The sequence below is a fragment of the Nelumbo lutea genome, chromosome 4, assembly GCF_056320005.1.
Source record: "Nelumbo lutea isolate HS-2025 chromosome 4, American lotus-T2T, whole genome shotgun sequence".
Lineage (NCBI taxonomy): Eukaryota > Viridiplantae > Streptophyta > Magnoliopsida > Proteales > Nelumbonaceae > Nelumbo > Nelumbo lutea.
Window position 1 is genome coordinate 24,669,134 of NC_142687.1, and position 72,089 is coordinate 24,741,222.

Sequence of the window (72,089 nt, forward strand, 5' to 3'; positions counted from 1 at the left end):
GGGCCTTAATAGCAGTTCGTGGCTTGTATTGGAGGTCGTACTCGCTGAGCTCAACGGCCCACTTCGACAGTCGACCAGAGACCTCAGGCTTGAGTAGGACTTGCCTCAGAGGTTTGTTGGTGAGGATGATAACAGTATGAGCTTGAAAGTACGGACGAAGCTTTCAGGCTGCAATAACCAGTGCATAGGCCAATTTTTCTATCTCTGGATACCTCGTCTCTACTCCCTCCAACACTTTACTAACATAGTAGATAGGTCGTTGGACCCAATCTACTTTTTTTATTAGTATCGAGCTGACCACTTCGTCACTTGTCGAGAGGTACAGCTCTAAAACATCGCCCTCTTCGGGTCGGGTTAAGACCAGTATGCTGGTGAGGTACTTTTTGAGCTCGCCAAATGTGAGCTGATAATCTTGGGTCCCTTCAAACCCTTTGCTTTTAATGGCTTTAAAAAAAGGTAGGCAGCGATCTGCCGACTTGGACATGAAGCGGCTCATAGCAGCTATTCGACCATTTAGCCTCTGAACCTCCTTCACTTTTTAGGGTGGTCTCATATCTAGGATGGCCTTTATTTTGTCCGGGTTGGCTTCAATGCCGCGCCGGTTAACAATGTATCCTAGGAATTTACCCGAGGTGACGCCAAAGACACACTTATTCGGGTTTAGCTTCATATTAAATATATGCAGAATTTTAAAAACTAAATTCAAGTCTTATATTAAGTCACATGAGAATTGGGTTTTGACGACCATGTAGTCTACATAATATTCTACTTTTTGGCCAACCAATGGCTCAAACAGTTTATTTACAAGTCTTTGAAAGGTCACCCCGACATTTTTTAGCCCAAAGGGCATGACCTTGTAGCAGTACAAGCCAAGCTCGGTTATGAAGGCAGTCTTTTCTTCATCTGTCGGGTCCATCCTGATCTAGTTGTAGCCCGAATAGGCGTCTAGAAGCTCAGCATCTCGTGCCCCGAGGTCGCATCCACTAGACGGTCGATCCTGGGGAGTGGGAAGCAGTCCTTTGGGAAAGTTTGATTCAGGTCGGTATAGTCAACGCACATGTGCCATTTACCATTAGCCTTTTTCACCAGAATGGGGTTGGCCACCTAGCTCGGGTAATGGACTTCCCTGATAAAATTGGTTGCAAGGAGCTTCCTAACCTCCTCGTCGATTACCCTCCATCGCTCTGGGGCTAGGTTGCGTTTCTTCTGTCTAACGGGCCTAACTATAGGATCAGTATTAAGCTTATGAGTTATGATGCTAGGATCTATGCCAGGCATTTCTGCTGCAAACCATGCAAAAACATCTAAATTTTTAAGCAAAAAGCATACTAGCTTAGGTCGCAGAGGCTCCTCAATGGAAGCACCGATCTGAAGAGTTCGCGTTGGGTCCTCCGTCGAGGCTGGGATGGAGACGGTCTCTTCCATGGGCGCAGCTCGCTCCTTGCTCTGCTTCGTAGGTCGCTCCGGCTCGAGGTCATCGGCCACCTTGGCTTTCCCTTTAAGGGCGGCGACATAGCACTTGCGAGACTCAAGCAGGTCACCTCGCGCTATCCCGATTCCGAAGTCCGTGGGGAACTTCATGGCCAAGTAGTAAGTGAACACCATAGCCCGTAAGGCATGGGTAATTGGCCGACCTTCTATGGCATTATACGGGGAGGGGGTTGTGACCACTAAGAAATCGTAGTTGAGCCTCACTATGCTAGGCCAAGTGTCAACTTCCACGGGTACTATAATCCTTCCCAGGGGTCTGACTTCATCTCCGCTGAAGCCTTCCAGGGGAGTGTTCGCGGGCTTTAAGTCGCTTTCCTAGAGCTGCAGTTGGTCGAAGGCTTCTTTGAAGAGGATGTCCGCTGAGCTACCTGAATCGATGAGGATGCGCTTGGCTTCGAAGTCGTTAATCTTCACCTTTATGACGAGCGCGTCATCATGGGGGTAGTGGATCTCGTGAAGAAGATGGGATCTTCCAACCTTGGCCGCTTTGGGGGGTTCTGTTCTTCCCTGGCGTCTTCACGAGCTGATGTGTGAGTTGCAGCTGAGGTACAGCCCACCATAATCGAGCCTCCAACTATGACGTGGATGGTCCCCCGAACTGGTCTCTCTTCGGAGGGCTACTTCTGCAGCTGTTCCACTTGCCTACTGGGCTCGGGAGCATCTCTACTCTACTCCCCTTGCCAACATGCTTTATTATTATTATTATTATTATTATTATTATTATTATTATTATTACTGTTGTTGTTGTTGTTATTATTATTATTATTATTATTTTGTACAAAATTTCTCAGATATTCACGACGTATGAGTTCTTCTATCTCATCGCGTAGATTTTTACAACTTTCGGTGCTATGACCATGATCTTTGTGAAAGCTACAATACATATTTTTATTTCTAACATTAGGGTCCGCCTTCAGCCGAGGTGGCCACTTCACGTACGGAGCGTCCTTGATTGCCATGAGGATCTTAGCTCGCTTCGCGTAGAGGGGTGTATAGTTCCTTTCTTCTGCTGGAGGTTGGAAATGCTGATTTGGCTTTGCCCCCCGAGCTTGGTCCTTCTTCTTACTGTCGCCCTGAGCTGGGGGCTCTGGTTCTCTCTTCTTTTTCTCAAGGGTCTGCTCGCCCTTCTGGTTGATTTCCTCCTCTGTGCCTATGAACCGATCCGGGAGCTTGAGGAACTCGGTCATGGTCTTGGGTTGATTGACAACTACGTGCCACTTGAACTCTTTATGTGTGATACCTCGCTTGGCTGCGGTGAGGCGAATTGCGGGATCCAAGTCGGGACTCCGAATGGACTCCCTTTCCTTTTGAACTATGTCGAGGAGGCTTTCTTGAGTTCTCGGGCACCTTTTGTTGGTGACGAAGTGGGAGGTGAAAACTTGCACAAACTGCGCCTAGCTTTAACCAGGCGCGAGGTTACGGTACCATGTGCGGGCTACCCCTTTAAAGGTGGTGGAAAAGGCCACACACATGCAGGATTCACTGGCTCATGCTAGGTGCATATGGGACTGGAAGTCGTTCATGTGATCATTTGGATCGAAGGATTCATCATACTTGTCTAGTGGAGGGAGCTTGAAGTCCCTTGGCATGGGGACAACAAGGAGTCCTAGAGATAATGGGGAAGAAACTGAGAGGAGAGGGGTAGCTTTCACTTCACCTGAGCATACCTCCTCTTTTCCTTTGAGCTCGGGAGAGACTCGGGTAGCAGTACGGCAAGCTCGCCGACATCTTTGCTACTACTTTGCTGGCTCGACGTTGGTGCTTGATGCTTCAGTGTTGCCAAGCTCGACAGGCCCAGACTGTTGGTGGTGGCTCTGAAATGAAGGGCCCTGCCTATAGTTTGCGACCAAGACCTCGAATGGATTCTCTGTAAGCGGGAGCTCAAACTGCGAAGGCCGGGGTGATACAGGCTTGTTGGCTGGGAGGCCCCTAACCTGCCCACAGGCTGCGAGGCGGGGGTGGCTGGCCTTTCCTTCTGGTTATGGGAAGAGGCTTGGCTCTTGGCGGGATCCTGGGCCTGGAAGGCCTTTCCTCGACGAGGTCGCTCACTTCGGCGGGAGGGCTTGGTTTGCTTCATGGCTGGATGCCGAGGGGGAAGCGACGATCAGGCCTAAGGCAAAGAGGGAAATTGCTGCTGATACTGGTATTGGAAAACCTGGTGCAGCACGTGTTGTTGATAGAATTGGAATTGTTGAAATTGTTGCATTTGAGCTTGCATGGCTCGCATGCACTACATTAAATCCTCCAATTGGTTCGGTTTGGCTGCTGGGGGCACAACCGAGGGTTCAACAAAGGTTGCTCCAACTGTGGAAAGGAGTGGAGCGACTGCGGGTGCCACTGTGAGAGTCACGTTCAAACTAGGAACTCCATCCATGGAGAGGGGGATGGTGAACTGCCCAATACAAACAGTAGGAAGTTGGGGCTGCTCCCCAAAAGCGTTCTGGCTGGCACCACGTCTGACGTTGCTGGAGGAAGCCATGAATGCTGAGTTTTCAGAAAAGGAAACTGTAAAAGCTTAGAGGAAGGCTTCTTGAAGTGTTTCCCACAAACAACGCCAAATGATGCGGCACGATTCGGGCACTCCTATCTGGTGGCTGACTGACTCTTAGTTGGCAACGGACGACACTTGAGAAGAAGAAGGTGAAGGATTCTTGGGGGATTTGTCCGGTCGGAATACTCCGAATCTTAAGTTAGAACGCTGGGGGAGAAAGTAAAGAGTGTAAAGAGGCTAAGAGTGTAGGTCGCGCTAGATCACTGAATTCTCAATATTAGCTCGAGAGCAAGTAAGATGACTCAAAATCAGATTTGACCAGAGATCCCTCTCCCCTTCGACTAAGGAGCTCTTATAGGGGCGTTCTTTGTCAAATCGGGCGCAACCGCCACTGAGCTTCTACTGTAGCCATTACATGCCAGGGCTGCGCAGGTAACCGTTGCAGGGTACTACCCAATTGGATGGGTGACACATCCCGGGAGGATAGGCACGCCACCATCTGTCGAGAGACGTGGGTACAGTCTGTCGAATGGGCAGGGACTGCGCCGTCAGTCAAGAGACGTGGCGCAGTCTAAAGGGTACGGTCTTGTCAGATAGAAGCTTCTTGAGAGCATCGCGTCGCTTAGTCGCGAGCTACTCTATCGTGCAACGAGCTATCTTGTCGCGAGCTACTTCGTAGCGAGCTTCCAGGGGTACTTCGAGGTGATCATCATCGAAATTGTCTTTGGGGCAGTCTTTTCTGCCTAAGTGTTGAAACGAGTTGGTTACCCTAACTCGTGAGTTGGGATAGTCTTGAAGTATTCCCTTTCAGTAGCTTGGGAGACCTCGAGCTTGCGTTGTAAAGAGTTCCCCCTATAGCGAGCTATGGCGTACTGAGCTATCCTGTAGGCTCGTTACTTAGTCACAGTGAGACTGTGGCATTGAGTTGTTACTCATGCTGAATCAGGTCGACGTCACATTGTCTCAAGGGATCGGGTCAAATGATCCTCTATCAGATGTGTCGTCCAAATGTACATTCCGTTGGAAGTTGGAACAAAGGAGCATAGCATAAGCATGCCTATGGGCTCCGTCTCTTGGCGGGGAGAGGGGGCGAAGAGGCCGTAAGAGTTGGGCAAACAGCGAGTTAACGGAGGGACACAGCCACCGTTAGTATCTTGACGTGGCATGGGCGGGAGTGGGGTGTGCCGGTGTGACTGCGTGAGCAGCCAAGATTTTCCCGGTAGAGTCGTAGCGTGCAGCCCAAGAAACCCCCAGTAAACGTAGGCACTAGGAAGGCGTAGGAGGGCTTTAAAGGAAATGTTCATTTTTCAGTAGAGGGAAAGAAGGCAGGGGCTGCCGGGCTGGGATTCACAAACTCAGGGGTGGAGGAAGGTGAAGCGGCAGTCGGTTCCATCCATCTATGGCAGGCAGTAGTGCACCAGCGCCCAGAGTAGCGGTGGTAGTGTTCGTGATGAATGGGAAAACCGTGCTCTTGGGTAGGCGGCGCTCCTCCATTGGCGACTCCACTTTCGCGCTCCCTGGTGGCCATCTCGAGTTCGGTCAGTTTTCTTCTTATTCTTCTTCTTTCTTCCATTGCTTGGTTCCCCTTCATATACGACCTTGCGCCTCGCCGGAGTGTTAGCATGCCCGTTTGGGTTTGGGAGGGCTGAAGCGTAGCTGCTTCTGACTTTCTGAAATGGACCCCTACACGGTCAGCCTATAAGTTGTCCGCTTCTCAGGTTCAGCTTCTTTGAATAGCTTATCTGGAGCACTTCAAAGCAGCTGAACCAGCCAGCTTAGTTGAATGCCTCAAGCTTCAACTCCGCCCTCCCAAACGTCCGACTTCCGATAGTCTGCGGGTATCCTATTGGCCAACGCTTATGTGAATGCGATCTTGGTGGACCAGTGGTTTTTAGTTTTTACACTCCCTTGTGCCTGGTCTTTTCTTATTCTGAGTAAACTGGCCTGAGTCTTTTCCTAATCCACCATGCCAGAGCAAAAGCACTGGAGAATCTGCAGAGTGAAATGCCTTCATTACTCACAAGTGAGCTCCAGGGCCCAAGAGCTCAGCAGTTTCCAACCATTTTGATTTTTGATTCTTGGGTTCTATCTCAAATTGTATGTTCAGGTGAGAGTTTCGAGGACTGTGCAGCAAGGGAGGTGAAGGAAGAAACTGGTCTAGACATCAAGAAGATGGAGTACCTAACAGTAACCAACAACCTCTTCTTGGAAGAAGCAAAGCCCTCTCATTATGTTACCATATTCATTCGTGCAGTCTTGAAAGATCCCAGCCAAGTTCCTCAAAACCTCGAGCCCAACAAATGTGATGGATGGGACTGGTTCGATTGGAATAACCTCCCCCAACCACTCTTTCGACCTCTCAAGGCTATGGCTGAAAGCGGTTTCAATCCGTTCCCCTCCCGCTAAACAATTTGATCTTCTAGTTAGTTGCAGCCCCCTATTTGAGATGAAATATAGGCTATATAGTCAAGTTTAACATAATAGTACCAAATTCAGAATGTGCGAATGTAACGTAATACTTTATTCTGCCGCTTAATTGTGACTTCAATCAACTGGGTTGTGTATGAATCCATTTTGCAATATCACTTCCCTTTTACAGAATCTAATGGTGGTCATCTAATTGGGTTCTCATCTATAGTGCGTTGACTAGCCTATGGCAAAAGAATAAAAGGTACTGTGAGTCATTTAATTTGTTTGTTTATTTATTTTTTTCTCTCTCAATATAAGACTGGAAGCTTCTTTTTCAATAAAAGGCTGACGCAATATGCAGAAACCATTAACAATTGTGGTGGTCCTTGAATTAAGAGACTATTTAGAAGTTAGAAAAATAAGGCTTCCAAAGCTTTTAGGGTTGAGTCTACTAGCAACAGACATTTTTCCACAAGCTCAAATGAAATACTACAGTGGCAAATGGCTTCTGTATTTTGTGGTGAAAAATTACAACAATTGAGAGCACGCCCTGAATGTCTAATTGTAACTTTGACTGGCCCATTCTCCATGAGAAAGGGAGGGCGTGAGGGAGGACATGGTTGTATCATGGAGATAAAGAGTCTGCGGTCAAGGAAAAGGCAACTACAGAAGCTGACCTTCTACCAGTGTTAGGATTTTGGGAGAAGAGCAAATGGGAGAGTTTGCTGGGCAAGCATCAGGTTTGAAAGAATTTACTGACCTATTTATCTATTGAAGTCACTTTAAGTGAGCCAAATGAAGCATACATATACATGAGTTCACATCTTGCAACTTCCAATGAAACACAGGGATGCCAGCCAATAAACGAAAATCAGATCACTTTGGCGTCTTGAATCTAAATAAGAGGGAATCATATGCCTGTCTTTCATTGGGAGATCACAAGATAATGCAGTGTCACAGCAGGTGTGAACTTCATAGTCCATATACAGGAGGAAGAGAAAATATAGGTAAGGTTGACCTCATAGGTATAGATAATACAGTAGGATTGTGTTGTTCAAGAGGAGGATTCTGTCTTCAACTAACTAGAATATGAGTAGCTGCCATTTTAGAGATTGACCTCAATAGTTCTGGAGACTGGAGTTTGTAAGGTTAAAAAATAAATCTGGGTTTTGTGTATGAATGAGTTGGTTCTTTATTGTTTATTTGCAGTATGAGTATCTGTAGTCAATTTGTTGCTTTTAAGGTTTTACCTATGACTCTATTTTTTCCCACTGTTAATTTTCTTGAATATGTAGTTAAGATTTACTTCTATGGCTGTGGATTCAATCACGAGAACATCCGAAAAAATAGGTTAGTAATTCTGTTTGGATGATATTTACTTGGCAAATCTTGCCTTTCACATGCAAGTGTTTCTCAATGGATAACTAACCAAATCTGAATAGAACGGATTGGTGAAACAGGATTCATGTAGGCGACCCCATATAGTTGCTATAAGGCATGGATGGTGATGATGATCTAAATGCATGGTTCATATAATGAATGATGTGATAAAATTCAGACCATTTTTTGTGCTTTTCATATTCGGTACATTTAGAAATATCAAATTTTGGAACATTCAAAAGTTACTGGTTCTGATACTTTGTAAAGATATCATGTTTGCATATTTAGAGATTTTTGCCCAAACTGCTTTTGAATGTGTTCCATCTTCATTTATGAACTATGGGTTTTTGGGGCAGGTCACTTTGTGTGTTGCATTTCATTCTACACTGCAAAATTATTCTGTAATCTGTAGCAGTTTTTGCCTTATGATCATAATCTTCTTGCCACATTAATATGCACTATTGAAGCGTTTATTACTTAATTGTAATTATAAGCATTGGGGGGTGGAGTCGACCTGGACTGAGGCTTCATCTATCCACTCTGTAGATTGGGCTTCAATAATTATTTTGATGATCTTGACATAGTCTCAACAAGCTTGGTCCTCAATGAAATCTTAAGATTTTAGTGAGATCTTAATCATATTTCACAGCAATGGTTCAAAGAATTATTTTCTCCATTTTGATAACAAAATTAGAAAAAATGTTCTGTTCATTGGAATGAGCTCCGGGGCCTGATTTGCACTATGTTTATGAAAAATAAGGCCAACTTTCATGCAAACTATGCAATATTGTAAGAAAAAGGTAATTCCTTCTACCTTTCAAAACAAATATTGTAATCCCTTTGATGGATATGCTGGAGCCCTATAAAATGCAAACTTTTGTTAATACCAAAAAATTCATACTTTCATGGAAAATATATCAGTAAATCTTGGGGATATTGCAAGTGGACTTGAAACTTTATTGTTCTTTCATTAGCAATGGAAATTGAGGAGAGAAGTCTGAAAGAGGGAAATTCTAGAGAGAAGCTAAAAACTAGGTTTGTCGTTCATCAATCATCATTTTAGAACTTTACTCTTTCCATTTAATTTATAAATCCATTCATTTTAGAACAAAAGAGTTTGATGCCTCACATAATAAATGGAATGGAACACCCAGCAACATAACAAGGTAATTGAATCCAAGTACTAAATGGTTCTATTTTACATTTTCAGTACATTTTATGTTGTATAGCTATCTTGGTAATTCAGTCTGTTTTGGTAGTCTTGGTATATCACTATTATCAGTCTTCATGTTACTTGTGTTATCCATCATGGAAGTTAATTATTTTTATAAATATGCATTCTGGCAATTTATTTTATGCAATGGAGTTTATATTCATAATTTTCACTCCTTTCCTCATGTGCTCTTAATCTTATTCCTATCCTCAGTTCTCTCTCAAGAGATATTTCTTCATAGCTTAAAATCATTTGTGTAATGCTGATTCACTTATATATCCTCAGTTCTCTCTCAAGAGATATTTCTTCATAGCTTAAAATCATTTGTGTAATGCTGATTCACTTATATTCTGTCTTGAGAATTTTATCCAGAAAAGGATGATAAACTTTTAGGGGTTACAGATATGAGAGAAAATCGATGAAACAGAAAATCTGCAGCTGAAACCAGTCCTCAAGAGGATGTTGAATTTCCAGCAAGTAAACCACACCCTGCAAATTGGCCTAAAAACATTGTATGGCTTCATTGGGAACTTTAAGTTTGATTCATAAAAGAAGTCAACAGAAGTCACTGATGAAGGCGTTACTAAGGATTACAGAGAAGCCAAAAGAAGTCCTGGCTCCCCAGGACGGAGCCAGGGCAGGGCGTGATGGAGGGGGCCATCCCCCTCCCCTTTCTCTTGTGCCTTTAAAATCCCCACAATGCCCATTTAAATCTCCACTATATTATGGTCCCCCTACCCATGTTTACTAGCTTTTGGCCCCATCAGGAAAAAAAAAATCCTAGGTTCGCCCTTGCTCACCCCCAACACCTTTAGATAGTGGCTTTTGTTCTGGTTAAAGACTTGAAAGGTTTAGCGGTCAAAGATATTCCAATACCAAGAAGCCCAAGTCTAAGGAGTATCTTGTGTAGTACAAGATGGCAACAAAGCAGGTTTGAGGAGGGTTTTGTAAATTCTAGGCACTACCCCACCTCCCTAAACCTCCCAATACATGCCCTCCCCAAAACATGTAGCAGGTTGGATTTTCAAAACCCAAATTCTCCCATGTGAAAATGCAAAACCCTCCTTTACCCTATTATTTGAAGGTGCTTAGGTCTAGAACCCACATTTAATTTCTTATTATTTCTTGTTATATATAATAAACAATTAAAATAGCATGAACAAATATAAAAATTTCAATTATTTGATTAAGTATGTAAAAAACACAAACTATCAATTATCTTTTACATAAATTTCAAAAAATTATTACATTCAATTTATCAAAAAAAATTATTACATTCAACATCTAGTACATAATTTCATAAGCCTTCCAACAATATGCAGGTTGGGGAGGGTTGGGTTTAGCCTAATACCAATCCTGTCCCAAAATCCATTTTTCAAGGGAAAAAAAAACCTTCCCACGTTTGGGGTGGGTTCGAGCCAAAGCCAAGCTGAATGCCTAGCTATTTGAGCTTGGCTCACCAAAACAATGTTAGGCTTGAGCTTGAGCCCGACCATGAACCAAGCTTCCTAAAAAAAATAAAACCTAAAAATTTAAAATTTATTTTTTATCTTGCATACAAAAAATTAAGAATTATAAAATTATTTATTATCGTACATGTAAAAATAAAAATATTATATATAATATTTATTATTATAAACATAGATTAGGCTTGCAAGCCTCATGAACCAAGCTTTACTAGGCTAAAGCTTTGCTTGAAGCTTGATTTAAACTGAACCGAGTTGAGCTCCAATAGTTGGTGAAAAGTTCGATTCGCTTTAATCCCTCTCAGCCGGGTAGGGTAGAAAATGGAAATTGCCATCCCTACACGAGTAACCCTTTTGCCCATGAAGATTTTATATTTAAACTTATTTGTGAATTACTTGGCCTTAAAATTGAATGGGATTGTCAACAAGGACAAAACCAATGCTTATTGTGAATTATCTAATAATTAATCCCCCCTTGATTCTTGGTGCAGAAATCTCACATAAAGTCTTCTTAATGTGTCAATTATCATCAATTTATCTCGTGCAATTGGGGTGAAGAAATCTTTTTCTGCTTGAAAAGATTATAGCCATAAACTATATGGGAAAACGTGCCTGTTATCATTGTATCTTTGAGAGTTTTTACAGAGAACCAACACACAGCCTTGTACTGTTTACACACAGACCAAATACTGCTTAATCCACTATTTTTGGAAATGTGCGCCATGAGTCATGACTTGCCTTTTACAGCAAAGGGTTACGTTGGATGTTAATGATAGTGATGGCCTTTTTATTTCTTTCTTGTTTCCTATAAGGCTATAACCCTAGCCCTAGTCCTTTTGTTGGTGGATCTAGGCAGAGGAACAAAAGTTCAGAGTCTTGTGAAGTCTCAACGTCATCCAACATGTTGATTCCATATTGAGTGCAACGGTAGTTTTTGATTAATTTTTAGGATAAAAATAAGGAAAGAAGTATTCAAACAGTTTTTGAATAGAAATAAGAGATTGAAAAATCAAAATAAAAATTCTTCTGCTAAATTCTTTTCTTACTCTAATTAATCTGAAAGAAAGTTGTTAAAGATTTAAGCTTTCTACAACTCCTCTGTTTTGAGCAGTCCGTTGAGAATGGTCGGATTGAATCACCGCCTCTGTTCGTTTCCTTCCTCTTTGTGGAAGAACAGAGTTCAATCGACCGACCAACCATGCCCCCTTTTTTCTTCTTGTTCTTCTTCCTCTCATCCTCTCTATCATTCTCATCCTCCCTTCTCTTTTTCCCTCTCTCCCTTTTTCTCTACCACCACTGGAAAGGAAATTTGATCGAGCAAGTCTTAGGCTGCATTTGGCATTCCTTATTTGAAGAACTTATCCTTGCTGTTAAAAACTTAGTGTTTTTAGGGGTTTTTTAACTACAAAAAGAATACAACGTTACCATTCTATAACCCTGTTAAAATTATCTTGAAATGTGAATATTAATGTAAAATACGCTAAACTTCTGAGTATTCACTTCTCTTTCCTATACTGTTAAGTTAGATTTGACTGAATTGATGAGCAAACGGAAAAAAGATGACATTACTTATACACACGATTTTACATGCAAGAAGGGACAGAATTGGGTTTGTAAAAAATTCACCCAAAAATGATGTCCATTTGGAAAAGTAGGAGGTTTCAGAATTTAGGAGTTTGGAAAGTATAAATGCATACAAAATAATACAAAACTTAAGGTTTTGCATTCTACATATTTATATTTATACTCCTTTCAAACTGAGCCTAAGTAAAAATGTCAAAAAAGGTTTTATATTTTATCCTAATTTTTATTTTGGGTAAAATATAAAAACCTCCCTTCAAATTTCTGACAATCATAAAACATCTCCTATAGTTTTATTTTAACAAAATCCTCCCTTAAATTTTTTAAAAACTCAACAAAACCACCTTTCAATCACTGATCCAAATGAAAAATGTTAAACCCATGCATCAAATGTTTTTAAATACCCATTTTTAAATCAGTTTATATATTTCTTGTCTTTTGTCACGACTAGTGTTGACCTCACTCAGTTTTGCTTGCTCCCCCTCACCACCTTCGAATCTGACCACTATGGGGCTCTTGATTTAGTCTAGGGATAGCTTGGTCAAGGAGATTGTGAGGAAGCCATCCTCTAGTTTGACCTTCACCGACTCTATAACATTTTCTATTAGCTAAAACTACCTTTAGAACTTGTGAAGATGTGGAATCGTAAGAGTTTCCTGTCACGGATTGTTGGAACAGCCTCTAGAACTTGCGAAGATGTGTAGTTGTAAGAGTTTTCTGTCACGAACTGTCTGAATTGCCTCTAGAACTTCTACAGGTGGCTTTAAAAAATTGACGGTAATAGCCAATTTTGGTGAAGTTTGATTAAACTTTCCTAGCAAACTACAGGTTCCGCCGAACATTCATTGCTTCCGATGAAAATGAATTCAGTGAACCTTGAAGAGAAAGAGATGAGTCTCTGGCGATGATTAGCCGATGACTATTCTTTATGTTCTCTTTCACTCATGGCCTTTACGTTTTTATCGTTGAAAATTTGAGTGTCCTTGGTAAAAGCATTAACTCTATGTTTGTCCACAGAAACCAGAAATGAAGGCAGAACCCCAAATTTTCCAAAAATATTTCAAACGAATTCTAAGATCAATTTATCTTTTTTCCAACATGAGACACCTAGTTCCTTGTTGTCCAGTCATCCCTTTTTTTTTGACTTATGTTTAGTGTCTTCTTCGTTTACTCTTCTTTTGCATTTTGAACTCCAAGGAGTTATTTGAACAGATGTTCCTCTCTATCAGTAGAAGATTTTGCTTTGAACGTTCTTATCTCCCCTAACAAATGGTTTATCTATGGATTTTACCCAGTGGGCACAAACCATACAACTTCTCAATCTGGTATACCAACTTAATGGACAAGACTGTTGTATTGATGGCCAACCGAGACAGACCCGTCAATGGTCATCGATCCAAAGTTTCGCTGCATAGGGATGGGAAAATGGTGCTTATCGATGCTTACGGCTTAATTGTCTGGTCCAGTAACACATCCAATGTCGATGCTTACTGTTTCCCAGTACCCGTCCAACGTTGATACTAGGAATTTCGTTCAGCAACGGGAACTGTACTCTAATTTCTCCTTCATTATAGGAGGAAGCATGGTGGAGAGGTATGGGAATAAAATAAAAGAAAAAAAAAAGGTAGAGAGGGGAAGAAGGAAAAAAAAAAGAAATGTATAGATAATGGAAGAAAAAGGGAAGAGGGAATCTAGAGATTCAGACCTACTTGACGGATGAAAAACAGAGGATGATCGGTAGAAGCAAAGAGGCGGTCGCTTCAAGTTACAAATGGAAGGAATTGAGGGAAGAAGAGAGAGAGAGAGAGAGAAATGGGGACCATAGTTGCAGTAGTGGTATGAGGTGGTCATAGTAGCTTAGCTACTGCTGTTGTTCGATTAGATGAAATCGGTAAACGAGGGGGTGTTTGCAATGACAGAAGAAAGTCAAACGATGGGAAATGAGGAGGAAGGGGGGGGGGGGGAGAGAGAGAGAGAGAGAGAGAGAGAGAGAGAGAGAAAAAGGATGGCCGGAGGTGGAGATTGAATTCAATCACCGTCGTTGTGTGTTTCAGTCAAGGATAAGGGAATGATGAATAATGCTATTTCGTGTTGGTGGAGAAAGAAAGAAAGAGGAGGGGGGAGTGCACCGCCATTCCGGTGCTTCATGAGGAAGAAGATGAACAGTGTTCGAGCTGATTATGAAATTGCTGCGGTAGGGGTATTTTAGTAAAAACAGAGTATATTATTTCGTAAAAGGGGACAATAGGTATTTTGGAAAAATTAGTCTTAGTCATTGAGGGAAGAAAGGTATTGTCAATTTTTTCAAAAAATAAAGGAGAGGTTTTTGTTACAATAAAACTATAGGAGAGGTTTTTGTTACAATAAAACTATAGGAGAGGTTTTTATGATTGTCTAAACTTCAGAGGAGATTTTTGTATTTTATCCTTTTTATTTTTAATCCAATCCACCCCTCTCAATACCCAAATAGCCTTGACCAACATTGTGAAATAGCTTGTTTAAATGACTGTTTATAAATAAGTCTCAAAAATCAAACACTGGGGCATTTAATAATTGAGATAATGTCTGAATGGTATACTTGATATTGATTGTTTATTTGGAAAACCACAAGTCTTCCAAACCATAACGTAATTAGCAGATGCTGATGGTTTAATTATCTCAGCTTCAGTTAATTTGCAGATCAACAATGATAGTTAGTTGATCTACAAATTTAGGTTTAGGTAGGTGAGAGAAGAAGAAATTGTACAATAGTAATTAATGTAACAATTTAAGCTTTGTTAACTAGCTCCATGTTCCAGTGTAATGAATCGTAAAAATTCAACTAGGTTGACACTCTCAAGAGATCTGATGAGCATCATGACGATGAAACTAGGCATTCAATAGGTTGGGTCCCTCCGACATAGATTCCCCAACAACTAGGTTCAAAGATTATCATTGAAACATTAAGTATTTTGTGTAAGGGATCACCCTCATTGAACCTATTGAATCATGGACGTTGGATGTGGATGGTCCCACAAAATGGGCGACAAACATGAAGGTGACAAACCTATTGAATCATGGACGTTGGTTGGGAATTCCAATAAGGTGACAAACATGAAGCAACAGCATCACAAGAGTTGGAGAATAAGGCAAAGTTTGGTTTGCTGTTCTAGGCTCAATATTTTTTAATTCTTGTTCATTTTGGGTAAGAAGGGGCAAGATTGAATAACATTAGTGTTTGGTTACAAAATTCATGCCATGGGACACATTCTTTTTAAAATGAAAAATCAGACCCATAGCAAAAAAAATTGAGTAGCCTCCAACATGAAAAATAACAATGCCCCATCTTGCTCATTTTCATTCTTTGAGGAAACTTTATTTATAAAACTGCAGTTAGTGGTGTGCAACATTGTGCTCCCTGTTGGAGGACAACTCGGATGACAGATTGACTAGGTTGGCTAGCCAAGCTGCAAAGAAACAGTGGTCAGAGTACCTAGGGTGGGCACTTCGATGCTTAAGTTTGCGATGAGGTTGAAGAGAGATAAAGAGCGAGTAAGTAAGAGAGTTATGAGTGGTAAATCAATTGCACACACTGCCTCTGGTTGAAGGGATGCCTTTATATAGGCACAGATAGTCATGAGCTTCACGTAGCGTGTCTCAGATTTCTGGGAGGATGTGGCTTATCTACTTGCTGCACTCGGAGGTGGTTTCACACTCAAAGACAGTTTTCGTGTAAAGCAATAGGACTTATCCGATTACCTCCGAAGTGGGCAACACGGGAGCCAGCTCCATCGATTAGGTGATGTGATTCTGGAGGATTCAAAGATGATAAGGCACATGCAGAAGAGTTCGATTGCTATGTTAGGAAGGTTGCCATCTAGACCTCGGCTAGGTTGATGGGACCTCGATGGGAGGTCACCCCTTGCATCGAGGTGCCTACAGATCGACCTTACCAATGTGGTGATTGTAAACTCTCAGGGTGTGCGCGATGTGTCCGAGGTGCATCTGAGGTGGTCTATGATCTAGGCAAAGGCAAGTCATTACCTATGTGGTACTGAGGTGTTAAGCAACGGTTCAGGAGTGCTACATGGTGTGATGTCATTGGAGTGCCAAATTCCCTCTCATCAGATGCCATAAATGTTTACACTAGTAGGGGTGTCAATGGACCAATTTTGGATTGCATCCAATCTAATCCAAACTTTATCAAATCAGATTTGAACGGTCCATTATAAATTATAATCCAAAATAAATAGGCCAATATTCTTATGAGTCTGAATCAGACCTAAACCAAATTCTCAATAATCCAATCATGAGGCTAAACCCTTGTCTAATTTGAAACCGATCAAAATTGAAGCGGGCATAAAAACACTTTAATGAAAGTAATTTTACGAAAGCACTTTTATGAAAGTGCTTTTATGAAAGCACTTTTACGAAAGTACTTTTATAAAAGTAATTTTATGAAAAGTACTTTTACAAAAGTAAAGTACTTTTATGAAAACACTTTTATAAAAGTACTTTTATAAAATATTTTTACATAAGCACTTTTATAAAAGTACCTTTTACTAAAGTACTTTTATGAAAGCACTTTTATGAAAGTACTTTTGTATTCATTCACTTTGAATTGTACTTGATTTGTATGGATTTGGACTGGATTTGATCTAGTCCAATTGTAAATGGACCAATATTCGATTGGACCATATTGGACCCAATCCAGTCAAATTGACAACCCTATTTGCTAGCAGACTACCATGGAAAATCACCTCGACAGACATTGACTGTTAGCTATCCACCGGTAAACATTTATGCCAGTAGTTTTTGGAGACCTAGGCCGGTGGTTTATGAATACTAGCAATTTTTTTTTTTAAAGAATGAAAATGAACAACATAGGACATTTACCGGTATGAAAACAATTCATTTTTAGGGAAAAAAATGTTGGTTCATAGCGATATCTTCTCATTTTGTCTATTTTTACCCATTCTTGTCCATTTTAGAATTTCATCTTGGGTAATAAAGAGAAAGAATGAGAATTGAACCAAACATGGCCTAAACTAACCAAAGCTACAAACCTTGTTTATGAATCCAACTTCCAACCTTGAACAAGTATAACTTTGCATGTTTAGGCTGCACTTGGTTGTGGTGCAAATTTGCACTAGTATAAATGCATGGGAGTGTAAATAGGTTAGATATTAGTTACTTTTGCTTTAAATTTGACCTTGTATTGTTTGTTTGTGAAAAGTAAAATTGGAAATAAGATGGCCATCTTATGTGTAAGAGAATGGAGGTAGAAGGAATGTTATTTGTTTGAAAGTAAGGTAGAAAGAAAGATGACGTAATCTCACTTTATATGAGAGAGAATTGTGGTAGGAGGAAGGTGGTGCAAGATTTGCATTAATTTTTGAGACGCAAAATTTACACTACTGTGAGTACTAATGAGACAAAAAGTACAAATTCAGTACTTTTAAGATAGAAAATCATAATATTTGATAAGAGTATGTTTTTGTAATGAATACCAAAGTAAAATTGTTTTTCCCAACACTTGTGCAATCAAAATGAGAGATGGAAGCAAACTCTTATACTCAAAGTTGGTCAATATAAAAAGGGTTTGACTATGATGCCGGAAAGATATGATATCGGAAAAATAGTAATCAATCAGGTGGATTTTCATCAAAATTTGCAGGACTTTGTAATTGGTGAAAACCTTTTTGTTATTATACCTTTTCAGCATCATAGATTTTCCCATATACAGAAATAGATTCTATTCTTGGAATCCCTATTTGTGTACACAACAATCCAATATGTTTGGCAAGAATACAAAGCTAAACTAATTTTATATTTTCATGAATTATGCATATTTGCATTTACAGTCTTTATCAAATGCAGTCTTTAAGTTGTATTTGATTTTTTTTCTTTTTTGTATCAATATAATTAGGGTTGTTGTAGGGGAATTGGACCCATTGAATTGGGTTCTGTCTAATCAAATTTTATTGTTTACAATTTGTTCTAGAACTTTATTGGTAATTTTATTGATTTGATTGTTTTTGTGGTCTGGATCACCTGCCGACAAAACATGTTCCAACCCTTTACTAACATGATCTTACACTGCACATCTCATAAATAGCGGATTCCACATTTATGGTGAGACCCAATCTCATGATGAGATATGCAGTGTTGGATCTAATTGGTAGAAGTTTGGAATGTATTTTGTTGGCAGAAGATCTCAATTCGTTTTTATGCACTATCTAATTGGTTGCACATAATTAATTAGCTTTAGCCTTTCATAATCACAACCTATTTGAGGTAAGAAATCACAATGGAATCTCTTCGAAATTGAAAACCTTGATGAGATTGAGGCTTGTTTAATGATGAAATTCTCATAGCATGCGCCTATATTTCTATACCACCATCCAGTCGTTTTTCTTTTTAAAAACAAAATCCACACAAATTGGTAGGGTTGCTCACGGTTTGAACTGTGGCATTTTTCATAAACTGAATCGGTCTTTTGGTTTTTGAAAATTGAAAACTAAAATCGAACTGAAGCCAATCAATTAATCAGTTCAATTCTTTGATCTTTTTGGAATTTATAATATATATTATCAATATACATATAATTATATAATATAAATATATGTAATATATTATATTATAAATGATATAGAATATATAAAAACATATATATCAATTGGTTCGGTTAATCGCAGATTTTTAGTATTGGTTAGCCAAAACCAAACTAGTACCTTCATTTTTTTTCTAAACATCTAATAGAAATTAAACCAATTAGTTTGGTTAACCACATATTTTGGTTCAATTTTATTGATTCAGTTCAGTTTTTAGGTTTTTGATGAATACCCTACACACATTGGTGAACATTGCCAAGACTGTGTTTGGTTTGATAAAAAAAATAAAAGAGAAATAAAAAATTGAGGATATATAAATTATTAAGGAGTTTTTATTGTTCAGTCCACCCCACAAATATGAGCCCACCGAATTTGTTAGTAAGTAATTTCCCTGGACTCTCTCTTTTTATCTCTCTTATTTTCTGTCAAATCAACAAAGTGATTCGTTAATCTCTCTTTCTCTCTCTCTATTTCGTGTTCCTCTTCATTCTTTTTTGTACAGTTAGGTGGGGGCTGGTCACCTTATTTTGACGGGATTCCCAGCAGCAAGTCTCTCTCATGAGTGAGCACCGGTACCAGTGTACCATATCGACCTGACGGAAAGTCTCAGAACCAAATAATATAATATAATATAATCAATAAATAAATAAGCTCACACATCCACAAAGCAAAAGAGAAAGTAAACAGAATCCTCTCTCTCTCTCTCTCTCTCTCTCTCTCTCTCTCTCTCTTTCATCTTTACCGAGTTGAGCTTCATCCTTTTCTTTCTTTGCTCACATGAAGACAATCATGGCCAAAACTCCTCACGAATCATCCTTCTCCTTCTCGAAGAGGCACTTTCCTTGGAGAAGAAAGGTCATTGAAGGTGACGACGAAGACGAAACGATGACATTCAACTCCTCCTTCAACTCCTGCTCCCATCTCTCCGACGAGAAAATAGAGATAATTAAGGGCTCCACGCCAACGCCGGCAGTATCGATACCGGTGCCAGGTCAAAGGAAGAAACAGCCCGTTGTGACCGTTGCAAGGCTCCGTTCTGTTCTTACAGTCTTCACTAAAAACCGTTCACACTTGTCTTCAAGACTCGGTACCCGAGTCATAGGCACTCTTTTTGGCCATCGGCGTGGGCCTGTGAAGTTTGCATTTCAGGAGGATCCCAAGTCGTATCCGGCCTTTCTGATCGAGCTTACCACTCTGACTAGCGGTTTGGTTCGAGAAATGGCATCTGGGTTGGTCCGAATTGCGTTAGAGTGCGAGAAGAAATTCGACAACAAAGGCGTGAGATTGCTTCAGGAGCCCAAGTGGACGGCTTACTGTAATGGGAAGAAGTGCGGTAGTGCAACCAAGCGTGAATGCAGGCCGGAGGAGTGGAAGGTATTGAAAGCCGTAGAACCAATTTCAATGGGAGCTGGTGTCTTGCCGGGGAACGGAACCGGGTCCGACGGTGAACTCATGTACATGAGGGCTAAATTTGAGCGAGTCGTGGGCTCCAGAGATTCTGAGGCTTTCTACATGATGAATCCTGATGGTACTGGAGGTCCTGAGCTTAGTATCTATCTGCTTAGAGTCTGAGTTAGCAATGGAGAGTCTCAATTTAACTACTTGATACTTAGTTTTGCATTGAGAGTTCAGCTGTAACAGTACCTTTTTTTTTCTTCCTTCCTTCTGGGTTTTATGCTGTAACAGTACTTGTGTCCAGAGCTTATATCGACAAAAGAAACGGATGATAGCTCTTGGTCTATAGAACCATGCAAATAGAGATTTGATGGTCTCTGCTGATTCTTAGTCTTTGGTACTGTAGGAACTAGGAAGTGCATTATATCATGATGGATCGGGTCTGGGGTATATCTATGTATAGGTTTTCTCTTTTATCTTTCAAATAGCAGATGCAGTCATCAATTACCATTATCTTTGCAGTTTCCATTTTAGACCCTTTTGTATGGAGTTATGAAGAAGTATGAACTAACATGACTACATGACATTCTTCTGCTTACCATAAAAAAGAAATGGCATTCTTCTGACTGTTTATGTTTTTGAATCCTAGAAATGAAAAATTATTCATAGGTCCCACTTTGAGATCACCTTATTCTTCTTAGGTGAAAAATGGGTAGGAGTTGGTGATGAGTTTGAATTCTGTGGATGGTTTAGAGGAATTTTTGAATTGTATGTTGATCAACACAGAAATTATATATATGCAAATTTGGCTTTTTTTTAATGCATGACCATTCACACAGTAGGTATAGTTTTCTTCTAGAGTTAGAATGAAGCAATTGGAATCAACAGAAACAAGATGATGATGAGGGATATAGGAGATGATCAATTCAGTTACACTGCAAATTGAAATTAATTGCTCAGACCATATTAATCCTCGTATATATTAGTGTCAAACCCATTACAAGAAACTCTTGTTTTTTAACAGAAAGTGAGAATTGACCCCAAATGTTCTCACTTCCCTAATTAAGTAGTGCAGTATCATGGCCAAAGATAATTCAAACCCCATGGAAGAACCTGTTTCAATGATTCCAATGCATCTTTTCCTTTTTCTTTTCTTGGTAATGGCTCTAATACATCTTTTAAGACTCATAAAATGCTTTGCAATACCCCTTCAAATTATGTGTGGATACAATGCTTTTTCTGGGGCAAAAGGGTGGTTTTGCCAATCCGAAGAGTTCTGGGGCTTCATGTTCCAACTAATGTCTATCTCCCTTTCACGCCTTTTATCATCTTCTGTTGTATGAATTTGAACATATAAAAAAAGAAAAAGAAGAAAAAGCACAGTATTGCAGAGGCTGCTGGTTACAGCTGGGACAAACAAATCCGTTGGGATTACCTTCACGACATCCAAAGCTACGATGGGCTCATTATTTTCAAAGATAAGATTCAAAGTTTTGTTGTAGACAAAGGTAGGGGCCTACTGCTTTATATATATAATTGCTATTAGTAGCTAATAAGTATTACCACCTCAATAAATAGATAGGAAAATTCCACTTTGCTATACTGAGTGGGTAATAAAGAAAAAGAGAGAAAAAAACATGAAGGTAAAGAAATAATTGGACAAGAATGTGTTTCAGATCTAAAGGTACAAGACAATGATTTTATTAGTCTAGAATCTCAAACACCTCAATCAGTTTAGTCTCAAGATAGAACTGTAGAAGGCAATGGATAGTGTCTTCTTTTGAAGGGTAATTGTGACATTTTTGGTAGATAATTGACATTTCGGTTAACCTAGGGACCAACTTGATACTTTTTGAAAATTTAGGTACCGTACTAACATATTTGAAAGTCTGTATACTAACTTAACACTACCCCAAAGTTCAAGGTGATAAAGTGGCATTTTGATGACTCAAATTAAGAAACCCTAATAAATTATACCATTTATCTGATCGAGACGAATAATCCTCAAATGGTTACATATATCAGGGCCGGATCAGAACCCATCTATCAGCATTACTAGCACTTGAAATGGGTCAAGCCCAGATAATGAAATCTGGGTTTTTTGGGTATAACTTTAATTTGGTAGGGCCAAAGCATCTTACACCATATAATAATGCTCCTCTGATATATGGCATCCATTTTTGTAGGGCAGACACTAGGGAATTGATAGGCCCACTAAATGCATGCGGGATGGATTGAGTGAAGGTGTCATTGTCCAAAATTGGCCGGATGCAGCAGGCCATGTCTCCATGAAGCACAGCCCAAGGCAGCCCATGAAGCAGAGAGAATAGAGGGGTAAGACGTCAGATTGGCGTGGGCTGAGAGGATCACATTCAGAGCTGATGTAGGATGTTGACCGATCAAGGGTTCCCACTGAGTGGGTGGGGCAGAAAGGCTACATATTTTAGTAGATTGTCTATGTTTTCTCTCTGCCCCAGAAGAATATGTTTTGGTAAAATCTTGTTACGTGAGGCAGTACTCTTGTTATCGTAAGCTTTTGTTTGGTATACGTGGGCTTTCTTTCTGTTTCAATCGCTTATTGGTTTGATACATCCCGAGAAAAGTACATGTTTGGTTTTGTCTGTTTTGTTTTTTAGTTATCAGCTAACTTTACCTAACATCAAACACCAACCCCAACAAAAATTTGTTATTGCAAGACACGGGGACATCAACTTAGAATATTATCATCTTTAGTCCCTATTCAAATTTTGGCCCCAATTCATGGGGCTTTGCCGCTTTGGAATAATTGAATAAACCATATCTTTGACCAAATTAACTGTTTGGTGCAATATTGTAAGACTTGGAACGGATTAAAAACCAGAATGATACTTGGGTCACGGTTTTATCGATTAACCAGAATTATCATTAAAAACGTCCGAAGTGACCTTATTGATTTGGGCAACCTACTATTACATAAAACGTTAGAGACCCCAAAGTTTGTCTCCCGGTGAAGTTTCTGATTCTCAAATCAATCAGACAAGGTGAACGCTGAGATTACTTATCCGGTAAATATGCTTATCTGGGCAATTGTTTTTTAGGTTAAATTTACTTAAATAAATGAAATTTCAGTATTCTTGTACATTATGGCCCCATGTAAATTACTTACCCGGTAAATACAATTATTCGGGTAAATTTTTCCTAGGAAATATTTATGCAGGTAGGTGCATTTATTCATGTTCTTTTATTTTTTAGGTAAATAAGGTAATGATCATTTTAATCATAAAAAGCCATTATTTAAAGAGGTATTTTTGTCTCATTCTAGTGTTGGCAATTTCCCCCTAGGTGGGAAAGTTATTTACCCAGGTAGAAGATGAGTATAAACTTCATGGTTTTTAAAAACGAACTGGTCATGGGTCCGGTTACCAGTTCGAACGGTCCGGCCACTCGACTTGAACGACTGGCCCGTTCTAGTAAAAAAAATAAAAAATTAAAAAACTGAAAAATGATCAAAACGGTTCGAATAGTTTGAATGGTTAATCGGCCGGTTCAATGGTTTGTTGACCAAAATCAACAATTTTGGGGGCAAAACCGGTCAGGTGACCAGTTCCCGATTTTCCAATCCGACCGTCTGGTCCGGTCCAATTTTGAAAACAGTGATAAACTTTCCCTAATCTCCACATAAATCTTCAAAATGAACATAGAAATTTTAACTAATAAGAACCAAAATCCCACTTACCAACTTTCCCCCTCTTGAAATCTAAAAAAAAAACACCCCCTATAAGGAGGGAGAGAAGCTTATCTTATCGGTGTATGTATAAATTGTTTACCCACCTTAAAATAGGGTATCAATTAGTGACTCTCCGATATCTTCAATTACCCTATGATCATATAGGGCAAACAAATATGGATATCATAGTCAACTTACTGATTGATCAACTTAAATATTGACAAATGAACAGAGCCTAAGATCGATAAACCCGTGTCCCTTGTCTCCCATCTTCAAAGTCGTATATATCCTCATAAATGTGGGACGATTATATGTCAAATAAAATCCCCACGTTAGATCCTTAGTTCGGGACGTTTAGTGGTCAATGTTGGTTGGTATGATTCTTGAACCCGCTCTATTTCTTCTATTCACTAAATGTTTCCACATCTATACTCACAATCCCACTCAATATCTCCTTATGTGTTTTATTTCGTAAGGAGATATTTTCAATGTAAGGCTGTAAGAGACTATTGGCATGGTGTGAGCACAGGTTTATTCTGACGGGGAAACCTGTCCCGTTTCCTTCAAGGAGGGTCGATATGACATGTGTGATGTATCACAGAATCATGTGCAAGCAAATAAACCGCAGGTATTTATGTGATTCAACGTTTGATTCTCAAATTTGACGTTTCACAATGAAAAGGAAATCGATTTTCAGTTTTCAATCATTCTATGGGTAAACACTACTATGGCCATTCTTCGCTGATGCAATGTGTAGGACCCATTCTGAGAAACTGAGAGACGAAGAATGTACTAAATATATAATTGTTTTGACCCTGGAGAATGGAGATCGCTGAAATTAGTACAACTGTGTGGGTCCTGATTCCTAGAAATCTCACCCGAAAACCAGTACACATTGGAAAAAACCGCCTAGAGAATAGATTAGGCTACCTAGACAGGAACATTTCTCATGCTGACTCCCATTGTTGCCTGGTTGTTGACTTGTTAGGAACAATTGACTGGACCACTATATTTTCTACTTGGTCATGATAGCATGTTTCGCATAGAGACTGAAATTTCTATGACACTGCTTATTTGCTCAGCTGGTGAGTCTCGGCTGGCCGATCACTACGACCTCCATCTGTTGAAAGTTCATTTGATCAGGGTTTGGAATCGATGCCATTTTGTGAAAGATGGTTGTTTTTTCTTTTAAAAAAGGGTGTTGCATTGATATATAGTTTTTATAAATATTTTTAAGGGAAAATTTTTAATTACCCTCTACTTTGGGCCTATTATTATTTTGGTCTTTAAACCTTTAAAATACGATAATGTATTCAAATTTTCAAAATATGCTAATTTATAAAATTTTTTAAAATATTAAAATTATCCTTTAATACACTGTTCATCGTCTTATTCCTTAAGAATTAAGATTGAACCAAAATAATGGTGAATAACCCCAAACCAGCTGGGGATCCAATAAATATGACGAAGAATCTGCAATTGCTTCTTTCTCAATGAAATAGAAGAAAAAACGGAAAAGAAAATTCCATTAGCCCATTAAACTTACGTCTGAATTTCTTGTGACGAGAACAGGATGGGCAGAACCATGATCCCTTTGCCGTAGAAACAAGGATTGGCCGGAGACAGACATGTGAAACCCCGGTCACATTTATCACAGAGAAGAAGCTCATCAGCTGAATCACCGGATCGGCATTCCTCACAATACGTATCGTTGTCATCTCATTCACCATCATCTGTATCCGTTAATTGAAGAGGACAAAATGCTTCTTGCATACATTTGGGCTGACAAATTGTATGAACCAACTTACGCAAGATATGGGTACGTAAGAGACTATTGACGAAACCAGTAAAATTCAAATTACTCTAGAGATGAAACATTTATGTAAATGATCAAGCAACAATATGCAAGTGCTAAAAAATTGTTGAATTACTGATTACATGCTAAGAGCTCGTCGATTTTTCCACTCTGTTGCTTTCCTGCAAGGATATTCATCTTAGTAGTACTGAAAAGTGAAAAAATAAAAAATAAAAAAATAGAGTCCTTTCAATACACCCACTTGTACATGACTCTCTATCTCCAAAATGCACGAGATTTCAGTGCAATCACCGCCCCACAGTGCAAGGCTTGCTCGTGGTAAAAGGTGTGAATCAAAAGAGAAAGTGCATTTGGATGGTTGGTTAAAAAAATTAGATAACACTTAAAGGGCATGTGTTTTTTCATATGTCACTTAGCGGTTAGTTAAGGATAAGTACTCGTTGGCACATTTTGAAAGTTTGGATGTTGAATTGTCGCATTTTAAAGTCTGGGGAGCAAAGTGGCACTAAGCCCAAAATACAGGGTATTAATCGGGAATTTTCCCTTTTTTTATTTGGGACCAATGACATATAGGTATTTTCAACGTCACAACAATAAAAGAAAAAGAAAAAGAAAAAGAGAAGACACCAAAAAATAACATTTTCTCAGATTATACCTTTCCTATTATATGTTTGGTTCTATGGGCATTTATGGATATGGTGTTTATCAAAATAAACCTTTATTTGTAAAAAACTACTTTAAACATTTATTGTTTTTGTTGTTTAGTTGACCATTTCAAGTAACACCCCATAAAATTACTTTCCACCTCAACTTAAAGTGTGCCACATAAGCATTTCGTTTAAATAAATGCCTAGGTGTTGAGGGAAACAAGAATTTGAAGTTCCCCCTAATGTTTCATGCAAATAAACCAAAACATTTCTGTTTTCACTGTTCATTTGATAAACATTAAAACTAAATAGTGGTTTCATGCACAATAAACATCAATACTGATATAGCACTGAAGCAGTAGCATTTTTCCAATAAAAACTCATAAAACCAAACATAGCCCTAATTTCCAAGACATAGTCCAAGATAACGTTTTTTAGAAAAGCATGCAACCAAACATCAAGCTTTTGGTCTAAAAAATGATTTCACGTGTGGCACTAAGGTTGTTAATGATGGGCTGGATCTACCCAATAAACCCAAACAGACCCAAACTCCGAAATGACAGCTAGCCTATAAATAACTTAGTGTTCTTCATTCGTTCTTATGACTATAGATCAGGACAGTTCTGGGTCTTTGATTTTAACGCGAAAATATTCGGTTCGGTATTGATTCTACCTGGACCCATCCCATTAACAGCCCTACGTAGTGCTGATGTAGTACCGCTTTAAAAAAATGGCATCGGTTCCAAACATTGGCCAAATTAATGGATTCAACGTAGAGAAACAAAGAGGAAGTTATTTGCCGCAAACTCTGGTTTGTCTTCTTTACCGCAGCCCAAGCATAAAAGAGTATGAAGACCATCCCTCCAAGATTCGGTGAGGGTAGGTGAGGCTAGCTAATTTCAATTGTTGGCCCCAAAATTAGTATGGAGTTCAAGCATCAGAGAATGAAGCCCATCCGTCCCAAGGTGTCAGTGAGGGTTAGGTCATAGGTGAGTTTAGCTCACTTCAATTATTGGCCCACAAAAAAAGAGTATAGAATCCAGTCACCGGGTTTGATGCTACTGGCTGCCAAGCAGAAAGAATTTTGACAAAAACTAGATTCTTCCTTGCAACCCAGGTCGCTGCACAAAGGGTTCAATAAAACCAACCCGGAGACTGAATCAGTCAGGTCGAATGGTCTGACCATTTGAATCGAATGGTCGGTCCATTCTGACAAAAAATAGAAAACAAAAAATGGTTAAAATTGTTGAACGGTCAAACAGTTTAATCGGCCAAAGCAACGGTTTATTGATCAAATCAACAGTTTTTTGTAAAAATCTAGTTTTGGAAAAAACAGTGACTGATTCCCGGTTTTTTGGTCTGACCATTCGGCTAGGTCCAGTTTTAAAAACCATGGTTCAACATGTTCTCTACTCTCTGTCCTCACTCTTGGCTCGCCAACGAGTCATAACCATATGGCTAATGGCTTAGGCTCTTAGGCTGCATTTGGCATTTCTTGTTTTAAGTTTTTAATTGAAAAAAAAAAAGTCTCTAAAATAAAAATGCGAATCGCAGCCTTAGTATTTTCTTTTTAAAAACCAAGATAACTTACAATGGACTGGAGAATCCGCTTAAGAATTTGGACGTATTGTCTTGAGTCTTCTGTAATACATTATAAATATCTGATCATAACAATATTACACAGCACTTCTATTAATTTTAGACTTTTAGTTTTTGATACATTCATTTGAAAGTATTTTTAAGAAACTGTCTTTTAATGATTAAAACATGTAAAAATATGCCTAGACTGAAATTAAAAAAAAAAGTTAAAAAACTAAAAAAGGTATAAGGTATAAATTATCAATACAAATACATCCCTTCCATATCAGGGTGTATTTGATATTTTAAACCTTGGGAACCTAAAATATGAATTTGAATCATCTAGGGCTGTCAATGAATTGGTCTGATTCGGGATATGGTGTATCAGTCCCGTTTCAGTTATTAATTAGGACAATAATACAGACCCAAAACCGGATCAAAACAATTGGGTAATAATGATTCAGAACTTGATTTTGATAATATAACTTTTGACTATGATATAGAAAAGTCAGAAATACAACTTATCAATAAATTAGAATCATAAATATAGTATGATATCAGGTGTTATTTATTAAAATTCATGAATGGATTTTGATTGGTCAAAACTCTAATAATGAACATTGCATAAAAGCCAGAAAATCTTTATATATTATTACCTATTAATCAGTTCAGTTCAGAACAAACCATATAAACAGAACCGATATAACTGGTTCAGTCGGTTTGATTATATTGGGCAGACTCGATCTGTTACAGCTTTAACTAGTTAACCATTTAGAGTTCTATTCGTTACATTGGCTCAATCATTAGAGGTGTTCACGGTTGAGTTAATCGAACCGTGGGTTTTTTTTTTTTTTTTTGAATTGAACCGACTTGATTGGTTTTTTTAAAATCAAATCGATGTAACCAGTCCACCGATTAACCGTGGTTTGGTTTTTCATTTATTTTTTGCACTCAAAATTAAGAAAAAAAAAGGGAAAAATTACCTGGCTTGAGATGTGGTGGAGCCATGGAGATGAGAGATGAGAAAGACAGCAACAGAGCCTGGGAGGTGGCGGTCCTGGCGGAGTTGAGGCGGCGACGGAGATGACAGGCGACAAAGAGAGAAAAACACAAGGAAGCATCCAAGCAAGATGAAAACTGACCACTAGGTGAGACTTGAGAGACCATAGGTTGGAAGATGCGCCAAAGGATAAACTGGAAATACAAAGAGAGCCAAGAGACAAGAATCACAAGAGAGACTGAAAGAGTGAGAAAGCCTACAATCTATTACATTTACTGGTTTAGGTTTCCAAGACGGGAAACTTAGGAAGAGGGAAAACTAACGCACATGTATTTATTATTCGATTTTAAAAAATAACAAATTTACATGAAGAGGTAAGGTACTAAGGTTTTACTTCTTTTGGGGGGACTTGTATGAAAATTGAAAATGCACCAGGCAGTAGTATAAAAGTTGAAAGTGCACCAGGCGCTCGGCGGACAGAGTGACAGACGCGCACCAATAAGGTTATTCGATTTTAAAAATAAATATAATATAATATATAATATATACATCGATGGATTTGATTAACTGCCGATTTTTGTACAAGGTTAACCGAAACCGAACCGACCGATTCGGTTTTCCGGTTTTTTTTGCTCACCCCTATCAATTAAATCAGAATACACGATAGAAAAAAAAAATAGCATAATTCAAATGGGGCCCACTATCAGGCCTTCCGGTTCCAATGATGGATTCCTACGCCCCAACATTTGACTAACGTGTGTAGATTTTCTCCCTTATATGATTATATCAAATGGATAGAAATATTGAATCTCTTTCTCTAAATTACTGCACTGAGATGACATCCACATTATTGGTGCTCTTGAATTGTCTCGTTTGTTTGCACTCTACGGGTTTTTTTCCACTACTACACAAATGCAAATGCATGAGATTGCAAACGAGAAAAATGTAAATTTTGGTTTATTTTATTTTATTTTTATTATAAATAAATAAAAGCAAATAAAAATTGAATAAAAGACAAAAAATGAATTGCCATCAAATAATTTTCCCTCCTGGTCAGTTTAGGAAGGGTATAAATACAAATATACTCGGTGCAAAATCTTGTATATATTATTTCTAAACATTATATTTAGACTATATATTTGTATTTGTATTCTTCCAAATTAAACCTTTCATATTTTACACCAGTACAATTGTACAAGGTTCAGTTTAAAAAGAGTACAAATATATAAAATGTAAAACCTTATGTTTTGTATTATTTTATATGCATTTATATTTATACTCTTACCAAATTAATCATAAAACAAAAATTCAATATCATACTTAGGGAGCCCTTCACAATAAACTTGAAAGTAAAAAGAGGATATAAACCATGCATTGTGACATTTACTAATTATTAATACATGCAGAGATAAAGGTTCTTATCTGCTGCAACATGGGACCGCCCAATAAAACACTGAGACCACACTTTATTTTAAATTCGAAACACCAGGGAGTATTGGGCGGTTGCAAGATTTTGCTGCAACCGTAGTCACAGTAGATGCACCAATTGATATTTTGGTGTGATGGGATACTCTGCAAGTAAAATCTCTGCATACACCATTTTTTTTTTTGGCTTCATGGGGCTACACAATACACAACAGAGGGTAGTCCATCCCCCTTCCCTTAACACCCCCCCTGATGGCAGCGGGATTTAATCCCAGGTCTCTATTCGGACGACCATGAAAGCATAAAAATCCAATTCTACATTTGGGATCTCTCATGAATTTAACATAAAATGTACAGGAGATATTTCTAATGCGTAACTGGATCTATCTAACGGAGTTTTTACTTACAAGAGATCTGTATGCATAATCCAATTCATCTTATATACAACAAAAAAGAATCTAATTCATCTTTTTATCAAATCCCAACTTCCAAGTTGGAGTAATATTTGCGTTCACTCCTTGGTATGCTTGTAGTTCAATTTCGCTTAACAAAGCCCATGCAGCGCATGTTTCTTGAGTCCTGACTAATAACTCCTTGAAGCAAAGTAGTTGCTAAGAGAAACAGGAATATGAAACTCATGAAGAGATAGAGACGAACATGCTTACTTCTTCAATCTAAATTCAACCCTCTGTTCAACCAGAAAAACCCCAATTTTTTTGAAAGAGCAACAAGCTTTTGTTGAAAGAGCTTTCGGCTGTGCAAGGTGAACCTCACTCGGATAACTTATAAGCAATGTTTTGATGAAAATCGGTAAGTAGCCCAAAAACAGGGATTGGAGTGGTTATAGACTTAGATAGACCTGTTGGTGCACCGGGTAGTTCAACAGATCTGGCCACAGGCTCAAGCATCAATTTAGGCCTGCGGGCTTGAGCTGTAAGTATCAGGCTTGGTTTTTTTTTTTGGCCAAATTCGGGCTTTTTTAAATAAGCCTAACATGAGTCTGAGCCCGACCCAATAACATGATATATTATAAATATATATTAGCATTTAATAATATATTAATGTATTGATAAAATTTGTTTAACCTCTTATTTAGATCGAGTTTCTGGTTTTATATAGGCCAGGGCCAGGCTCTATATCAAGATCTAGGTCCAATGGTCAGACCGGCCTCAGACTCTAATATGAGGAGACAAAACCCGGCCCAGCCTGGATATAAATCTCTCTCTCTCTAAGCTCCCTCTCACTTTCTCTTCATTTCTGCTCTTCTATAATAATTTTTTTCTCTAATTTGCTTCCAATTCCTGATCCTTCTCATTTCTCTTTCTTCATCCCCAAACCATCTCCTCCAACAGATCCTCTCTCCTATCACTAATCTCTCTCTAGTAATTAAAAAATTGGATCTTCCATTAGATTCTTCTTTTTTTTATTTTTCCTCAAACTTCCCCTATCATACATATGCTTGCCTAATGCAGACCTTCCATTAGATATCCATTGCATGGGCTAAAAGAATGTTGTTACATTACTACTCATAAATCTAAAAGTATCCCACCATTGTAAATTTTGAGTTTGTTAGGACCAAAATGCCCTAACAGCACTTAGGTCTAGATGGTAATCTAGTACTACAAAATCTATAATCCATACAAACTACAAATTGAGTGGTCAATTTTGATTATAAAATATATATATATATATATATATATATATATATATATATATATATATATAGATTAAAGACCTTTTTTTCATGGACTTTTTTGTTTGCGGTGCAAATCTGGAGCGAATACAAATTTTGCACCCGATTCAGTTTTGTATCAGCTTGTTTGTAACAATGATTTGCACTCTTGCCTGATACTAATTTTATACTATTTAAATTATTTGCCTCATTTACAATGCAAAATTGTCATCATTTTTCTCTTACCTCAATTATCTCTCACATAAATGGGAATCAAATCATCTTTCTTCCGATTCACTCCACAATACATAACCCTCTTCCTCCAACTTCCATTCTCTTTATATAAGACGGAGATCACATCATTTGACTTCGTATGTCACTTGTCACAAACATAAAACAAAATTAAATCTGAAGCAAAAGTAAACCAGAGTTTACACTCGGTTTATTGAACAAAGCCCCTCATTCAAGAGCAATTTCCACGGCGACATGCTTGAATCATCCCTCTCAAAAAAGGGGGTTGAACAAGTCAGACTGATTTCTGTACCGAGCTCTAGCTTAAGTTGTTATAATCAAACCATCTATACAATACAGCATGGTGACCAACTAGAAATTTATTTGCACTCTTAAGTCGTTATAACATACTACTGCTTCAGAGTTGCAATAGAAAAGAGTGCAAAAACAACAACAACCAAAAAAAAAAAAACCTGCACTCTTTTCTATTGCAACTCTGAAGCAGTATGTTATCATGAAAACCAACCAGTAATGAGAATTAATGTTGCTAATAAATTACTGGGCTTTTTGTCAAAGAATTATACATGGTATGCACTCTGGACTTGATGAAAAATAAACAACACAATTTAGAAAAGAATGACATAGTAAACAATACAACCTTCTGTAACTTGGTTGGTTATCGTTTATGACATACAGGAGAAGCGAACGACCAACGAAAGTAATCTTTCTTCCTTTCATTTCAAACCACCAGCTCGAGCAGAGAGGATGGGATGAGGAAGAAACCGCAAATGAACAACATTGATTTCTCATCCTTCATCTCTTTCGTATTTTTTTATTCTTTCTTCCTCCCGTGTCCATCCTCTTTATCGCTTCGGAGGGCCGGCCCCTTGACGAGCAAATCCTGGCTGAAGGATACAATTGACGACATGCGGTCCGAACATTAACACAAACCAGAAACATGGATATGCAAGCTGCATCAGTAGCAGAAGATAAAACTCAAATGAATAGAAAGAAAGAGAGGGGAGGGTGGAGTCCGAGGATCATATTTAGTTGCCTACAGGGAAAAATCACTGTACCTGAAGAAGCATAGAAGGTGCTGCTGCTACACTTTCAGATGCAACATGGCTTCTGGTTTTTCTGCCATTTAATGTTACAACAGATGGGCTGTTAGCCGTGGTTATATCCCAGAAGGTCCGCTTCTTAGCCGTCGGTGCCGGTGATAGAAAGCGAGAACTTGGGCTCTTCAACTCACCCTCAGTCGACTCTTTGGGTTGCATGTTTGCCCTTGTCACCACCCTCTTCACCCCTCCTCCCCCTCCGGCTCTTGCTGTCCCTCTTTCTGGTGGTTTCATGCTCTTCCGTGAAAGCTCACGGATGAAATCGTCCTTCTGCTTCAGCTGCAAAGCATGCTCTTTCTTCATTCTTCCCATGTCAGCCTCTAATCCCTTGATGGTCCGTCGAAGCTCTTGGACCGTCTCATCAGCCCCCCTCTTCTTGGATTGCGGTGTAAAGCAATTACCCACTAAGATGGACGACTTAGCCCGCCTTTTCTCATTCCCTTGGGCCGAAGAGGGTGGTGGGGGAGACAACAGAGAGGTGACGGATGAGGGGTTTGGTGAGGAATTTGCAGCCAATGACTGAGCCTGGAGGGTTAGTAGCTTCTGTTGCTGACGTGCCAATTGTACTCGCAGCTCACGGTTTTCTTTTTGCAATTCGAGTAATAGTTTAGCCTGATCTGTCTCAGATTCTGGTACTTCTATCAACTCCTCATTTGCCTCAGATGCCTGCAGTATCATAAAATGTTTCTGGTTTGATTGTATTCACAACTATGAGAAAGAGCAAGCAAGTGATGGAGAGTGGAAGAACCTTGGTGCGGATCTCCTTGGCACGGTCGGCCCAATGGAGGGTGTTCTGGGTCTCACCAAAGGAGAGATTGCTTGGGCTGATATTGGCAATCATGACAGTGTTGCATGCTCCCCCTAGTGAGTCCTTGAGGAGTTGGGTGAGCTTTGAGTTGCGGTAAGGTATGTGTTTCTTTCCCTCAACAAGGGCATTGATGCAGCTGCTCAGAGCAAGGAGGGAGCGGTTGATATTGGCACCCTCGAGTGACCTTAGTGTCCTCTGATCAGTTGCAAGGGCTCTCTCCGACCCTGCAAGGTCAATCAGTGAGAGCTTCCCTACTCGATTTACAACATTCATGGAAGCGTCCTTCACCCGATATTCAGCAACCACCTAAGAGATTATAAAGAGAACATTAGAGGGATGAGGGTCAGTTACTAGTTACTACTAAAAATTGGTTCATCTTGATCTCTGTCACTTGGATTTGGATGGATGATAAAATGTTGCCAAACCATGGTGAGCAACGTGTTATGTCAATTTAAATTCTCTACCAAATTTTCATTTAACATGTCTTAGTGGAAAATCTGCCATGTTATACAGTGGGGTTCTGATTAAAATATGTGAATAAGATCATACCCCATAAGAGTTCTTGGTATTCAATCCTTCACCACACTTGGTTCTGAAAAGCTAGCAATGCCACATAATGACAGATTTCACTTTGATTTTATATGAAAGATTAGCACAATGTAGACCCTTTTTAGATTGAACCATGCTTCTATTTAAGAAAAAATAACTACACTATAAGAAAGGAAAAAAAGTTCAGAAAGAAGAATTATATCATAGATGCAAGATTCTCTAGTACTTGGATATTGATCCTATGAACAATCTATGTAGCACCTATACAAATCCAGATACCTGCTTTCGGTGAACAATCTTAGTATTGGTTTCTTGACAGAGCTCAATGTTTTTAACCTAGATTTAAAGGCATTGGGATTACCAGGTATGATGAATCAGTGCCACGAACACAGCAGCCTTTCTCCATTTGATCCTATACTAACAGGCTATTGAATTAAATTACCGTTCCCTTGGGCAGTGAAGGAAATGACAATTTTATATCCACAGACACGGCATTAGAATTCTCTCTAGTTTTCACTTTCTTTTCGTGCTGATAAAATGGATTTGGAGAAATTTTATCAAACAAATTATTTTGTGCAAGTAATTTTCTATTCAGTTTCAATAATGGGTTAATACGACTCCCAAGAATAAGACGCTAGAATTTGCCAATTAGCATCCTGAAACAGAAATTTATCAATGCCGTGACTGTCAGCCTACCTGCAGAATAGCATGAGAACGTGAGGAGGTCTCGTTTGCTCGAGTTGGTTCAGTCGTTCTGTTTTGGTTTCCTCGTTGAAGCAGTGCCATTACCTGACAAAAACCATACAAGAAAAAATATTTATCTCCTCTCTCTCTCTCTCTCTCTCTCTCTCTCTCTCTCTCTCTCTCTCTCTGACTCCAGAATTCAACCACAGAATAAATTAAAGGAGTGAAGATATTAATTACTTCATCTGTTGAATAAGCCCGGTACTGAGTGAGCCCTGCAGCCACAATTCCCTGAATTTGTAGGAACATATATATTTTATTCTCAGTATGCGGTTCATGAATTGAAATGATAAAGAAGAAATGGAGGAGATTTTTATTTATTAATTTGAGCATCCTCTTTTTTTTATCACTAAGAAAGATACTCAAAACCGTCATGAATGTAGTAAGAGGGTAGACCTGTTTATCTTCTCTGAGAACCAGAGGCCTTCCTGGGGAGAGCAGATCCCTGACAGTTTCATTATAAACCTCAAGGTAGGAGAGGTGAACCACGTGGTTGCCATCACAGCTCCTCTGCCGAATCTTAGCAAAGAGGTCCTTAATTGCTAGCACCATCACACCTGGGTTTTCTACAGTTCCCAACATTGTGTATGTCTTTCCAGCTCCCGTCGCACCATAGCAGAACACTGATCCATTCCTCCCTTGCAAGACTGCTTCAACGAGTTCGGCCGTTCTGTAAACGCAAATGGGATATTTATTTCTGTTAATTCTTCACAAATTCTATTCAAATTAAAAGAATGAGGAATGGCACCTAACTCTTTAGAGGGATAATGAATGAACAGAAGAACATGAAATTCTTAGTACCAGTCACTCAAAGTTAACACTAATCACAATTTAAACAGTCAAGTCTTTCTAGAGAAAGAAAGAGATTGAACTGAAAAACATGATTTACACAGAAAGCTTAAGCCTTTTCATTACCACAGATATGCATGAAATTCTGTAGTACCATTCACTCTCAGTAAACATCAACCACAACTTAAACAATGACTTAATCTTTCTAGAGAAAAGAAAGAGATTGAACTGAAAAACATGATTAACACAGAAAGCTTCAGCCTTTTCATTATCCACAGATAAACTTGATTCCTTGATCTAAAAATATATCTGTGGATTGGGTTATTTCCAAAGAAGAAAAAATGTAGTAAATAGTTGAACTTTCATCATTTTTGAAACAACAAAAATGAAACTTGAAAGAAGCACTGAGTTGAGACCCCAAGAACTCACGTGGTGGAGTAAACTTCCTGTTGGGTTGTAGTGTCCGGGAACGAAGCATCAAAGGTGAAATGGCGTCCACGTAGTCTTTTCAGCCGGAGATAGTCGTTCTCATGTGCAAACTCTGTGAGATAAACATCCCGCCGGTTGACTATACGAACGCTGCTCCGCGACCCAGCTTCTTTCTCTTTCTTGGACATGGGTCTGAGCCTCACGAAAACAAGAATCCGGCTACCCACCCCAGCATTATCTGAAACAGTATCATATTCTTGAGCAACTTTAGTCGCTCCTATGCCTCTAGGTTCAGACTGTGGAACAAAACTTCCCAAGGAGAGCTTCCTCGCCACGGTGGTCGGCATCGTCCCTTTCCTCGGGCAAGTAAACCCCACAATCCGATGGGCACCCATAACATTCTCCTTCGAATCATCGGGAACAGCGGTGGGGATACACGGCGGTGGTGGCAACACGAATGTCCTTGTGACAGTGGAATTTGGTAACGTGTTTTGACTCTTTTCTCTCATCACGGGACTCCGTTTTGGTTCTTTATCGTCTCTTTTACCAGAGCCCAGTAGATCGACACTCGGATGGGTGGAGAACCGCCGTTCCTCGGTTCTTGTAGACTGGTTTCTCAGAGCGGCCGAAGCCTTTTTCTGCTGCTCGTATAACAATGTAAGAGCTTTCATCTTCTCTTTCAACCCGTGATGCAGATTGCGTAATGGAGGAGGACCCGGCTGGGAGTCTTCTTGATCGGTCCCGGGTCGTGATGGCTGGTCGATAGTTGGCTCATCTTGGTTGCTGAGGATCTGCGAGCGGGTCGAAACAGGCATCCTAAAAGAACCGAAGAATAGCCAGAGAAGGCCAAGAGGAACCTTCCTATTCAAACATGCCCTTCAATTTCCTCTCAGACGCAGTTGCCCTGGATGATCAAATTATAGGAGAAATTCAAAGATCTCGCCGGAAAATTGTACTTCTTGCCGGGAATTAGCGGGAAAAGGCCTGAAAGCGTTGTATTATCATTCGGGATAGCTGTAGTAGCTAAACTGGAGGGCAGAACAAAGAAGGGGGAATGAAAAGAAGAGGGAAGGTTGCAAATCTGGGGAATGATTTCCGGGGAATCTGAGCCGTCGGTTGTATTCTAAATGGACGGCAAGTAGCGAAGCGGGGGAGAGAGATTTTGAAATCTCCGAAAGCTGTTTATAACGGTCAAAATGTGTCAGGGGCAAACGGTCGGTTCCATTTGAAATTTTTTGGATTTGTGCACGAGGGGTCTTTTCTCTTTCTTAAATGATGGGCGAGGGCCGAGTAATTTATCAAAAGGGAATCTTCATGCTAGATCAACGGCTTGATTAAATGGATGGGTCCCACCAAACAGAAGGGCTTAATCGAGATTTTATTTTCTTTTTTTTGCCATGAATTTTCCTGTTCATCATGGCTTTTACAAATAATTAATATTTCTCCTCGATATATGAATATCTTATTTATTTCTACTTCAAACTCAAAAGTCAAGGAACTCGGAATGATGTGGTGGAGACATGGAAATTATACTGTGCTACACGGGTTACCTGCTCCCATGGTAAACTCACAAGTCACAAGTGGTCCCAATTCCCAAACAACCATCACTTGAGAGCTCATCCCTGACCACCTAACCTGATCCACTTGTCTTATTTTCGTTTCATTGAGCAGGAATTAACTTAAATCTAGGCCGTACAAAGGGTGGACCTATCAGGCTATCACCAATATTCGTGGACGGATGATTGATAAATGATCCGCAGTCGTTGGTAGAGAGAGAGATGAGATAAACTGAAAAAATTCTTGGGAACATCGACAATTCGGCATCGTTCTCCTTTTTAATTGACTTTTGTTGGTAACTGTTTGAATGTTAATGGATCGCATTTCCTTGGATTTCGAGAAACGATCTACTCCCAACGAACGCATCCAATACTGTCTTAACAACTAGGGCTATCAATCGTTCGGGTTGGACCCGACGGACTGAGTGGACCAAATCGATTGAGTTGGTTTTGGTTCCACGCCGATTCCTCATATGTTGTCTCGATTCTTATTGGGTTGAAAACGATTTCACTCAGTCCCAAACCAATTCAGATCCAACCCAAGTTCCTGGATTTCAAGAAATTATCTACTCCCAACAAATGCGTCCAACACTGCCCTAACAACTAGGGCTGTCAATGGGTCGGGTTGGACCCTGGACCCAACCCATTGGCATCCCTACTAACAAGCCCAATGTGCCACAAGCCCGAATCACTTGCCAACGAAATATGTTTCAACACCGTTCCAACATGATCTGATACTGTACATCTCATACATGCTAGGTTCCAATCTCATGGTAAGATGTGTGGTGTCAGATCATGTTGGGAGGGTGTTGCAACATATTTTGTTGCCAAGTGATCCCAATTCATATGCGATTGTGCTATGTGCGGATGGATCAGCTGCCAATAAAATATATTCCAACACACTCTCAACATATTTGATACCCACATCTCACCATGAGATCAGGGCCCATCATGTATGAGATATATGATGTCTAATCATGTTGGGAGCATATTGTATTGGCAAGTGATCACAAGTCTTGTGCGCATTGGCCTATTGGGAATTTGGGATACTGTTGGGAGCGTTTTATGATTTGATAGTGTAGTCGTTCAAGAGAAATAATTACTAAACTAGAAAGCTGGCCCATCAGAGGTGAAACCGTGGAAGGCCTTGGGCCCTTGGCTATGGGTAATGCATGTCTTTTGAAGCATGGTTTTAAAACCTCATTGAGAAGGCAACATTGCAGGTCTGTTCGAGAGTCTAGTCTAGAGGGCAAAGTGGATTTTTTTTTTGTAGAGTAAAGGTGAACTACACAAGCCTAGGGGTAGCTATTCCCCAAAAATGGCACCAACAAATGAACTCTAGAGGCCTAGGAAGTATAGGGAGACAATTGCTAATAGGAGAATCTGAGTCGAGAGCATGTTTTGCCAACCAATCAGCTGTCTTGTTAGCTTCACAAAAAGCATGAGAGAAAATCACACCACAATCCAGCAACTCCACCACTTTGAAGCATTCATCAATGATTGTCCAAAGTCTCTAAGGCAGGTCAAGCATCTTCTTAAGGCATGAAATGACGATGAGTGAATCACCTTCAATGTAAATGGATTGATCTTTGAAGTTAAAAGCCATATTGAGTGTTTCCCAAACAGCCTAGCCTATGTCTCAACAAGATTTATCGATACCTCCCCAATAGGACAAGCTTTCAAATCCAAGACCTTCCCAAGGGAGTTTCTGGCAATACACGCAACAGCACAACACCCCTCACTATTACGAGAAGCATCAAAATTGATTTTGATAACCCCTGGTTTTGGGTTCCTCCAATAAACCGAGTTCCAAACTTTTTTATCGATCTTGTCCCTAGCTACGTTGTTACAAATCTCCAATTGGTTGTAGAAAGATTGAGCTTTATCAATGATCTTGACCGAATTGATGTTTTTGTTATTAAAAATTTTCTCATTTCTATTTTTCCAAAAAAAACCATGGAATAATGCATGCTATTTCTCTACTTAATTGAGTCACATGGCTGCATGGTCATCTTAGACCACCAACTATTAATAGACTTCATTGTCCATTTGGTTCACAATGTCCTAGCCACTAGTCTTCAAACCTGTTTTGCAGTCATATAATTTTTGAAAATGTGATCAATATTTTCGTCACTCCACAAGCCTGAAGTGGAGTATTGTAAGGCAACATCGCAGCTGATTGAATAGCTAATTTTGCTCATTCCAATGTTGTAAGCCCGACTTAGGAAATTGACTAACTATATCTTGCTGTTTCAATATTATCTTTTAACCTCTACTATTATTGCCATCATTAAATCATAATAAAAATAAATAAAACATCGACTTTGCCTTCCATTCTTTCTCAAATTTTCATAATAAAACCCAAGTACTAAAAAAATTCACCCCATCGCCGTCGCCATCTTTGTTCTTTACATGGCACGATTCCAATGGTCGGATCTGATACCCAAAAATCTATTAATTTATTGACACTAGAAAACCCAGACCAGTTTATAGAGCAGCAGAGCGATAGAAACAATGGGAGACGAAGACTTGGTTTCAGAAAGAGTAGCAGGGGGTGGATCTGTTCTGGACTCTGCTCTGATGACACACAGGTGCTTGGTGGAGACGGAGACGATGATTGGTCAAGCGACTCAACTTGGCGATTGGCTTTTGGTGGTGATAGGTTCTTCCCGCTTATCTGGTGTTGATGGAGACATGACACGAGGAGCGTGGAGTCGTCAAAATCGTAGTGAAGGCTTCCCGACTGCAATGACGACTGGTCATCGGTTAAGTATTTGGATTCATCCATTTAACGTATAAATTAATCGTGTAAAACAAAAATGGAGAACAGAGAAATTGCTCTCTCCACATACAAACAGTGACGAAGGCGGAAGGAGGGGAAAGAGAAAAAGGAAATGGGTGGTCTTTGAGTCAATACCAACAATAGGTTGATTCTATCTTAATTGGATCAATGGGAGCAGAACTTCTCACACCCGATAGAATTCTCGCTCGTCCTCTTCGCCGCCTCTCTCTATCAACTTCATCGGGGGCGAACTCGGGATACTATCAAAGGACAAACCTTTCGACTTGTCTTCCCTACTCTTTTTGAAAACCGAAGAAGTGAACATTGAAGAGATACGCTGCTTCCCCAGAGCTGCTGCAGCAGAGAGGGTTGAAGGCTTATTGGGGGCTAGAACCTTCTTCTCCGTCTTTTTCTTCTTGCGTCTTTTATAGCCACCGTCCTGGTCGCATAGAATCCGGCAAGCAAGGCGATGAAATGGCGGCAGCTGATGGCGAAGGTAGCTGAGAGTGGAAAGCTTTTGAGCGGTGGCGGAGGTGGCGAAGGCGACTACTAATATGCTGAGATCGATTTGGCGGGAAATTTCGGATGTTGTGCTGGTCGGATAGGCGGGAGAGGTGACGACCCCGGGGGAGAAAAGAAAGAAGTAGAGGATTGGGATTGACTTGACGGGGAGAGGACGAAGCGACATCGCCCCTGGAGAGACTGATTGTAGATTGCAGGGAGGCAGCTAAGGTTTCGACCTGGCGGATGAATTGGAAGTAAGAGATACAACGGGTGGTGGAGGCATCGATGAGGACGGTTGTGTTATCCAGGGATGAGCTGGGGCCGACAGAAGGTTTCCATCCTCTGTTCACAATCTCAAATCGAAAACTGTAGGCAAAGGGCGACTCACTCGCACATCCACCATGCATTGGGAACATTTTCCAGGGATGTTCCCAATGCATGTGAGGCGCCCAAGTGTGAGGAACAGATCCCGTTCTGTAGGCAACAACCTCTCAGCCGTCTGTGTGAGGCAAGTAGGCAACAGCCGTTGCTATCCCAGGAATTATTTTCACCAGACCTTACCTCTAGCTTTGCCGATTGAGCTATTGGGTTACAAGATCCGGGAATAAAAGCAATTGAAAACAAGGAGTTATATCTTTAACTGCCTGCAGTCTTCGAGGATGTTAGTAGATTTCAAATGAGGAATGAGGAGTGATTGTGCATTGCTTAACATACTTTTAATAATTGTCTCGGAATCGCCTTCAAATTTCAAAGCAGATGTTTTCATACTCCATTGCCAAACCGATCAGAATTCCTTCTTCATTGCCATAGTGCCTCCGCATCGATAAGAATGGAGAGGGGGGAAGACATTGACTTGCTTAGCAGGTGGGCTAGCTCCTTCCTGCTTCCTTGAAGACAAGGAAAAAAGGAAGTGAAGAAAAGAGGGATGGAGGATAGTATTGGGTTTTTAAAATATTTATTCATCAATTGATGTTATGTGTGTACGGAAGGTTAACTGATGTTAGCCACTGAAGTAGATTTAGTCAATTATTATAAATAGTATCCCTAAAAAAACCTCATTGATTAGAGTAGTCAAACCATTCAATTTAAGAACCAGTCACTTGTTCCTATTTGGCCAGGATTTTCTCAAAAATCCATTAAACCGCTGATCTGAATGGATAATCAGTTAAGCCATCCAATCAGACATGTGGTTAGATGAAACTGGCATTCATCCTCATCATCACCATCTAAACCTTTGTCGCTATCATCATCTAAGCCTTGTTCCAACTAAATGAGTTCAGCTATATGAATCCCGTTTTATCATTTTCTTTTGTTGTGTCATATCCATCATTAACTTATAGGTGCTTAAATCCCTTCTTGTTACTTAACACCCAAAGAAGTTTCTTTTTTTTTGTTCGTCCCTAGTTCTTCTAGTCCTTCAACTTGTAATATATCACTTTTACTAATAGGTATTGTAAGTGGTATTCTATACATATTACTAAATCATCTCAATTTTTTTCTCATTTTATTCATTTATCCTAGGTCTTTTACATGATCTGATTTCTAACCTAATTCTTAATTTTATTAATTATCCATCTAAACTTAATAACAAAGTCAAGATGGCCGAGTTGGTCTAAGGCGCCAGTTTCAGGTACTGGTCCGAAAGGGCATGGGTTCGAATCCCATTCTTGACATTTATAATTTTTTTCTGCAGGATCAAACTTGGGCTTGGGCTGAACAAATTCTGTAATTACAAAAGCCCGCCCGTGAATAGGTCCAATAACCATTTTTGAATTATGAGAGCAATATACCAATTTAGATGTGGATTATACTAAAATTACAATACATCAAACATTTGACGTCTTTTTCATCATGTTTGATTACGCCTTAACGCTCAAAAAGAAGTAAAAAATTAAAAAGAGAATATTGAAATTTGAATGATTATAACCTAAACTCAAGAGGTTGTCTACCCATAAACAATCCACTAAGTATATGGATGAGTTTGGATTTTGAATGATTGTATGTGGGTAGATGATCACAAAGTCAATTATAATTATAGATCCGGCCAGTTCCAACCAAATTCATGACAGGTAACTTCTTAGGGCTACATCCGATTTGAGCTAGGGTCATTAGGGATTAAGGTCCATTGAAAATTTAACAAATTTCCAATGTAATCTGACCTAAATTGCACCTTTAGACATACAGGTCCATTGAAAATTTAGCAATTTTTCCGTCCAATTTGAATTAAATTGCACTTCAAAACTTCTCTGACCCAAATTTCGATTTAATCATCCGCTAAGCGTAACCCATTGTTTATGTTTATATTTATATACTACTAGAGTTACAAGTGGAGAATGGTTAATGTGGGTTGTATGTGCGGTTTAACTAGGAAACACGACACGTCTTAGGGTCTATTTGGTTTGTAGTTGAAATTAGAATTAAAACTTCTCATAGTCAGAATCAGAATAGTTTATTCCCATAACTTATTTGGTTCACACAAGAATCAGATTTGAAATTAGAATCAGTTGAAATGGGATCTTATTCCCATTGGAGGGGGAAGGAATGGCCATTCCCTCGAATGGGAAAATGACATTTCATCAAAAATAAAAATGGGATTCTGATTCTATTCAATCAAATTATTAGAATTGAAATGGACTTTCCATTTTGGTTCCAAACCTCTATTCCTGCAAACCAAATGGACCCTTAGTCTTAAAAAGTGAAGGCCACTGAAACTATAGAAACATAATTATCACATGGTTCTGGGCATCTGGGATTATCTAATTGTAATGGGAGACAGACCATATTATGAGCATTCATGCATACTCACCCCAAGAAAATGACTTCCATCCTAATTTTTCTTTTTTTAAAAAGAAGGGGTAAACTGCTGAAACCTCTCCTTAAGTTTCTGGTTGTTAATGAAACATTTCCTGAAGATTGGTAATTGTAATCACCTCTCTTAAACTTTTTGACATAGTTGCAAAAGTAGACCCCCTTTGATAGAATCATTTAAAGAGAGACATGAAAATATCTAAAATACCCATGCTATTACTTCTAACAAAAATGTTTGTTTTTCAATTTTTCTCTTCATATGAATGATTGCCCCAAACTCTTCCATTCTCTTTTCCGAAATTGATTTATTTTCTAAATTTGTCCTTCATATCAATCACTAAAATGTAAAACTACAACTTTAAACTCTCTTTATTTTTATTGTCCATAAAATGTGTATTGTTTTTCCATGGTTTTTTTAGAGGATTATAATATGGGGACTACTTGCAATTTCTATTTTAGGCTTAGAATTTAGAACAATGTCAAGAGGAATTTGTTAATTGATTTCACATCCTTGATCTAGGCGGTTGAACCATTTGACTCAGGAACTAATCACTAGGTGATTCCATTCTCCTCTTAAGCCGGAATCTTCTAAAAACACCATTGACACATGTCAAACATTCAGCAAATCACTGACTTAGATGGTTGAACTGTTAAATCTCAAACAATGTTTTTTTTATATATTTTAACTACTTTTTATTTTTTAATATTTCATATCATAAAGGGTTGTTTTCTTCAAACCATACAGTTGAACTGTTGAACTAGAAACCAGTGGCCAAAGTAGTTTCATTTCGGATTGATTTTTAAAACCTTAATGAAACCACCTATTTCTGTCACATGGATATATATTTAACCAATCCAAACCATTTGAGGATTCACTGAGGATTTTCATAATTAATATAATATAACATGTTGGAAATTTTTTAAGCATAAAACAACTATAAAATGGGATTATTTTAGACATCTGACAATGTATGTTGGATTTTTTTTTTTTCATCAAGTATGGGAGATGAATTTTTTCTGATAGAAAACAAATGGGGCTCTCCCCGAAGCTAACAAGCTCATTAGCACCTGAACTTAGATTCAGTTTGGAAAGAGTATAAATACAAGGTCTCAAAATACAGTATATAAAGCTTTGCATTGTATATATTTGTATTTATGACTCAGTTTGGGAATAGTACAAATATAAATATGCACAGCGTAAATATAAATATAAATTTAAAAATACAAAAATATAAGGCTTTGCATTGTTTACACACTTTCCAAATTGAGCTTTTGGTTCAATTTAGAAAGAATACAAATACAAATATGTGCAATACAAATACATACAAACTAATATAAAATCCAAGGCTTTCCAAACTAAACTTAAAAGTTCTTTGCGCATGTGTGCGCTATAAACTGGTTTGATGAATTTTATTGATTTGTTTTTGACTTTTTTTCTGTAAAAGACTATGAATTCAACCTAAAAGAAAAACCATGCCACTACAACACACAAGGAAAATAAAAAACCTACCCACTAACTAAGGGCACTAACCACACACCATTGAAGTCTCAACAACTAGGGGTGATTAAATTTAGCCAGCCCAGCCTAGCCTTGGGCCTGGGCCCAATACTTTAGGCCCATTCTAACCGATAATTATTTATACAATTAAATATATATACACATTTTATTTCATTTTATATCACAATTGATATTATATATAAATATTATAATATGACAAATATAATACATATTATATAATATTATTTGTTATGTAAATTTTAACATAAATTTTATTTGTTACATATCATTTACTTATTGTTCTATATTTAAAATTATAGGCCCGGACCTGGCCTGGCCCAGCCATGATTTACTCGAAGTGCTGTAATGGGAATGAGTTTAGCAAATCGGTTTTGGCCCAAGTGCATGTGTTAAAAGACAAAATAACACTCGTGTAGCGCCATTTTTCTCTTCATAACCAGGGCTTTTTTGTCTTTTGAATGGGAATGATGCCCTTCCCGTGCCCCTATTTTATTTGCATTCTCACGTGCAAGTACAATGATTCGTGACTGCTACCTGCTGGGACCAGTCTCACCGTCTGATTAAGATTCCAAATTGTACACGTGGTTGACGTTAAACTCTGGTAGACGGTCCTTAGGACCTCCAACAAGTATAAACGCGGGAACAGAACCGAAAACCCTATAGATAAAAACGAAATTAACGGCCTTTCCTTCTGCTTTTGTGAGCTGACCCTTTTGATCTCCTTTCGCTTCAACGGAAGCAAAGCTAACGCACAGTGCTCAGAATGGATTCAACAGGGGGAAGTCAAAGCGAAAACGAAGAGATAAGAGATATAGAAAGAGAAAGAGGTCTAACGAAGAAGACACTGCAAAGGCAGAAGCAGAAGATAAAGAGGCGGAGAACTCAGATAGGAGTAGCCGAGACTTGGTGCAGGATGGAGAAGAAGGCGAAGAGAAAGGTACGGTCGGCGCGACCGCGAAGAAGTTGCAGAGTGGATCAGGAATCATGAGCAATGAGTCTTTCTCTCGGTTGGGCCTCTCAGAACCGACCATGAAAGCTATTCAAGACATGGGATTTGAGAAGATGACTGAGGTAGCGATTTTTTTTTTTTTTTTATCTTTATAACTTCATTACGGTTCGATGTCCTGGGACGTCTCACCATCGGTTCAGGTCGAACCATTTACTGAGCTTTCAATATGCGAATTAAATTGTATAAATAAACAAAAGAGCACAATTTAATCGTGCAATACCCAATTCAATTATGTGAACTTTAAGTTTTTGTTGAACTGAGAAGATACATGAACTTGGAGTTCGATTTGAACATTAGCCCATGCTTTCTTCAACACAACTCTTGTCTCTTTCATAGTCCAACCTTTACCGTTCCATAGTCCCTGGATTTTTTGTGTAACTTTTCTTAATCTAGACTTTTGTTTTCGTATATGTTTGCATTCGGATGATATTCGAGGTTTTAAGAGTTAAAAAATCTGCTGCACCACTTGTGAATTTTTTCTGGTTGACAAAGAAGCGTCATTAACTACCATGGACAAGTAAATTTTCTGAACCTTTTTGTTAATTGACTCCTAATTTCTACTTGACACAAAAAGTTGGTTAATCCACAAAAAAAAAAAAAGAGGAAATAACTTTGATTCTACAATCTTGTTCAGCAGCTTTTGGACCAATATTTCTCAACACTCTGTTCTAATATGCAAGAATTTGGTATGGTTACCCTGAAGCCCATCTTCCTTGTGAATTGATCTACTGGCATCGAATGACACACAGAATGGACAATTCAATAAGACATCTTGGATCAGATCTCTATAGGTTCACCAAACATCTATGCAGATGAAGTGTTCTGGATATCACAATGACCTAGGTCCAAGTTGTTGGAATTAAAACTTCAGTAGTGAACATTGTTGTACTCTTGTAGGTTTCCCTTTCAACTGAAAGTCTTAATTGAAATGATGCACAGGTTGCTTAGCATGCACATGATTGAAAATCAATTATCAACTTGTTGGTTTTCTACGAATGTTGGGTCACAGATCAACTTTTCTCTTTTTTTCTATATCATTATTCGATATCATATTCATAGGTAAGGAAACCTGTAGACTGATAATTATTTGCAAAAATACCATAGATATTGTCAAGAGAAACTATCCCAATCTCATATGGGATTACATGCTTGCTGCACAAATTTTTGTTTGACTGTCTTAGGTTTTTCATATTCTTCAGTTATCTAGTATCTCATATCATTTTAATATTTCATTTCAATCAGTGAAAGCATTCAAAAAAAAAATAAAATAAGTATCCTAAGATTTTGGCAGTTCTATCATCTGTAAAGATCTCCTCTAAGAACTGCTTTCTCACTATTCATTTCTCTTTACAACTACAGATTCAAGCTAGAGCTATCCCACCACTTTTGGAAGGCAAAGATGTTCTTGGAGCTGCAAGAACCGGTTCTGGGAAGACCCTGTCTTTTCTAGTACCAGCCGTTGAACTGTTATATCACATCTGTTTTTCTCATTGTAATGGAACAGGTGTTGTTATCATTTGCCCAACAAGGGAGCTTGCCATACAGGTAGAATCATTGCCATTCTTCTCAAAATTTCTGAAGAACAAGAATTTTCTCAATGGAAAATTTATTTTCCTAGTTTAACACTACTGCTTGCTTATGGGGAATTTTGTTAGTTAAAACTTTCAAGCATATATTTCTGGGTTCTTATCCCACATATCCACAAACTGTGTTTGACTCATTTTTCTCTTCTTACAGCATTGTTTAATTACATTTTTCTTTGAAACCAATCCTTACTCAAGTTGTTAATGTGCTGTTTTTCATCTCATAGATTTTCCATTCCTCTCATATAAAGATGTCTAATCTTATTTCCATCTACCTATGGTCCTTCGGAAAGGTTTTTATTTTGATAGAAAAAAAAGTTCCCTGCATCCTCTAATTATTCTTGAACTCTTTAATTTATAAACGCATCAACATGTTTTTCAAACCTTATCGTTTATTCAATTAACTAGTTAGGTATTATTTAGATTGCCTCTCATAATTTAAGAAAAAATTCTCAACTGAAGGCTTTTCTCATCTTGAGATAATTTTAGCATTTTCACTTGTAAGTTCTAACTAGCAGCATTCAAGTACTGTACAGTTTTAGCAGCATTTTATATACAAGGAGTTCCATTTGAAGACTAATCTTCCATTGATATAGTACAGACACATGCTGTTGCAAAGCTACTTCTTAAGTACCACACACAAACTCTGGGATTGATTATTGGTGGTGCATCTAGAAGAGGAGAAGCAGAACCCCTGGGAGACTTCTAGATCATCTTCAAAATACCAAAGGCTTCATATGCAAAAACTTGAAGGTAAATGATCCTTTCTTCCTTTGGTATTACTTCATTCATGTTTATGTTTAGTCCTTCCCCCACCCAGTGTTGCATTTCTGATTCCTTTCCCTCTTTCTGACTTTTAAATTATTCGAAAGTTCCTATTTCTTGTTTTGATGGGTTTTGAGTGGAGGAAATTTGGTAGAGGATAGGAGACAAGCTATATTGGTTGCTACTTGCTGGATGTCGGTGAATGAAATCTCATTATGGTGGATAAAACATCATCAGGAATGTATCGGATGTTTCAAATGGGTAGATTTGAATAATGTTGAAGAGATAAAGATGCAATAAATCTCGGGCTGGCAAGCATGAGAACACAGGTTTTAGTGTGAGAGCAGCCACTTTGTATAAAAAAGATGTGATTGGTTATCCAGTCCACCCCTCCCAAAACCCCAGATAACTGGGACCGACATTGGTTAATGGCCTTTAGATAAAGATGCAATTGAATAACTTTAAGATCCTTATTTAATCAAATCTACATTGTAAGTTCATTTCAAGTTATGCATATAGGACTCAGAGAGGGGTTGCATTATATATAATACATCTTTTCCACTATTGAATTCTACTTGTTTTATATCTACAAAGTTATGACTAAATATTATAAGGTAGTAGGTAGTTGTTATTATCATTGTGTGAGACTGCAATCTTGATTATGATGTGATACAGCTGGTGAATTATGGGGTACCCTACTACCCTTTCTAGCTCCAGATCAAGAACTATTCATTTGACCACCTTCCTCTGTGTGTGCACACGTGCGTGAATGCGCCACATGGAGCAATGATGTAGCTAATCCCAACCATCCATCTTATGGGATCTTCAATCTCATAATCCATATCAGCTTCAAATGTGACCTTGTATTTGGGAGTTTTTAGTGACATCGGATGTCCAGAGTTTTAAGTTTCTTAATTAAAAATATTCCTATAGAGAGGGGCTTTTTGTGGACATGTTCTGATGGTTTTCGGATGAAACATTAATGGGGTGGAGAGGGGAACATATGGGACCATTTGAAGCCCCCAACCATGTTCAAGTGGACGATATCTGTGTTATCCAGACTTCTCTGAAATGACCTAACTAGTAAACCTATTCCATATATACAATACTTTTAGTTCTGCAAACACTTTTATTTCTTTATTTGAATTAATAACAAAACTTATTTCTAACTTTGAAGTTCATTGTTTTCCGTGTGTGATTGCACAAATGCTCTATTTTATGTGCAGTGCCTTATTATTGATGAAGCTGACAAAATATTCGAAGCAAACTTCGAGGATGACATGAGGAATATTATTAAAATTCTACCAAAGGTAAATAATTTTTTAGTAAGTATTATTTTGAAAACTTAATTAGGTATATTGAGAAGGAAGTTTTGATGCAGTGCCTAATTTCCTTCCCTTTTTAACTTTGACTAATGCAGACTGACAAAAATAAGCGGCATTTCCTAGAAATTATGACTAGATCTTAACAAACTGGAATTATTGCTTCGAAATACTGAAATAAAATAACAATTGTGAAACTTGGACAACCTAGTTATTCAACTTTCGTTGGAGTAATTTCATTTTCTTTTTTTTACAATAGATCATTTAATATTTACATAATGTACTCAAATTTTAGTTTCAAAAAGTTTTTTTTTTCAATTGTTCTGTACAGAAAAGGTTAATGATTACTCATGCCCCTGGTTTCTGCTGCTAAGACATTGGTTGTTATTCATTACTAATTCTTTATCCTCTAGGATTGGTTTCTGATCTTATAATATAAAGAAAATCTAGAATCTGGAGAGCATGATTATTTTTCTGAATCCGTAATACCAAGGTTATCTGTAGAGCACATGCAAAAGAAAAGTTCTATGAGATCCTTCTATCTGGTTCATTCTCAAGAGACAACAGAAGTGGTTGGTGCTGCTTGTGTCTGGGGCCTTCAAATTCCTCCAAGTTTAGAGGCTTTTGTTTTACGCATTCTCTGCTAAGGCTCTTATAGTTGTATATTTGGAGTGTTTCACTTGTTTCTGTTGGATGCACATTTGTTTTACACATTCTCTGTACAAGTTAGAGGAGGCAGTGTTTCACTTGTTTCTTTTCTTCCATGAGTCTTGTATATTTGGAGTTTTCTCTGTTTTCTTTTTGATATCCTGGTAGGAATATGCTCTCTTGACCTTATCTTCTGTTGGTTATAGGACCTTTTAAATGATGATTCCTCCTGCTGTTTGTAGGGATGTTCATAAAAAGAGGAATGCAAGTATCTTTAAAGGGGGGGGGGGGGGTTTGAGCCTATCCCTGCATCTTTGTGCCAATGCTGTCTCATTTCTTATGGATAGAGCATTCACTTTAACAGATTTTTCTAGGTGTAACTGGAAGGACTTGTCTTAACTAACCATTTGTTTTGGGTGTAGAGATTAGCACACTCTAAATGGTTTTCAATGGGCTAGTCATCCACATTACCTTCTATGTTTTTAATGAATCATTTTCTATTTGATTCTGATCAGGTAAGTGAAAGGAACAATAGAAAAAACTTGAGATATGCCTGATAGCATAAAATGATAGGTGCTCAACAATATATACTGACATCTATTCTGTACTTATGACTATTATATTAATTGCATCTCGGTCTGATTGAAATGAGATGGAATTGTATTCTTGTTCATTTCTTGTTCATAGTGATCTAATTGAAATATTTGTAATATGCCAGGAAAGGCAAACAGCTCTTTTCTCTGCTACTCAGACTACAAAGGTTTGTATTTTGCATGCAAAATTTTCATGATTTGTTCTGCCTGTCCTAGTAATCTCAGGGAAGAATAATTTATTACTTCAGGTTGAAGATCTTGCACGGGTGTCATTTCACACAACAGTGTATATTGGCGTGGATGATGGGAGGTCAAAGGTAAACAAACAGCCACAATGATTTCATTCATCCCAACTATTAGTGGAAGCTAATATGAATGTAGGAAATGTAGGTCACTAATGATGGACTGCATGAAGGCTATTGTGTCGTGCCAAGTGCTAAGAGATTTATTGTTCTCTATTCTTTCTTGAAGAGAAACCTGTCAAAGAAAGTGATGGTGTTCTTCTCCTCATGTAACTCGGTCAAATTTCACTCTGGCCTTCTCAAATACATTAAGATGGATTGCTTTGATATCCATGGACAACAAAAGCAAACAAGAAGGACGTCCACCTTTTTTTATTTCTGCAACACAGAGAAGGGAATCTTGTTGTGCACTAATGTAGCTGCTCGTGGGCTTGATATTCCTGCTGTGGTATACCTCTTTCTTCTATATCTTGGCAATTATATTCTGTGCTTACCATTCTTGTGCATATGATCCAGAATGCTCACCTTGATTTCCTTGCCCTTTCTTTTTTCTTTGCCTATTTCATAGGACTGGATTGTGCAGTATGATCCTCCAGATGACGTTAGGGTACCTTCATTCTCTGCCAACATGTTCTAATTTGTTTGTATTGTCTGCATCCTTGGGTAACTATTTCTTTTAAAACTTTGTTATTACTACTTTCAGGAATATATTGCCCGGGTTGGCCGTACAGCCCGTGGAGAAGGTGCAGAAGGTCATGGCTTGCTCTTCCTGATACCAGAGGAGTTGCAAATTCTTCGTTATCTTAAGGTTTAGCAATTTTCATAAACAAGAAAACTACCTTCCCTGTTGCTTGCTTTATTTTAGGGATGGGGTGATGAATTTGATGGACAGATCTTAGTATGATCTTATTCTTTTCTTCTTCTTTTTTCTTAATTCATTGCAGTCAGCTAAAGTACCAATTGAAGAGTATGATTATGATGAAAAGAAGCTGGCAAACATGCAGTCTGCCCTGGTATTCTCCTGCTTCTTATATGTTTGATAATTCTTTGGTAGTTAGCAATAAAGTGGAGGGATTGCAGTTGATCTGGGAATTGATGCAGGAGAATCTAGTAACAAACAACCATTACCTGCACCAGTCTGCTAAGGATACATACAAATCATATATATTGGCATACAATTCGCATTCTATGAAGGATGTTTTCAATGTCCACCGCCTTGATCTTCAGGTACATACCTAAAAATTCATCATCCAAGGACTATATATATGAGCATATAATAAATTCCTGCATGCTGTTGGATCATGATTGACAGGCTGTTGCTGCTTCATTTGGCTTTTCTTGTCCTCCAAAAGTAAATCTTAACATAGACAGTAGTGCATCAAAGTTTAGAAAGAAAATGCATAGAATTGAAGGGAGCCGAAGTGGGTTCAGTGAAACCAACCCTTATGGAAGGAAGAACTGTGAAGATGATAAACGACAATTTGTAAGGTACTAGCAGAATCCGCAGTGTTGGATAAGTATGGTTCTGTTCTAATATTTGGTAGAGGTGTCTTACCTCTCAGCCAGTTCCAGGCTTCCAGCTAAGTTGCTAACAAGTTTTGTCTTGCTTTTTGAGATATTTATCATCATTTAATTTCTTGAGCCACTAGAGCAATCAAATTTCACCACTATATTCATTTTGCTTAGACAAATTGTATGGACCCAATTCTATCATCTTCAAGGGGTCCCATTCCCATATAAATACGAGTTGACTCCCTGCATCTGGGTTTACCTTTTACCCACCTCAGCGATGCAGTCTGCAGCAAACTAGAACAGAGACGTTTTAAGAGGATATTTTCTTCAGATTTAAGAATTGAGTGGGCAGATTCCAGAATACGATTCCACTGCTTGGGTTAATTTTTGAGAAAAAAAAAAGTTGAATTAATAAAACTAATGAATTTTAGAACCTCACTCCTCTTCTTTTAACATCTTTTAGCGTCGGTTTGGTTTATAACTGGAATTGGAATCAGAATCGGAATGATCAATTCCTATAATCTGTTTGGTTCAGACATGAATCAGAATGGGAATTGAAATCAGTTTGAATGAAATTTTATTCCCATGCTCAAATGGAAGAATACTATTCTACAAGAAATTGGAATGGGATTCTGCAACCAAACAATTGAAATTGGAATAGTATATTCTGATTCTGATTCCAGACCTCTATTCGAGTGAATCAAACAGGCCGGTAATGGATTTGTATTTCCTAATAGAATAGGATTTTTTTTAAGAAATAGGAGATGTTAAGGATACGCTTTTTTTCCTTGTAACAATTGCCAATGTATCTTACGTCAGTGTGGTTAGGCTTAGATGAGATGTAAAATCCCAAAGCCAACTAGGCCATAATTTTACAGGTGGTCAGATCGTTCAGCACATAAACATGTCCAAAAAGCTTACTTGTTAGCGTTCTAACTGTCCAGTCCAATCCAAGTCTGACAATACCTCACATCTAAAGCGATGCCTAAGACTCACCCTTAGTAAGGGTCCCTTATTAATGACGGGCTTTTGTTAATGGAAATTCAAACAGAAGGGACACTACTGGTACTATACTCTCAAACGCCAAGATTATCCTCATTTTCCTTTTGGGTTCCGTTGTGTCAAGATTATCCTCATTTTCCTTTTGGGTTCCGTTGTGTCAAATAACGTATTTATTACTGTCATCTTTTTCACCGTAATTCAGAAAGATTGTATAAGAATTGTTTATGAACTAAAACATGAGATACAAAACTAAACAATTATAAAATTTGATTCAAACACAATGCATAAAAACTAAAAATGGACTATAGAAATTAATACTTAAACAAACTCGCAAAACCAGAAAACATACTTTGAAATTTGAATTAACCTTCAAAGTTGGTGTACATAATAAAAAAAAATGTTGAAACAAAAACATGAAGCTTCAGTGCCACTAACCTATGACACAGACCTCATCTACACAATAAAACCTCTACAGACGACAAATTTTATAACTCAATTAGAATCATGCCTATTGTAAATTCTTTCTCTCCTTTATTTTCTACTCATAACATGCAATAGCAACATCTAAAGCGACACCTAAGGCTCACCCTTATTAATGAATGAAGATTCATAGGACTAACCGACTAAGGGGGTACAGGTAAGGGTGTCAATGGATCGAGCTTGGCTGGACCCATCGAAACCAAAATCAATTTGAATGAATTAAGTTGGTCAATAAGACATTGAATTGGACCAGCCCAGACTTAATGGTCCAAAATATTTATTAGATTGGATTTAACCTAATCCATTTGTAATGATTTATATTGAACTGTCGCATTGAAACCAATATATATCTGGTCCATTGACATATGGTAAGATAAGAGCACGGGTGTCAATGGACCAGGTTAGTGTTAGACCGAATCTAGATTAAAATCAATTTGAACAGTTTATATGGTCTAATGGACCAGTCCAGAATAGTCCAAAGTATTCATCGGATTGAATTGGAGCAATATCCAATCCATTAACAGCCTTGGGTAGAGGAGGAAAGGGGCCCAAGAACAGCCTGCACTTTTTCTTCCATATTGCTTAGGTTTTGAGGAATTGGTTTTACCAAATGAGATTTTTCAGACGATTTGGAGAATTAGCCGGCGTGGCAATTTTATAGATCGGAATTAAAAAAAAAAAAAAAAAAACTGTTTCATCCGATCAAGCATCCCCTTACTTTGGAGCTCAAAAGGAATCTCTAGCCTCTGTATTCTTCTCCCTAGCCTTTTTCTTTTTATATTTGGTCATACGCACCACTAACAACCCCCTCCCCAAATTTGGTGGTTGCAGAAATCGAATCTGTGTCTATGCTAAAGTGAACCAGCTTACATTTTTCTCTCAAAAATCAAGAGATCCAGGCTCTTATCATCACTTTTGAGCTCCAAAGGGCTGTACAAGTCTTATATTTTGGCTTGGTCTTTTTTATTTTTTTGGTTCCATGGGGCTACACAATGGGAGTGGCCCATGACCCCACAACCCTGGTGTAGGCAAGACCAGATCTATTCTTCAAACCTGGCGCCTCACAAACACATCTTATCATGCATGGGGAACATCTCCTGCACTTATTAATTATTATTCATAAGAGATGTTTCCAATGCACGATGGATGTGCATGTAAGGCGCCCATTTAAGAGGAACACAGTATAAGCAGGATTTGATCCCGAGCCTTCATTACAACTAGCAGGAGGCTTTAGCAACCAACGAGTTGGCACCTTGTCCATGGAAATAACAAGAGGGACTGTTGGGTAGTGTGGGGTCTTCAATTTTTTAACTAGCTGCGGAACAAATCCATGGTTTTAAACCAATCAATTCCCCCAATTTATGGATATTGTAAAATAGTGCATTCAAAAAGAAAAGAAATTTGGACATCTCATTCTCTACTAATGTACATTAGTACATGTGATGGAATTGCATATGTTGTGAGACATAATCATTGTTCACATCCAGCCACACCACAACCTATAATACACTCTCTTGGGTTGTATTGTTGAAACTTGAAACCACAACCAAACTACGAACTATAGAATTCCTTGAAATGAGTACTGAATATTCTTAAATGAGTTTGGATTGGCTCCACACAGAGTATACCCCACATGTGCTCCACAGCACATTTCAGTGTGCATTGGGAATATCCTCTATACTTGTCATGGCCTTATGGGGAGATGTTCTCAATGTAAAGTAGGGATGTATTGTGGGGAGCCAATGTGAATTTGTCTCAAGCCACATTACACTTTGTTTTTCAGCAATTTATCAAACACCACCTAAATGGATAAATAGGCATTATTTTATCCCTTTATTTTATGGCTTTTAGAAAGTCTGTCTTGCTACATATGATAAAAACTGTACATTTATAGAATGCCACTTTGTTTTAGCATTTTTTTAGTAAAATCTTTCTTTTTAGATAGCATTTATAAGAGTATTTTTTTTTTGTAAGTCCTAGTTTTCTCCACCATCCAAAAGCAATGTGAAAAAATCTTATAGTTATTCAATTTCCAATTTATTTTTTACCTCAACAAGTTTGAACTTGAAATTAGTTTGATCGCATGGTTTTTTACCATGTATCTTATGTGTTACTTTTAGATCTTCAAAAAATAATAATAATAATATAATTTATTAAATCCAAATATGATCCAAGTATAACCAAGAAATTTTGAGATGTGGTTTCGAGCCCTGCTATTGGCTTCCAGCATCTTGGAGAAGAGTTATTAGATTGTTGCTAAAAAAGTATTGTATTGTGCCTATGAAAAAAATGAATTACGGCCCTTACGGGGGCACAAGGTCTGTAATTCAATACCAAAAAAATGAATTACAGCCCCTAAAGCTATCAATGGAGGCCTTTTGAATGCAAGGAAACACAGTTTGGATTAGAAAACCATTTTTTATTCCAATTAGTCACTCAGCAATTACTTTATTTGTTTTAAATCATAAAGCTTTTCTTTTTGGTAGTTTGGTTTTGATTTATATACTCAACAGTGAGCCCCTCAAAATTTCTTGGTTATAGTCATGTAGAGGTTACGTGATCATTGTTGAATGGGAAGATGATGGTGAGACAAATATATAAGAATTGTAGTTTGATTTGATTTATATACTCAGCAATTAGCCCCTCAAAATTTATTGGTTATAGTCATGTAGAAGTAACGTGATCATTGTTGAATGGGAAGATGATGGAGAGGCCAATATGTAAGAACTGTAGTTTGATTTGATTTATATACTCAGTAGTTAGGCCCTCAAAATTTCTTGGTTATAGTCATGTAGAGATAACATGATCATTGTTGAATGGGAAGATGATGGTGAGACCAATATATAAGAACTGTAGTTTGATTTGATTTATATACTCAGCAGTGAGCCCCTCAAAATTTCTTGGTTATAGTCATGTAGAGTTAACATGATCATTGTTGAATGGGAAGATGATGGTGAGACCAATATGTAAGAACTATAGTTTGATTTGATTTATATATTCAGCCATTAGCCCCTCAAAATTTCTTGGTTATAGTCATGTAGAGGTAACATGATCATTGTTGAATGGGAAGATGATGGGGAGACCAATATATAAGAACTGTAGTTTGATTTGATTTATATACTTAGCAGTTAGTCCCTCAAAATTTATTGGTTATAGTCATGTAGAGATAACATGATCATTGTTGAATGGGAAGATAACGGTGAGACCAAAATATTTGAATAAGTTGCTTCTAGATATTATATATTTTCTATGGCTTTTGATGGCTTTGAACAATTTTTACTCTATTTTATGTATAATCTTTTAAGAATTTATTTTTGTGTTTGAATAGGATGTTTCCCAACTTTGGCTACAGTTTGGATTGGTTTGTGATGATGCACAATCCGGCCAGTCCTACCTGTCAATGATTTTGCCTCTGACGAGAGCAACGGGGAGCCTAAAACGGAGAAGATGAGGGAACTCTGGGGGGAACCTGGTGAGATAGCTCCAAAGCTCAAGTTAGTATTCTCTCAAAGACAAGGTAAAGACCAGATGGCGCAAAGTTCACATACCTTGTTGTTGGGGGTAGGGGGCCTTTTATAATCACTTCGCGCACTCACTCCAAGGCCTCTGTCAGGTCAGGTATGATTACTTCTGTGTTTCCGTCAGTTCGGGTGTCATCCTTTCTATTGGGACAGAACCGCCACTGCTCCTTGTCAGAGCCGTCTCTATAACTGGAGATGGCGGTGTTAGGTGGTGGTGGTAGGTGGTCGTTTGAAGTGCGGCCGTCAAGCGTCAGATCCCAAGTCAGTTAGGTGCGCCGCCCCTGGATACGAACTTCCTCGGTGTCAAGCATGGTACGGTTTGTTCAGTTTGGCATCCTAGAGGTGAAGTGCTGGAGTGGTGAGCAAGGTGAAGTCTTGAATTTGGAGGTATGTCCTAAACTGCCATAGGGTAGGCCAGTTCGGAGAGGCGTGCACCAAATTGCCATAGGGCAGGCCAGTTCGGTGAGGTGTGTCCCGAACTGCCATAAGGCAGGCCAGTTCGCAGAGTGTCCCGAACTGCCATAGGGCAGGCTAGTTCGAGTTATTGTCCTTTGAGTGGCTCGGGGCCTAAGGGAGAGTTCGGGCTCCTAGTAGGGAGTTCGGACTGCTGGTAGGGAGTTTGGACCGCTGGTAGGGAGTTCGGACTGCTGGTTCCTCCCTTTGGTGCTCACGCCTTAGGCGTGCTGTTGTGCCGAGCTGTTGCCTTTGCCACGTGTTGCGTAACTACGAGGTCGGGCCAAATCTTCCTTCATCAATTGCCCCCCACTCCTCGCGCAAAGGGTCATGCCCTGGCACGGGGAGTTCGCGAGGTGGTAGGTGGATTTGTCCCGTACTTCGAATCTTGATAGCACGAGATACATTGTCGGGGTTCTTTGGGTCTCTCGAGTGCCCAAAAGGCGGGAGACGCGCCTACCTGCTTACAAATGCTGACAGACGTGGTGGCGCACGCTTATTTCAAATTTCAAAAAAGCGCACCGTTGGGAGACGTGACAGCGAGTCTTTTTTTATTTTGAAAAGACACGCCGTTGTCGTTTGAAAGGCGAGGAGACGTGCGCTGGCCATTCTATCAGTTTCAGAAAAAGACGTGCATCGTAGTCTCGTCAGTTTCAGAAAGATGTGCGCCGGTGTTTTGTCAGTTTTGGAAAGACGTGCGCCAATCACGTCTCAGTCTTAGGGGATGTGCGGTTAGCGCGAACGCGGGTAGTCGAATTGGCTCTGATCTGCACTATTGGTTCTTGGTTACTGTGGGTATAAATAGTAGGGGACCCCATTCGCTTTGTCACTTCTGTGTTTTGCTTCTTGAGCTCGCGCCCGGGTCTTTTAGCTCACGCCTAGGCTTTTTAGCTCTCCTTCAAGATTTTTTGCTTGTTCTAGTTTCCAGAGTCTGCTCAAACCTTTTTTGGGTGAGTACTTTCTTGGAATCCACCTTTCCTTCTTGATGTCTAGCTTGGATAGCTTAGACGGTTCTTCTAGTGGGTCTGATGTAGGTTCTACGAACCGAGTCACATCCCCCGATGACCTTAGCGAACCTGAGGTAGAACTTGAGGATGAGTTCGAACCCGTAGGCCGAGCCGCTTCGGGCAGTTTGGCATCTACCTCTCGTCGAAGTCGGATGCCAGACAGGTTTGGTCCTTCGACCATGACGCCGAGGGGCTTCAATCCCTTATTACCTCTTACAATTTGCCTGGGGTGTACGCCTATTTCATTCCTTTGGGTAGATTTCCTTGGGAACATGGTCCTAATGAGATCGTGATATTTCGGGAGTAACTCATTGCGGGGCTGAAACTGCCTTTCCACCCCCTTCTTGTCGAGGTCATAAACCACTACGGCGTTACCGTCGCCCAGCTTCACCCGAACTCCATCCGTAACTTGGTGGGGACAATCTCCCTTTTTTTGCGAACAGGGCTTTCCTTTAGACTTGGAGATATTCTCCTCTATTTTAATGCTTAGGAAACAAGTGGGTCCTCTTCCCGGGGGTAGGCGGGCGTATTACCTGTCTCCTCGCCCGGGTTTTAAGCTCTTGCACGAACTTCCCAACAAGGTCCCGGCGTGGAAGCGGGACTACTTCGGGGTGCAAAGTGTACAAGGGTGGCCTTTCCAGACCGGGTGGGGGATGGCCGCCCCTGACTCCGGTGTCACGCTTGATAAAGAGATGGTAAAGGGACTCTAGCAATGGGCACGGTTAGGGCTAAAATGCCATGAGTATCTGACGAAGGCCAAGCTCATTGCGGCCGGCCTGAGTTCGGGTAGGTTCCTTGCTCAGAGGTTTCTTGTTTCGCTTTGTTCTTTCGTTTTTGTTGATGCCGAACTCTTTTTTGCAAGTGTGATGGACTCAGAGAGGACTCGCGGTGGGCACCTGTTCCAAGGCATGAAGAGGAGGAAGCGTGTTGCCAAAAGAACTCGTGCTGAGCTGCCCCAGGATGCGGAGCCTCATGTTCCAGGCTACACGCCTGAGGATCCGCCCAGGGAGCCCGAGGTGGCTCCTTCAATGCAAGAAGCAGCAAGGGCCCCTTATGCCGAGACTACTCACACGGGGCTCCCACCTACTCTATGCTCCCGCTTACTCTGGTTCCGCTCATACGCGAGTTGGGCCCTCAGGTTTGGGAGCTCAAGGGGAATTCAGGAATGTGCTGTCGCCGAACTACGCTCTTTAGAAGAGTAGGGAGGCGACCTTCCCCGAGGAGATCTCGGCCTGGACCAATCTTCCTTTGAACCAGATCGCCTGTCGTGTTGCTACTCATGCCATGGTGGTGAGTCAGATTTCTTGCCAGGCTTTGTTTTTATCCCTCTTGTTGTCGTTCTCTTAATCACTTGGTTCTTTTTTGTAGGTGAACTCTTCTATTCATGCCTTGGCAGCCCAAGTGGAGAGGAGCTCGAGGCAGGCGCGAGTTGTCGAAGAGGCTTTCCATGCCGCAGAGGCGAATACCCGAGTTGCTGAGGCGGCTGCTCGTGCTGCTGAGGAGGCAGCTCACGTTGCTATGGCCAGGCAGGCAAGGTCTCAGAGGGATGCCGAGGCCATGGGGGTGGTTGTGAAGCATATGGCAGACCTAAGGCTGGATCTGCAACATCAGGTCAAATACCTTCAGGAGGACATAAGGGAGAAAACGCAGATCTTTTCCCAAGGCATTGAATATGCCAAGAAGAAGGTCGTTGATGACTACATCGCTTCACCACGCTTTGACGACCTGATGGTGGATTCTTACAGAAGGGGATTCAAACTGAGCCGATGGATGATCCGAAACACGTACCCCGAGCTCAATATCAACGCCATATCCACTTCGTGCATAACTCAGGAAATGGCCAACGCTGCCAATGGTGAGCCAGATTCCGAGGGCGAGGCAGGACCTTCGGGTGTCGTTGAAGTGTCTTCTGATGAGGAAGAAGTAGCTCCAAGCTTGTGAGTTTTTTTTTATCAAATGTACTCTTCCTTATCTTGCAATGGAATGCACTCTCGCGACCTGTTTTGGTGTTTAATATTTCCGCTTTGCTTGTCTTTTGGCTGACTTTTCTTTGCTTGCCTATGCCGAGGTTCCTCCGTTAGCTCGGCATTCTGGCCCTTAGGCTCTGGTAGCGATTTCGTCCACTTGGCTTGGCGGTCTATAGGTAGTATCGCCTTAAGTTGATGATGTTCCACGCTCGGGGCACTTGTTTGCCTTCTAAGGTTTCGAGCTCGTATGCCCCTTCAAGCGCTCTCTTTACTCTGTAGGGCCCTTCTCAATTTGGTCCAAGTTTGCCCACACCGGGTTCGGGCACCATAATCTTACGGAGAACCAGATCGTCAACTCGGAAGCTTCGCTTCTTTACTCTGGCGTTGTAGTACCGAGCTACTTGCTGCTGGTAGGCCACTGTCCGGATGTACGTGAGGTCTCTTACCTCGTCTAGTAAGTCAAGGTTGGTACGTAACTCGTCTCCGTTTGTCTGATCGTCATATGCTTCTAGTCGTAGTGTAGGTATTTCAATTTCTGCTGGGATTACCGCTTCAGTGCCGTAGGTGAGGTCGAAGGGGGTTTCTCCCGTGGCGGTTTTTTCTATAGTCCGGTGAGCCCATAAAACACTTGGTAGCTTGTCTGCCCACAACCCTTTAGCTCAGTCTAGATGTGCTTTCAGTTCACACAGGATGGCTCTGTTCATTACTTCTGTCTAATCGTTTGCCTGCGGGTGTGCGACCGATGTGAAGTTCTAACGAATTCCCATATTCTGGTACCATTCTTGGAACTTGATGTCCTTAAACTGTTTCCCGTTGTCGAAGATCAGTACCCGAGGTAGCCCAAAGCGACATACTATGCTCTTCCAAAAGAAGTTCTGTATGTTTCAGGCTGTAACTGTTGCCAAAGGTTCAGCTTCTATCCATTTTGTGAAGTAATCTACTGCCACCACTAGGAACTTTCTCCCACCTGTTGCTGGCGGGAATGGCCCCAGGAGGTCGATGCCCCATTGCGCAAAGGGCCATGGGCTGGTGAGGTATTTGAGGTCGGAAGTAGGCTGATGGTGGATGTTGGCATGCTTCTAACACTTGTCGCATTTTCTGATGAGCTCGACAGCTTCTGTCTTCATCGCTGGCCAGTAGTATCCTTGTCGAAGTGCCTTTTGGGCGAGGGCTCTGCCCCCTAGGTGTCTGCCGCATAGACCTTCATGAGTGTCTCGGAGTACGAGCTCGGCTTCGGTAGGTCGCAGGCAACGCAAGTAGGGGAGCGTGTAAGACCATTGATACAACCGTTCGTCTATTATGACGTATTTGGCTGCCTGGCGCTGCACCCTCTTGGCTGCATTGCGGTCCGCAGGGAGGGTTCCATCTAGCAAGAAGCTCGCGAGTGGGTCGATCCAGCTCGACTCTGCTTCAAGGATGGGAGCGACCTCCTCTGCCCCACCGAGAATGCTAGGTCGAGGTAAGTCCTCTATGTACACAGTTCTCATGGTGTCGTGACTCGTGCTTGCTAATCGGGACAGGGCGTCGGCCTCAGTGTTCTCTGACCTCGGGGTTTGCCTGACGAAGTGTGACTGGAAGTTGAGCAGAGCCTCTTTTACTTTCACCAAGTATGCGATCATGGAGAGCTCGCGTGCCTCGTACTCGCCCGTAACCTGGTTGACCATGAGCTGGGAATCACTACAGATGACTATGTGCTTTGCTCTTACCTTTTGCGCTAGGTTCAGCCTGGCTATCAGTGCCTCGTACTCTGCTTCGTTGTTGGATGCCGCGAACATAAAGTGTAGTGTGTATTCCAATTTTGTGCCACCCGGGCCGCATAAGACTATTCCAGCCCCGCTGCCCTGCTGGTTCAAGGAGCCATCTACGTGAAGGATCCAGGGCTCCTCATTCCAGTTCGTGCTTGGCCTAACCAGGAGAGATGCCACATTGGCTGCTACTTCACGGGGTTTAGACTCTATTGGATTGAGAGCTCCAAGTTCACCCAAACTGGGGATCTCGGGCTCAACCGGCCCAGGGGCTTCGAAGTTGAATGTGCACTCGGCGATAATCTGCTAAGGCTTGGGCCTTAATGGCAGTCTGTGGCTTGTACTGGAGGTCGTACTTGTTGAGCTCGATGGCCCACTTCGTCAGCCGACCGGAAACCTTGGGCTTAAGACTTGTCTCAGAGGTTTGTCAGTCAAGACGATGAAGATGTGAGCCTGGAAATATGGGCGGAGTTTCCCAGCTGCAATCACCAATGCGTACGCTAGCTTTTCTGTCTACGGGTATCTTGTCTCTGCTCCCTGCAAAATTTTACTAACATAATAGATGGGCTGCTAGACCCGATCTATTTCCTTTATTAGTACCGAACTAACCACCTCGCTGCTCGCCGAGAGGTACAATTCTAAGACCTCGCCCTCCTCGGGCCTGGCTAAGGTTGGCACAGTGGCGAGGTAGCTCTTTAGATTGTCGAACGCGAGCTGGCAATCTCGGGTCCATTCGAACCCTTTGCCTTTGATTGCTTTAAAGAAAGGCAAACATCGGTCTACCGATTTGGACATGAAGCGGCTCAGAGCGGCTATGCGACCGTTTAGCCTCTGAACCTCTTTTACTTTTCGGGGTGGTCCCATACCTAGGATGGCTTTTATCTTGTCTGGGTTGGCCTCAATACCGCGCCGGTTGACAATGTACCCTAGGAACTTACCCGAGGTGACACCGAAGACACACTTGTTTGGGTTCAGTCTCATGCTATATTGACGCAGAATTTGGAAGACAGAATCTAAGTCTTTTATTAATTCTTACGAGAACTGCATTTTGACGACCATGTCATCTACATAACATTCTATTTTCGTACCAATTAAGGGCCGAAAAAGCTTATTTACAAGTCTTTGGAATGTTGCCCCAGCATTCTTTAGTCTGAAGGGCATGACCTTCTAACAGTACAGGTCGAACTTGGTTATGAAGCTGGTTTTTTCCTTATCGGACTGGTCCATCTTGATTTGGTTGTAGCCTGAGTAGGCGTCTAAGAAGCTTCACAGCTCATGTCGTGAGGTCGCGTCCACTAGGTGGTCAATTCGGGGCAAGGGGAAGCAGTCTTTTGGGCAAGCTCGGTTCAGGTCGGTGTAGTCGACGCACATGCGCCACTTGCCGTTTGCTTTTTTCACCAACACTGGGTTGGCTACCCAGCTCGGGTAATGAACTTCCCTTATGAAGTCCGCTGCGAGGAGCTTTTCGACCTCTTCGTTAACCGCCCTCCAGCGCTCTGGGCTAAGTTGCATTTCTTCTGCCTAATGGGTCTGACTACAGGGTCAATGTTAAGTTTGTAAGTTACAAGACCAATGTCAATACCGAGCATATCCGCCGCGGACCATGCAAAAATATCTAAATTTTGAAGTAAGAAACTCACCAGTTCAGTTCGTAGAGGCTCTTTGACGGAAGCACCGATCTGTAGCATTCAAGCCGGATCTGTAGTCGAGGTCGTCGGCTGCCTTGGTTTTTCCCTTCAGGGTGGCAACATAACACTTGCAGGACTCAAGCTGGTCGCCCCGTGACACCCCCACACCGAAGTCCGTGGGGAACTTCATTGCCAAATAGTAGGTGGAGACCACTGCCCGCAGAATATGCGTAATTGGTCGCCCTATTATGGCATTGTATGGGGAGGCAGTCGTGACCACCAGGAAATCGTGGTTGAGTCTGACCGCGCAAGGTCATGTGCCGACCTCCATAGGTATTGTTATCGTCCCGAGCAGCCTGACTTCCTCTCCACTGAAGCCCACCAGAGGAGTGTTTGCGGGCTTCAACTCACTTCTCTACAATTGTAGTTGGTCAAACGCCGATTTGAAGAGGATGTTCGCCGAACTATTTGAGTCCACAAGTACGCATCGGACTTCGAAGTCATTGATCCTTAGTTTTATGACGAGTGCGTCATCATGGGGATAGTGGACACCTCGCGCGTCGTCTTCCATGAAAAATATCGGTTCTTCCGTCTTCAGCCTCTTTGGAGGGTTCTGCTCTTCTCGGGCTGCCTCGCGAACTGACGTCCATGCTGTTGTCGAAGTGCAACCTGCTGCCACCGAACCACCCACTATCACATGGATGGTTCCCCGAACTGGCCTCTCTTCTGGAGGAGGTCGCTGCAAGGCTTCGGTCGGTCTGTTGCTGAACTCAGGGGCGTCCTTCCCGTGCTCCCCTTGCTGACTTGCCTTATTATCATTATGTTGTACAAAATTTCTCAAGTATCCACGACGGATGAGTCCCTCTATCTCGTCCCGGAGATTATTACACTGTTCGGTACTGTGACCGTGATCTCTATGAAAACTACAATTTAGATTTTTATTTCTCTCATTTGGATTACTCTTTAGGCGAGGTGGCCACTTCACGTAGGGGGCATCCTTGATCGTCATCAAGATCTCGGTCCGCCTTGTGTTTAACGGTGTGTAATCCGTCCGAACTGCTAAGGGAGCTCGGGACAGTTGGCTCGGCTTCGCCTCTCGGGCATGGTTTCTTCTGTTGCCTGGATTGGAGGGCTCACCTTCTCTTTTTCTTTTCTTGACCCCGCCTTCGGTTCTTTGGTTGATTTCTTCCTCGTTCTCATGAACTTGTCCACGAGCTTGAGGAAATCGGCCACGGTTGCGGGCTGGCTAGCCACCATGTGCCATTTGAACTCTTTGTGCGTTACCCCTCTCTTGGCCGCTGCGAGCTGTACCGCGGGGTCTAAACGCGGTATCTACAAGCATGCTTCATTGAACTGCTTGATGTAGCCCCAAATGGATTCTCCTTCCCTCTAGACTACTCCAAAGATGCTTTCCTCGGTCATGGGGCACTGCTTGCTGGTAACGAAGTGTGCGGTGAAGACCTGCACGAACTGGGTCCAGCTTCTTATTGACCCGGGGGCTAGGTTCTGGTACTAGGTGCGGGCCACCCCCTTGAAGGTGGTGGTGAAGGCCACGCACATGCACGACTCACTGGCCCTAGCGAGGTGCATTTGTGATTGGAAAGCGTCGACGTGGCCGTTGGGGTCAAAGGACCCATCATACTTGTCCAAAGATGGAAGCTTGAAGTCTTTGGGCATGGGGACTGCCAGGAGTTTTGAGGCGAGGGGGGAAGGAACTGAGAGAATTGGGAAAGTTTTTACCTCGTCCGATCTCGTCTCTTCCTTGCCTCTGAGCTCGGGTAGGACACGGGTAGCAATTCGGCGACTTCGTCGGCGCCTTCGTTGAGCGGTCCTGGTGCTGGCGCTGCTGGCCTCCGTGTTGCCAAGCTCGATGAGCCCGGAATGTTGGTCTACTGCTAGGGCGTTGAACTTGTTCTCCGTGAGTGGGAACTTAGGCTTGGAGCGCCGAGGTACTGACTTTGTGGGCGAGGTTCCCAACCCACCTACGAGCTGCGAGGCGGGGGTTATTTTTCTTTGCTTTCGGCCTGGGGATGAGGCCTGGCTATTAAGGGGGTTCTGGAGTTGGGAAGCTTCTCCTCGGTGAGGGTGTCCACCTTGAGGGGAGGCCTTAACCGGCTTCGGAACAGGGTGTCGGGGGGGAAGCAGTGACTGGTTTAGGGGTAGCTGAGGGAACTGCTACTGATAATGGTATTGGGAGAGGTGGTGTAGTACCTGGTGCTGCTGGAGTTGATGCTGCTGGAATTGTTGCATTTGGGCTTGCATTGCCCGCATGCATTGCATTAGGTCATCCAGCTGGTTCTGGCGGGTCGCCAGTGGAACAACAGTTGGTTCAGCGAAGGTTGTTTCGATAGGGAGTGGAAGAGGGGTGTTCAAGGCAGGAAGGTTCAGGGGTGCCACTGCTTGTGGCGCATTCAAGCTAGGGATCCCATCCACTGAAAGAGGGATGGTGAACTGCCCGGCACACACCACGTGAACTTGGAGTTGCTCCCCGATGGTGGTCGTTTTTGTGTCACGTCCGGCATTGTTGGAGGAAGCCATGGGTGTTGGAGTTTTTTGGAAGAAGAGTAGGTAAGAGAGATTTAGAGGGAGGCTTTTAGAAGCGTTCCCACAGATGGCGCCAATTGATGATGCCCAATCCGGTCGGTCCTAGCTGTCAACGATTTTGCCTCTGACGGGAGCAATGGGGAGCCTGAAAATCTAGTTCGGTGAGGTGTGTCCCGAACTGCCATAAGGCAGGCCAGTTCGGAGAGTGTGTCCCGAACTGCCATAGGACAGGCCAGTTCGGGTTACTGTCCTTTGAGTGGCTCGGGGCCTAAGGAAGAGTTCGGGCTCCTAGTAGGGAGTTCGGACTGCTGGTAGGGAGTTTAGACCGCTGGTTCCTCCCTTTGGTGCTCGCGCCTTAGGCGTGCTGTTGTGCCGAGCTGTTGCCTTTGCCATGTGTTGCGTAACTACGAGGTCGGGCCAAATCTTCCTTCATCAGTTTGTAATTTTGCATCAAGCCCTTTCAAATGTGGCAACTAAAGTACAAATGAGTAACTGTGTATTAATTTTTAATTTTTAATTTTTAATTTTTTTTTACCTTTCCAAAATAATTCTTGGTAATATTTGTAATTCTTTTACAAGGGATTGTTCATAGAGAGTTACAATACCACTAGATCAGCCTTGCATTGGTTCAAACAATCCTCTAGGTTCTTGTATGAATTGTACCTCACCTACCAAAAGTAGTGGAAATTCACTCAAAACAAAAACAAAATAAGAGGGGAAGCTCCTAGGAAGGGGGACATTTGGGCATGTGTATCTCTGATATAATAGGTAAAGTAGCATGGTTTTAAAAAATGACCTGGATGCGGAACTGTTCTGGCCACCGGTTTTCGGTTTGACGGTTATACCATCTGGTTCGAACGGACAGTCTCTAACAAAAAAATTAAAAAATAAAAGATGGCCAAAAATTCGACTGTCTAAGTCAATGGGTCATTAACTGATTCAACGATTTTTTACCAAAAATCAAATTTGGGATAAAATGGAATCGGTTGCCTAGATAATTCTCGAGCTGAACAGTCCAACCATCTGGGTGAACGATGGTTCGAAAGCATTGAGCAGTAGTTCTTATTGACCCTATAAAAGGCATGATTTATTAGTTACTAATTATAACTTTGCTTTTTATTCTCAGGTGTTTCTCATGCATTCCTGAAGAGTTTCCAATGGAATTCATGTGGGATTTTCCCATATCATCTGTGATATGAGAATAACTTTATTTTCCCTCTCACCCAGAAATAAAGTATTATTTTATTCTAAAAAGAGGATCAATTTGCAATGGAGCTTTTTTAGATCAGTATGTTTTTAGGTGGATTCCAAGAAATTTGACCTCAGTAGCAATGCTCTTGCTAAATCGAGGATGGGTAGGGACTTTTTGTACACAGCAATACAGAGATTTCTCTTTAATGGGTAGGGAAGGTTTTTTAGTTTTTGTTTGGTATCTGAAGATGGATCTCTTTTACATCCTGTATATACTTCCCCTTTTTGTTGATTGATTTCATTCAGCTTTACTTTTAGATTGATTTCTTTCAGTTTTTGGATTTAGAGGCAAATATAATTTCTTGAAATTCAAAGAAAATTGAATTGCCTTTATAAATGGCCACTTTTGTCATTGTTTCAAAGGCAACAATAAGTGATTCGTTGTTTCCATTTTAGAAGTTCTTAGAGGAGTTTTAACTGAGCTAATCATTAAAACAAGAGAATATTTTTTTTACTTGTCATTGGACAATCTGAAGGTGGAATGAATTGGTTCACTCTGAATTTATTTTGGACTCATTTCGACGTTTAAAATTGGCATGTAATGGTAAATTAACTAAGTGACTGACCTCTAAGGCTCTAACTAGATAAAACTAAGCTATATCCTTCTGTAGCATTGACAAAGAGCAAATTTTAAGCTCTTGCATGGGTTATACTTTATAAAATATGAAATTGAACCAACGTTGTGTCAAGTAAAAAAGTTAGACAATTCATATGGAATTGAACCAAGGCTGAATATCCTATTCAAGTTTATATCAAGTAGGGTGTCAATGTTATTCGAAAATCTGATTTTGAATTCGAGATTCGATATAATCAAATCGAATTCGGATAATTCGAATATCGAATCGATCAAATTCGGATATCCTATTTGTACTGAATAGTTAATCGAATTCGAATTCTGGTATGACCTAATTTGATTCAATAAATATCCGAATTCGATCGATTATTTAATTCTTATATATAATATATAAAATATTTAAATGTCTTATATAATTTTTATATATAATATTAAATTATATAAATAATTTATATATTTATATACTTTATATAAATAAAATATTTATTTTATATATTTATTAATTACCTAAAATAATTAATTAGTCGAATTCGGATCGAGTCAAATATTTAAATATTTAATCGGATTTGAATTCAAATGTTATTTTTTAATATTTGTCTCATATCGAATCAAATTCAGATATTATTGCTTGATCTAATTCGAATTTGATCCATTTACACCCGTAATATCAAGGCCAAGCACAAAAAATCTAATGGCAATTGATTCAAGGTGTGTATACATATCTTTTTCAAAAAATGTTCAGAACTTCATTTACAAAGTTGAATTACCCAAAACAAAAAAGAATTAATGGCAATTGAACTAAGACTTGTATGTTTATAAACAAAAAGGATCAGAACTTCATTTACAAAGTTTAGCTGCCAAAAAGAGATTTAATGACAATTACACCCAACACACATATATAATTAACCATCTCTTTTAATTGATTTGGTTACTATAATTTAGAACATTCAGTGCACCTTTGCCTTGGAAGAACCAACAACTTCCAAATACTCCAAGAAAATCAACATCAAAAACCTTAACAGTCTCGACAACCTTAAAATTGAAAAGCAGACAACTTGATGGACCTCACCTTATTTACAATTTTGAGAACTTTCACCATTTATGATATTATATAGAGATTTAAGCACAAATGGCTCCTATACAAGTAAGGATATTAGTATAACATTTCATACTATGCAATGATTTCAACCTATTTGCTTGAAGAACCAAGTCGAATAGCACTAAAAGATAAAAAATACTCCTGTAATTTTTAATACCTAAGTTGGTTGAAAATTGCTAGGGCTTGAATCCCTAACATATGATTGAAAAATTGATTCCTGTATATAATCAAAATAAATGAGCTTAAAAATATTCAAAATTTATTGAAAAAAAAAAACGTATAGACAATTCGCTTTAATATGATTCACCAAAAGTAACAACTTGAGCGATTCATGATACTTCGTTCACATGACTCATCCAGCTAGTACAATGCTTTAAAATAGATTTAAATGCTAAATCAAACTCTATTGCCCTTGCTACCATTTTAATTACAAATTTTGGCAGCGAATTGCCACTTCAAGTTTAGGATTAACTTGTATGGTAGATTGTTGTGACTCCCTTACCACTCCAACTTTTGCAAGTCTTGTCCATCTTTTTAAAATATAATGCTTTGGGATCACTCATGTATTTCTAAAATTGAACATTTTTAATGCATGGCAGCATAAAATCCCAACAAATTGATTTTTTTTTTTTTTTTTTTTTGCAATTACAATCCAAAGTCTCATTTGATGAATCAAATGTAACCAAGCATGTGAAAATTGTACCAAGCTCCCAACAACAAATGCAATTACAAGCCAGTAGTTTAGCATATTCATCTTGAAACATTTCAAAAACAACCTGTGTATAAAATAGAGACCACTTCAGTTAACATCATCACCTTTGCCATTAACTTCGGATAATTTTGGCTAACTTCAAAATTTGCCTTTAATTTTGCATGGGGATGATCTTTAATAGAAAACTGCCTTTGCAACCAAGTATTGTCCTTCAAATCATGTACTTCAAGCATATCATTCCATGCTTGTAAACATGTGTCATACACAAATCCGAAAGCATGTATTTGGCAAAATTGACTTAACAACACTCGCCATGGCAACACTTTGATATGTAAGAATAATCTTTGGCCTCTTTCCTGACATTGCCTCAATAAATGTATGAAACAACCACTCAAATGATTCAATGGTTTAGTAGAACACCCTCAAAAATTATAGATTGTTTATGGTGGTTTACACCAGCAAACAGCTCAAATGGTTGACCTTCACGATTCGTTCTATACGTCGTGTCAAAGCATACTACATCACCGTAGCTACATTATGGCTTTAGGAGTAGTTCTTATAATATGATGGAAAGAAACCAATGTTTGCCTGACCACCTGCTTGTCTACCCATGAACTCAACCATGGCTTTAGGAGTAGTTCCTAAATCACCGGCCAAGTCTGATGTGGCAGCTTGTGCCTTTGTGAATTTTCTTTGAGACCTCAAAAATATACTTCTCTGCGGGCTAACAAC

At 39.9% G+C, this 72,089-nt stretch overlaps 2 protein-coding genes, 1 non-coding gene and 2 pseudogenes across 5 annotated transcripts; 4 read left to right on the top strand and 1 right to left on the bottom strand.

The window, feature by feature from the left end:
* Window positions 1–5,279: 5,279 nt before the first annotated feature.
* Window positions 5,280–6,583, top strand: NUDX1 (nudix hydrolase 1). Its single transcript, XM_088985146.1, has 2 exons — window positions 5,280–5,520; window positions 6,090–6,583. Exons 1-2 carry the CDS (start codon window positions 5,382–5,384, stop codon window positions 6,386–6,388), a joined length of 438 nt encoding a protein of 145 aa, XP_088841272.1. The 5' UTR covers window positions 5,280–5,381; the 3' UTR covers window positions 6,389–6,583.
* A 12,730-nt stretch (window positions 6,584–19,313) lies between these two features.
* Window positions 19,314–20,532, top strand: LOC148854689 (protein MIZU-KUSSEI 1 pseudogene; annotated as a pseudogene).
* Window positions 20,533–32,626: 12,094 nt separating this feature from the next.
* On the bottom strand, window positions 32,627–37,663 carry LOC148854690 (ATP binding microtubule motor family protein). 2 transcript variants are annotated; one of them, XM_088981858.1, is made up of 7 exons: window positions 36,532–37,663; window positions 35,710–35,983; window positions 35,494–35,544; window positions 35,266–35,358; window positions 33,961–34,326; window positions 33,171–33,878; window positions 32,627–32,999 (listed from the first exon to the last, which is right to left on the bottom strand). In XM_088981858.1, the coding sequence occupies exons 1-7, from the start codon at window positions 37,344–37,346 to the stop codon at window positions 32,958–32,960; spliced, it is 2,349 nt and encodes a 782-aa protein (XP_088837984.1). In that variant the 5' UTR covers window positions 37,347–37,663; the 3' UTR covers window positions 32,627–32,957. The 2 variants fall into 2 exon arrangements, with proteins under 2 accessions (XP_088837984.1, XP_088837983.1); XM_088981857.1 differs by having other exon boundaries at window positions 32,627–33,065; window positions 36,532–37,637.
* Window positions 37,664–42,965: 5,302 nt separating this feature from the next.
* Window positions 42,966–43,046, top strand: TRNAL-CAG (transfer RNA leucine (anticodon CAG)). Its single transcript has one exon. It is a non-coding gene; the product is annotated as a tRNA-Leu (tRNA).
* A 3,371-nt stretch (window positions 43,047–46,417) lies between these two features.
* Window positions 46,418–53,643, top strand: LOC148854692 (ATP-dependent RNA helicase HAS1-like; annotated as a pseudogene). The gene is made up of 12 exons (XR_016094763.1): window positions 46,418–46,771; window positions 48,069–48,254; window positions 48,894–49,045; window positions 50,284–50,367; window positions 51,746–51,787; window positions 51,869–51,937; window positions 52,011–52,310; window positions 52,431–52,469; window positions 52,566–52,670; window positions 52,807–52,875; window positions 52,964–53,089; window positions 53,175–53,643. The product of XR_016094763.1 is annotated as an ATP-dependent RNA helicase HAS1-like (transcript).
* The last annotated feature ends 18,446 nt before the right edge of the window (window positions 53,644–72,089 follow it).

Bases quoted from the DNA above. Each gene is read 5' to 3' on its own strand.
- NUDX1 (XM_088985146.1), top strand. From the start codon at position 5,382: ATGGCAGGCAGTAGTGCACCAGCGCCCAGAGTAGCGGTGGTAGTGTTC. The intron at 5,521-6,089 runs GTCAGTTTTCTT...TTGTATGTTCAG, and splicing joins TGGTGGCCATCTCGAGTTCG to GTGAGAGTTTCGAGGACTGT.
- LOC148854690 (XM_088981857.1), bottom strand. From the start codon at position 37,346: ATGCCTGTTTCGACCCGCTCGCAGATCCTCAGCAACCAAGATGAGCCA. The intron at 35,545-35,709 runs GTCTACCCTCTT...CTACAAATTCAG, and splicing joins TTCTCAGAGAAGATAAACAG to GGAATTGTGGCTGCAGGGCT. The intron at 35,359-35,493 runs GTAATTAATATC...GGTTTTTGTCAG, and splicing joins GGGCTTATTCAACAGATGAA to GTAATGGCACTGCTTCAACG.